The sequence below is a fragment of the Oryctolagus cuniculus genome, chromosome X, assembly GCF_051225735.1.
Source record: "Oryctolagus cuniculus isolate XC-2025 breed Fujian yellow rabbit chromosome X, ASM5122573v1, whole genome shotgun sequence".
In the NCBI taxonomy this organism is placed as follows: domain Eukaryota; kingdom Metazoa; phylum Chordata; class Mammalia; order Lagomorpha; family Leporidae; genus Oryctolagus; species Oryctolagus cuniculus.
In genome coordinates, this window is record NC_142888.1 from 61,264,835 (window position 1) to 61,336,923 (window position 72,089).

A 72,089-nucleotide genomic window follows, 5' to 3' on the forward strand; every position below is an offset into this window, starting at 1 on the left:
TGCCTCTCAGAGTCTGCATTGGCAGGAAGCTAGAGTTTATGTATTGAACCCCGGTATACTCTGATGTGGGAATTGGAGGTCTTATCCAGCATTTAAACCTCCAGACTAAATGTTCAACCCAAGAATATGCTACATTTTTTCAGTGGTATTGGTCAAAAGTTTTCATATAGACATATATACCTTCTATCTGTCTGTCAATCTATCATCTATGACCTATATATCTATTTATCATCTATCTCTATCAGTTATGTTGCGTATTTTTATGTACTTTTATTCTTCTATTAGTGTTGCCTACAAAATTTAATTAAAAATCACTTTGTTAGTGTCAGGACACAATGATGTGTCTATTCCCCATGATAATAAGTATGTCAGAAAAAAGGACTTATAACCAATTTTGCAAAAGGATTAACTCGTCCATGATGGTTCTTTGAGAAAATACACTTTTAATAGCTACAGAAAATTCACCCTTCATTGCTTATTTGACAGCTTTTATTCTGTGCAATGGCATAACAACTCTTTTGTGATTATCAACCTGGGATTTCTGAGACCTGTCATATCTTTAAACATCTCTAGTCCCGCTTTTTTTCCTTTTAGCTAGTAAATCACACAAATTATTTTCTTAATTATCTTATTCCTTTTTTCTTTTAGTGCTATGCAGATATTCTTATTTTTCAATTCAGTATCTCTTGAAGTGAAAAAATTTATTATTTCCAAACTTTTATCAAAAACTGTATCTGTATCATAATATGAAAAGGAAGAAAATAATGCTAGTAGCTTACACAGACAAGAAAAGCATGGTGGGGAGCATCACTGGGACACGATTTAGTGAAAAACTCAAGTATACCTTAGCCTTGTCATATTCAAAGTGCACAATACTTCATAAATATCTATATCATAATCACCATAACCTTCATACTCATATTTACTTACTAATATTTACTATATGCTATGTCCTGTACTAAATATTTTAATCTGTTAACTAATTTAAGCTATGTAACAACCTTAAAAATTAGGTAGTGTGTTCATCTTCATTTTAAAGATGAAGAACTAAGGTACAGAGAGGTTCAGAGACTTGTCGTAGTCTGTAAGCCATCAAGCTAGTATTATCACTCAAGCAGTCATACTACACAATCCATATTCAATTATATAAATGGAAGGACTTTAATCTGAGTTTTGGTTTAATTGAACTGTAGTGTATGTACAATCTAAGAGTCATAGACATCCAAATGGAAAGTATTTATTATACTGCTATAGTGTCTCATATCTATCCATTTCAGTGAAAACACTAAATTTATATTTGAATGTTTTCTGATTACAAGTGTTTTTAAAGATTTATTTATCTGTTTGACAAAGCAGAGTGAAAGAAAGAGAAAGAGAAGGGGCGGGGAGAGAGAGAGAGAGAGAGAGATCATTATTCGATCCACTGCTTCACTCCCCAAATGGCTGCAGCAGGCAGGTCTGTGCCATACCAAATCCAGGAACCAGGAACTCCATCCTAGTTTCCCACGTGGGTGGTAGGGGCCTGTGTACATCTTCTTTTGCTTTCTCAGAACACTAACAGGAAGCTGGCTTGGAAGCAGAGCAGCTGGGATTCAAACTGTTCTCGAATACGGCATCATAAGTGGTGGCTTAACCTGCTGTACCGCAGCCATGGACCCCCAATTATAAGTTTTAAAGTTAGAATGGTAGAATGTAAGCAGTATCCTCCAGTGATAAGAGGCCTGCTATTATTCTAGCCTAGTGATATTCATAATAATATCATACTGTCTAGTTTTAAACTTGTCTAATAATACAGCCTAGGTGATCACAAGGTCTACTACCTACATAAAGCTGTTCAGTAAAGTGACAGATCATAGCCATTAAAAGCCTATCTTCAGAAGTTATATTGAATTTTTTTATAAATGTTAGTGTGACTAGGATCCTAGGAAATGTATTTAATTTCTACATGCTCAGTTTATTTGGAAAATTGCAAGCATAATAGTATGAGTTGAGTCAATACTCACTACCAAAGTCAAATGCTCAGTAAGCCTTAGTTATTTTAATTAAAATTGAGGCAGTGGCTTTGTGATTTTAGGAAAACTAACATCTGTATTTCAGTCTCCTCATCTGTAAAACAAGGGGAATAGGAGTACTGAACATGTAGGATATTTGTAAAAATTAAATGAGTACATCATTATGAACACAAGTGTGACTTGTAGAAAGTTTTCAATACATAGCAGCCGTTACTGTTAAGAACAATTTAAGGTCAACAAATGACTAAATATAGGGAAATTACAGAGTACTGAAATGAGATGAAATAAGACCAATTACTTTTTCTCTGCTTCCACAGAGAGACTAGCATATTGTAATGGATGGCAAAGAAGATTTACAGTCTAGAAAAATAGCCTGATTTCACAAGAACTGATTAATCAGCCAATGCAATGAACTATAGTATGTGGGAAAATCGGCGGTGAATTGTCACTTATGGAATCTAAACTCTAGTTGAAGAAATGGACACACATGAATATATGGATCTTTCTCCTATTCTTGAGAACAATATGGCTGCCACTACTGCAGAATAAAATGAGATAGACTTGAATTCTGGTAATATCATAGGGGATGTAGAGAAGTCAACAGATTCAAGAAAAATTTATATGGCAAGATTTACTGACCTTTTGATGGGGGTGCTGAGGTAGAATTTTATTATTAATAACTCCAGACTTACAGTTTTTGTAGATGATCTAAGTTCTGTTTGTTGAGATAGGGAAATACAACAAAGCTTGAGTTATTTTAAATTTAAGATGTAGGGAAGTTTTACATGAGAGTTAAGTTAATAATTGACTCAGACTTTCATATCTTAGTAAGTTCTATTATAAGTAGAAATTATTATTTATTAATCTAGTAATCTCTGCTTTTTCTGAACCTGCTTTGCCTTGGGGCATTGATGTTTTCACTTGAAGACTTTTATTATATGGTTGAATGAAATGAAATTACTTTACAAAGTGGTTTCTCCACATAATAAAGAAACAATAAAAAGAAATATTTTGATTTGTAATAAGGATCAACAATGGAGAAAGTTAATATTTATTGAGAGCTCATTACCCTCTAGGCTGTATGTGGCACATTATTGAATACACATATCATATCAATTCTCAGTAAACAGGAGGGCAGTATTGCTAGCTTATATTATAGATGAAGAAATTGAGGTTTAACAAAGTTAAAGAATTTCCTCAAGGTTGTATAATCAGTAGCTGGAATCCCATTTCAATTTAAATGACTGCTATCACACAGTCACTGTGAAATGCAGACTAATATTTGGACAAGATTAAGAAAGAATCTGAATACTTTGAGTAATAATAATAATAATAATAATAATAAAAGGACAGGGGCTGGCATTGTGGCATAACAGATAAAGCTGTTGCTTGCAATGCTGGCATCCCATATGGTGCCAGTTCAAGTCCCAGCTTCTCTACTTCCCATCCAGCTCCCTGCCTAGGAAAAGCAGCAGAAGATGGCCCAAGTGATTGGGCATTGCCACCCATGTGGGAGATTCAGAAGAAGCTCCTGGTTCCTGGCTTCAGCCTGGTTCCACCCTGGCTGTTGCGACAACTTCAGGGATGAACCAGTGGATTGAAGATCTTGTTCTCTGTCTCTCCCACTCTCTGTAACACTGACTTTGAAATAAATAATCTTTTTTTTTTTAAAGGAAAAAATTGGTCTCTCCAAGGAGTGAAGTACAGTTTCGTTCTCTCACCTCTGATATATTGGGCAGGAATAATAGTTCTTTTTTTTTTTTTAATTTTTTATTTATTTTTTATTTTTTTTTAACTTTTATATAATGAATATAAATTTCCTTTTTTTTTAATTTTTTATTTATTTTTTATTTTTGAATAATAGTTCTTTTGAGTACTCTTTGCCTACAATGAGAATGCATGTAGAATTATTTTTATATTGTCTGTATGAAGGTATCCATAACACATTTTCATCTCTTAAACCCTTGAAATGCATGTTTTAAAATTGATGTGATATGCCCAATGAAATGGTATTGTTCTGCAGTTTATTCATTATGGAAAATTATTAATGATATTGGCTGTAATTACTTATTTAGTCTAAATAGTTCCTTTAATATTTAGCTAATTTTACTGCTCATTGTTTGTATTTCTTTGACCAGTGGCATTAATGAAGGAAAATTGAGATGATCTTATATTTCTACTAGGACATAATTTAAGGAGTTTTTTTCTTGTACTATTTAGGACAACAAAATTTTGATGTTAAACATTAGGATAAACACATGTAATATATTTTAAATGTAAACTTGTTTTGAGACTGGATTTAGTACTATAAATACATGGTATTATTTTCTAATTTTTTTTCAGATTTATTCTTATTCTGATTTGTATTAAATCCTGACTCTGTTAAGTATTAGGTATGCAAACTTGGATAAGACAATTTCTCTGATCCTCAGGTATATAATATTTAACATAGATAGTCCTATTATCTCTTTGATAAGGTTGTTGCAAAAATAATGTTTACAAACTTCATGTCAAATAGTAAGCACAAAGCCAATGTCAATGGTAGTTCTCACTGAAGAAGCAGGTACAAACTATTTAAAGATGCTTATGCATTTCAAAGCGTTGTTGGTAAGCATATTACATGTGTTTCTTCATCTGAGTCCTCCAATTTATCTAAATCATGAAGTTTGAGAACATTAAATTAAATTAAGTTTGATTTAATTACTCTAGATCCCTAGACCAGTTCAATATTCTCATGGTGAATGTATGATACACATTATACTTACCAATAAGTTGCAGATTGTTAGAGGACTTTGGAAAAGAATAACTAACTTTAAAGGTACAATACCTATTTAAATGAGTTCTCTAATGAAGCAGGTGATAATCAATATGAGGTGAAATTTCAATTCCTTAGCTGACTTTTATTACAATGTATATACTTTAAAAAGAGTTTGGACATAATGTGCTAATGATTTCTAATAATTAAAGTAATAAAAGCATAAGTGATTTGCAATGTTAAAGCTTTGTATCCATCATTCACTGTTAGGGTAGAAAGCACAAGTGTTTGGAATTTTCTCTGCAGTAGGACTTGGGTTTGATTGTAAACCTAGGATTCATTATGTTACTGTATTTTCACTTGGGTGAAAATGAAATGTACATGAATTTAAAATTAGCCATGTTGATACTTATGAAACAATTCTGCAACAGATGTCTGTTCAAACATCTCTACTGTAGAGTCTGTCTTAGCTAGGAGAAACATCTAGGGGCATTCATTTACCCCATAATTGAAATGATAATACTATTCATTTTGACCTGATATTCTGACAAGTTTCCTGTGAATACTTATAATTAAATACATTTCAAAAGTTACCTCTTCATCATACGTGAAATAATTTGCTATTCATCGGTAAGCAAATGCTGCTTCTATGATGGAATAAAATTTTCTTTGGCTAGTCACAGTTAGAACACCCATAAGAAGCTTTGATAACTTACACTGATGATTTATTATAAGACTGAAAATCATTTTTAATGCCTTAATTAACTCAAAGAGTTATATCACATTTTCTTCTCTCAAGCCTTTAAAAGTTTATTCAATGCATTTATTTTCCATTTGAAGTGAACTGTTAATCTAGAATCTGGCTGAAATGTGCTGTTGGCAAGGGCCAAGCTACTATTTTTGTGTTTACAGGGCAACCCTGTTAATGAAAGGTAAAACAACTGTGTTCTCACAAGGTATGAGGTGCATCTCTCTTGGCTCCACGAGCTCATGCTATTCAAAAATAGTAATTTTATACATAAAGTCGCATCTGTTTATTTAACCCATTCCAGCTCTTGAAAATACTATTTATTTCAGAGAGACACGTTCAGTGAATTAAGGCACATATTTGCCATATTGAAGTAACAATGAACTGTCCTACACAAATTGCTTAGTTATTATAACTCTATATCTTCGGTATGGAGATTCAGCAAGAAATGTTAATTTTTATTCACAGTAAATAAGTCATACGTCTTTAAAAAGTTCATGCTTCTGATAACAATAAACTACAATAATGTAAAAATGATAAAATCATCTTTCTTAGCAAGAGGGTAATGAATTTAGTTTATAATAATAATGCAAACAAAATATGGATCATATATTTAAAGTTATAAGGGTAACTTGTAAAATTATTTAGGAAATTATGACTAATAAAATTAGGTGATGGAGAAGGGCAAGAATGAGTGATGGGAGAATCTGGAAATGTGTCAGTTTTACAAAGTACTCTGAATATTCAATCGTGTTCTTGCTTTCTTAATGTATGGTATTAGTTGTATAATTTGATTCCTGTACGTTTTTAAAATGAGATATATATTTTAAATTGTACATGTGTACATTCCGAAGCAAAATCCTAATTAGTTTTTTTAATTGACTGATATGCACACACCACACACATGAACACACCCAAAGGTACTTCAAAAGTTTATGGAAAAATAGAGTTAAAAGATAAAATTTTTTGGAGTAAAATATTTTGTAAGCTATGCATATGTTTTTCATGATATAGATTTTCATGAGCTTATTAAAGAATCCTCATATACTTGGATTTCAATTTTTTTACAGCAAATTAAACATCTTTTAATTCCTCTTTCCATGAACTTTTTGAAGTATGGTCAAATACACACACTCACATATACATACATGTATACCTACAAACATACAGATGTGTGTATGTTAACATATATATCATTTATGTATATCTACATTATATAGTATGGATGAATTTTTATAATATAAATATATGTAATGTCTTACTTTGAGATGCTACAACAAAGTATCGTAGATTAGGTGGCTTATAACCAACAGAAATTTGTTTCTAAAAGAGCTGGAATCTGGAAGTTTGAAATCAGGATGTCCTCTATTGAGGACCATCTTCTGAATGAATTCTTGTCATCTCATTTTATATCCACATGGTGGAAAGAGGACTAGAGGGATTTTTGATGTCTTCTTAATAAGGTCACTAGTTTCATTCATAAGGGTTCCACCCTTTTGTTTTAATTACTTTCCAAATCCCCGCCTCCTGATATCATTGTATTGAGGGTTATGATTTTTCAGGAGCTGAGGCACAGACATTCAAATCATTGCACTTAGATCAATGTTCAAATTAGTTCAAATCATTGCACTTCGTTCAAGTTTTAGACTTCTAGAACTTAATGGAAAGCTTAGATTTAAACTATTCAATATTATCAGAAAAGATACTAAGTCAATAGAGATTAAGCCTCACCAAAGTTTAGAGTCTAACAGAGTCCAAAGTGTATAGAATCATTTAATAAAACTTGTCATTAGGGATATGGGATGATGGCATTGCAAGCAGCTTAACCCCCTGCACCACAATACTGGCCCCTCTCTGATAGATTTATACTCCTAGATAACTTACATGCTTAAATTTTCTTTCGATATTAAGCTAGAATCTGGTATGAAAAAGGCAGCCCACAAGCAACATTTCACATATGTACATATGTCCTATGAAAATCTTATTACTGTTTACTCTTGTATTTTATGTAGAAGTTCTGCATAAGTAGTAATTACCCGAAATATAATTCCGCACAAATAGTCTTAAATGTTATTAAAATAGAAACCTACTTTCTATTGCAGTACTTGTGTTGTCAGGCACAACAAGAAAGAAAGAGATTCAAGGAGGGGCCAGGATGGTGGCACAGTTGGTTAACCTGCTGCTTGGGATGCCAGCATCCCATATTGGAGTGCCAGTTCGAGTCCCAGCTTCTCTACTTCTGATCCAGCTCCCTGTTAAAATGTCTTAGAAAGCAGCAGAAGATTGTCCAAGTACTTGGGCCCCTGTCACCCACATGGGAGACTCAAAGGGAACTCTGGGCTTCTGCCTTCAGCCTGGCCCAGCTCAGGCCATTGTGGCTATTTTGGGAGTGAACCAACAGATGGAATATGTCTCTTGCTCGCCACCTCCCCCCCCCAACCTTTCCATCACTCTGCCTTTCAAATAAATCAGTCTTAAAAACAAAAAACAAACAAACAAACAAACAAACAAAAAAAACTCAAGGAATTCTTTCAAAGAGCTACTCTGTAGTAGTAGGGAGGCTATGTTATTTGTTAAAATATTATGAAGCTGTAGTCTTCACGAAAACAATGAATACTTTCACACACAGAGTTTGTATTTATGCTTCATATTTGTAAACAACACTTGCTGCAAAATCAAAGTGATTCATATGCTTAACTTGGATAACGAGTGTATTTTTCTAAAGAGAACAGCCTCAATTAACTTAGTGTGTACCAATATGTGACATGATCTTAGAAGTCTGAGATAAGTGATTTTGAGTTTAAAGATCAAATGTAGGCCAGCGCCGTGGCTCACTTGGCTAATCCTCTGCCTGCAGCACCAACACCCTGGGTTCTAATCCCGGTTATGGCTCCAGATTCTGTCCCGGTTGCTCCTCTTCCAATCTAGCTCTCTGCTGTGGTCCGGGAGTGCAGTGGAGGATGGCGCAAGTGCTTGGGCCCTGCACCCACATGGGAGACCAGGAGGAGGCATCTGGCTCCTGGCTTCGGATCGGCACAGCGCGCCAGCCCTGGCGGCCATTTGGGGGGTGAACCAACAGAAAAGGAAGACCTTTCTCTCTCTCTCTCTCTCTCTCTCTCTCTCACTGTCTAACTCTGCCTGTCAAAAAAAAAAAAAAAAAAAAAAAAAAAAAAAAAAAAAAAAACCACGATGAAATGTAGGTCCCAAATCTGATTCTAGTCCTAAAGGAAGAAGTGAATGAAGAAAGTGATTCAGAACACGTTTCTGTATTAAGTGGATCTGGTGACAATTTGTTTTCTTTTAGGGGTCTATATAGCACAGCTTCTTATATTATAAATACTCTGGCAAAGAACATGTAGGCCAAAAGCCACCTTTTAAATATCATATTTGAAACTGTGTCTGCTGTCATAGGATGTCACCTTGGGAGCAAATTACTCAGGCGAGACACTGGCAGTGTTAGCTTCAGGGGAATAATATGTGTGCTCCTGTGATACTCTTCTCGTGCCCATAACTTCTAAAGTATCATGATGACCTTTCATTCTCAACATAACTCTCTGTGTAGTCACTACAGATGTTATCAGATCACCATCATGATCATTATCATCATCATCATCACCATCATCGGCATGATACACATATATATTAACTCTTTACCATGCGGCAGATACTGGTTAAATGGACTTGTTTTTATTAACTGATTTAATCCTAGTAAAACTTGAGAGAGACATGTGATTTATCTTCCCTTGTTATAGACAGAGCAAGAAAATGTCATTGAGGTTAAATTATTCGCCAAAAGACAGATCTCTTCACCAATCATTAGACAAGCTTAGGTGCAGAAACAAGTTGTCTGGTGAGAACTCACACTCTAGTCACCACACTTTACCAGCTTCCACATAGTATAGTATGCTGGGAATTTACTCTTTGGTCCTTGGGTGAGCCAGGTGAGGAGGGAAATACAAGAAGGCAGTAAGTTCCCAGTGCAGCAGTAACCACAAGCAACAGTAAAAGAAGAACTATATGGGCTGTAGAGAAATGATCACATGAACTAATACTCATTGTAGACATTTAGGTACCAGAGATATTTGCTCTATACATTCTGTGCTATCTCGGTTTTGGGGACAACAAATATATATTCCGGGATCAAATTCATTAGAAAACAAATTAATGGGATTATAAAAGTAGAAACTATTAAGATATATAGTTTAAGAGAGAAGTCATCTCAAAGTTTTGTTAAAAATTAATATTCAGTTGAACATTTTTATGATTCTTCTTGCTTATCCAAAAAAATTCCTATCAATAGTCTGTCCCACTTATTTTTAGTAGTAAAATTATAAATTGAATTATTATCTTCAGAAACAATTTGACTTTCTTATTTAATAACACCTTGCTTGACATATCCATATTTTAAGAGTTCTAAAATTTTCTGGGGCAACAGTTGCTCAATCTATTTGTATTAAGTGTGAAATTGGGTACTTAGCACTCCCAAATTCAATCTCTTCTTCAATTTCTAAGATTTTTTTTCTTGCATTGGAGCCAAAATGTCTTCCAGTGTTTTAAATGGTGGTTCTTTCTTATATATATAAATTTACCTTCTCTATGACTTTTTGGAAGATGCTTATGTTCATCTCCCTTTCTTAACATTACTCAACATATCCAAATCCTCGTATTAAATTTTGATTTCTTATAAGCTTCATTGGACAAAGAATTATACTTCAGCACTTTGGGTTTAATCTGTTCCAGTTAACTTCCAGGCAGGAAGCAATTAGTAAATCAAATATGACAGAAATTAATTCGTGCTTTGTTATGACACCCGTGGCCATAAACATCACACAGTTTTTTTTTGGTTCTTACTACTTACTACATAGCTGGCCTGCTTTCTGGTTTGTTGCACTTGTAACACAGATTAAGATATACAAGTTGTACTGCATTGCTGCAGATTTTAGTCAGTAAATTTCATTTTTAACTTTCTCAAATATGTAGCTTTTTGTTCCATCATGGCACTTCTGTTCCTTTCCTTACCAGTCTCGGAGTTTTGGTAAAAGAAAAATGAAAACAAATCAAGCAATAATCATGGACATATTATAACAGAAACCTGTAACATAATGAAGAATGCTCATCTGATCTGGACTTTAGAAAGTAATTAACATTCCAAAGAATAAGCCACATTGTAACAAACTTCAACATTTGTGATCTTATAGATTCTCTGGTGACTTGGCAGCTGTGTTCAAAAATTCAGGTGCTTAAACCATTATATATTAAAACAGGAAATTTTACTGAAGATATAGAGCTGTTCTATTACCCTAGGAGATTTTTATTCCCTCTTCTAGTCAATTCTCAGTCCCAACATACAACCAGTTTTAGATGATTATTTTAGACCACTTGTTCTATTCTTGACTTCATGAAAAAGAATAATACTTTATGTAATATTTTGTGTCAAGCTTCTTTTGTTCAACATAGTGCTTTAGAGACTTATTCATGCCCCCTGAGTATGACTGTAGCACATTACTTTTATTGTTGACCAATATTCAGTTTTATGAGTATACAGCAATTTATTTAAACCTCCTCCTAAATGGTAAGACATTAGATTGCATCCAGTTTTCAGTTACCTAAAACAAAGATTCTGTGAACATTTTAGTATAGGTCTTTGTAGGGTCATATGTTTTCTTGGCTCTTAGATAAATGGTAAGGAGTGAAATCACTGAATGATATTATAGGTATATGCTTAGCATTTTAAGAAGCTGCTGTAATATTTTCCAAAGTGATTACATTATTTAACATTAACACCAACAGTATCCAAAAGTCTTTGTTTCTCTATATCTATACCAGCATTTGATATGTTCAGTCTTTTAAATTGTAGCTATTCTGATGGATTTGCAGTGGTTTTAATTTCCTCTCTGCATTCTCTAGTGACTAATGCTATGATATGCTTATGGCCATTTGTGTATTTTCACCTGTGAATGCTTGTTCAGATAGGTTGTCTGATTTTTAAGATATATTTGTTTATTTGAAAGTAAGAATGACAGAGAATGTCTGGGTGGGGGAGAGAGAAGAAAGAGAAAGGGCGAGAAAGAGATAGGGTGGGGGTGACTTCCATTGCTGGTTTTTTTCCCCCAAATGCCCTCAATAGCTGGGGCTGGGCAAGGCCAAAGCCCAGAACTTCATCCAGCTTTCCCCAGGTGTCATGGACTGAAGTACTTGATTCATGCTCTGCTGCCTTCCCAGGTGCTTTAGCAGGGAACTGGTTAGGAAGAAGAGTAGTTGAGACTGAACCCAGGCACTCTCATATGCGATGCGTAGTTCCAAAAGGCAGCTTGACCTGCTATGCCACAACACTCACCCCTGTTGTTCAATTATGAATTGAATTGCTTGTCTTCTTACTACTGGGTGATAAACATTTTTTCAATATTCTGGATAAAAGTCTTTTGACACATGTATCTGTAATCTATTTTTCTATTTCTGCCGATCCTATTCTGTAGTTGGTTTCTAATTAGAATTTTATCTTTTAAAGAGTGAAAAGGTTAACTATTAAAGACCAATTTACTTATTTTTTCTTCTGTAGTTAATGTTTGTCTTAATAACACTTTATTTCTATTATTATTAGTAATAAGGAGAGAACGATCCAACATGGGAAGCAGGATACACAACAGACTCATAGAATGGCAGATGTCCTAAACAGCATTCTGGCCTCAGAATCAGCCCTTAAGGCATTCGGATCTGGCTGAAGAGCCCATGAGAGTATTTTAAGCATGGAAAGCCAAGACACTCTGGCAAAACAACAACAACAACAACAACAAAACTCCTAAATGAAAGATATCTGCTAGTGAGACCAGCAGAAAGACCGGGTCATCAAAGAAGGAGGTACCTTTCTCTGAATGCAGGAGAGAACTTCCACTTTGGCTATGACCTTGTCTAAATAAGATCAAAGTCGGTGAACTCCAAAGGCTTCCATAGCCTTGGCAACTCATGACAAGAGCATAGGGAGATTACTGATGCTTTAAACAAGAGTGTCAATTTGTTAAGTTAACAACAGGAGTCACTGTGCACTTACTCCTCATGTAGGATCTCTATCCTTAATGTGTTGTACTATGTGAATTAATGGTATAACTAGTACTCAAACAGTATTTTACACTTTGTGTTTCTGTGTGGGTGCAAACTGTTGAATTCTTTACTTAATATATACTAAATTGATCTTCTGTATATAAAGATAATTGAAAATGACTCTTGATGTGAATGGAATGGGAGAGGGAGTGGGAGATGGGAGGGTTGCAGGTAGGAGGGAAGTTATAGGGGGGAAAAAGCCACTGTAATCCAAAAGCTGTACTTTGGAAATTTATATTTATTAAATAAAAGTTAAAAATTAAAAAATATATTAATTATTTATTTGAAAACCAGAGAGACAGAGGAAGAGAGAGATGGACAGGCAGAGATTTCCTATGTGCTAGTTCATGAGCCACATGCTCAGAACAACCAGAGCTGAACCAGGCCAAAACCAGGGTCAGGGTCTTCCATGTGTGTGACGGAAACCTAAGTACTTTAATTATCATCTGCTGCTTCCAATGGTGTGGGCCAGTGGAAAGTTGGAACTGACAATAGAGCCAGCACCCAAACCCAGGCACTCTCATATGGAATAGAAGCATCCCAAGAGGCATCGTAACCAACCTGCCAAATGCCTGTCCTGATTTATATTTTCTAATTTTGTTTTATTTAAGAAATAATGAACTTTCATTAGAAAATATTATGTTCTAAAACTGATGTGAAACACTTTGATCTTTAATACACTGATGGTGGGAAAATAAATGATTTTTTCAAAGATTTATTTATTTGAAATACAGCATGACAGAGCAGAGAGGGAGAAGGGGGCATGGGGTAGAGACACAAAGAGAACTCCCATCCACTGATTCACTCCTCAAATGGTTGTAACTACTGAGGGCTTGGACCAGGCAGAAGCTCAGAGCCAGGAACTCCATGAGAGTCTTCCACGTGGGTGGCAAGGGCCTTGAACCACGGACCATCTTCTGCTGTTTTCCCAGACACAATAACAGGGAGACTGATTGGAAGCAGAGCAGCCAGGACTAAAATTAGCCTTCTGATATGGGATGCTTGTATGGCAAGCAGTGACTTAACCTTCTGTGCCATAACAGCAGCCCCAGGCAAAAAATAATTTTTTTTCAAGTGATGGGTAAGTTTTATAGAACAAGCACAGAAAATACATACAGAAAAATTACAAAAATATTAAGTATTGTCGCAAAAAATAATTTTAAATAATGTTTAACAGGATTTAATAAACTTAATTAATCTGTACCCTATGGCTTAGAAATTCTAATCCTAGGTATAACCAATAGCAACAATTATGTACATTCATGAAATACATACATAAGAAAGTTTTCAGCAGCACCACTTGCCACAATGCAAAATTAGAAACACCAAAACATCTATCGATAATATCATTGATACAAAGGTTTTCATATGTTCATGTAGTGAAATGTAATCCATTGATAAGAGTGAACATGACTGTATTAAACAGGGATGAGGGGGCTGACATGATAGCACAGCAGGTTAAGCCACCACTTGGGAGGCCAGCATCCCATATTGGAGTATTGGTTAAGAGCCACAGCTGTTCCAGTATCAATGCAGCTCCCAATTGCTGTATCTTGGAGAGCAGCAGGTGATGGCCTAAGTGCCTGAGCCCCTGCCACCCACGTGGGAGACATGGATGCAGTTGCTGTCTCTTGGCTTCACTCTGGCCAAAACCAGCTGTTGAGGCCATCCTGGAGTCAACCAGTGATTGGAAGATTCTTTCTCTTTCTCTTTTTCCCTGTCTGTTGCTCTGCCTTTCAAATAAATAATCTTAAAAAATATTAAGCAGAAATGAATATCATGAACATAGTGCTGAGGCAAAACAATTAGAATTCAAAAACATACTTAATATCTGACAGCATTCATATAAAGTTCTAAAACTGACAAAGCTAATTTACACTATTAGGAATTCGGACTTGTCTCCTGACATCAGCCTGGCCCAGCCCTGGCTGTTTCAGACATTTGGGAAGTGAAGCAGCAGATGGAAGCTCTCTCCCTCTCTACCTCTCTCCCTCTCACTCTGCCTTTCAAATAAACAAATCTTTTTTTAAAAAAGAATTCAGATAATTGTTCGCCTTAGAGAAAGTGAAGTGGGAAAAAGAGGGTGTGGGAAGTCCTGATACACGTGAACTGAGTAGGTATGTGATGGTGTATTATTTGAATCGTTATATGAGTAGTCGTCTAAGCATATTTATAAAAAGGGCAACAACCTATGCACTTATTATCTGTATACTTTGTAGTATTTTTTATTGTATATAAAGGCAAATTTTGCATAAAAGCGCAATAAGACAGTAAAAATATTATATGAGTAACTGTGGAAATAGATTTTAAAATTCAGATGAATTCAAAGAAGGAGGTACCTTTCTCTGAAGGGAGAAGAGAACTTCCACTTTGGCTATGTCCTTGTCTAAATATGATCAGAGTCAGTGAACTCAGGGGGCTTCCATAGCCTTGGCAGCTCATGACAAGAGCCTAGGGTGATTACTGATGCCATAAACAAGAGTGTCAATTTGTTAAGTCAACAACAGGAGTCACTGTGCACTTACTCCTCATGTAGGATCTTTGGCCTTAGTGTGCTATACATTGAGATTTAATGCTATAACTAGTACTCAAACAGTATTTTTCACTTTATGTTTCTGTGTGGGAGCAAACTGTTGAAATCTTTACTTAATGTATGCTAAACTGATCTTCTGTATATAAAGAGAATTGAAAATGAATCTTGATGTGAATGGAAGGGGAGAGGGAGTGGATAAGGGGAGGGTTGCGGGTTGGAGGGACGTTATGGTGGGGAGGGCCATTAAAATCCATATTCTTTACTTTGGAAATTTATATTCATTAAATAAAAGTTAAAAAAATTCAGATGAATTTGTTATCTAAACCATTTTAAAAACAGATACAATAAAACAAATATCTGTTTGTTTTTATATAAATTAAATCATTAATTTAATGTACTCTGACATAGAAAACTCCAAGCTCAGATGCTTTCAGTTGTTATTTTTTTTAAAATATCTTCCTGGGAAATGCCATCAATTTGAACACTCTTAAAGAACATGCAAATCAGGAAATTCTTACAAACTTGTTTTATGAGGCCAAATTACTCCTGATATAAAAATCTTTCATGACCGTTACATAAAAGGTAAATTAAAGACAGTATTTCTCATGATCATTCATACAAAAATCCTCAATAAAATATTATACAATATGGAAAAAGGCATAATATACTTTTATTAACCAATCTTATTTAAGTTCCATTATTATTCAACACATATTTAATATCTGTCATCCTATACATACAATTATCTCTTTTCAGTGTTCATCTCACATACTTAATCAATTGAGAATATTCTTTTTCATTTGTTTTTCTAGTATCTAATTTAAATTACTGAGAGCACTTACATAATTCAAATTTATTTCCATTCCTTCTTGTCAACAGTAATTGCTCACCATTTGAAATTTCCAGTCTGGTCCATGGGGTTCCCAGCGAAAGAAACTTGCTAGCTAAACCCTTGGGGGCTCAGTAAAGTAATGACCATGTTTCTGTTAGTTTGGAAATATTTTAACATATATTTTAAAAAATTATTTAGCATGCAGAGTGACATGAGAGACAGACAGAAAAATATTTATTTGCTAGTTCATTTCCAAAATGCCTACAGTAGCAGAGCTGGGCCAGGTCAAAGACAGGAGCCCAGAACTCAATTTGTGTCTCCCATGTTGAGTGGCAGGAACCCATGCACTTGGACAATCTCCATTTTATAGTGCACATTAACAGGAAGCTTGAATTAGAAGCAGAGTCAGAAGTCATACCCAGATACTCTGACAATGGGCTATCATCAAATGCCCACTCCATGATTTTAGTATTTTAATAATAAATCATTGATACTCAATGGTCAAATATCGGCATTCCCTTGGTCTCTGAAAATAGTGGTTTTATCAATATTAATTACAGTGAATTTGGCACTTAATGAGATTTATTGGAGTGATTTTTTGAAAGGTAAATTTCAAAAGTAGGCAAAAAGTGACAATAGATTGTGATGACACATATTTCAGGCAGAGAAACATATGCATGAGTTAGATTAACATTCTTAAATGGTTAATACTTCAGTCTGACTAGAGAGTATGGAAAATTAGAGACTATATTGGATAATGATGCTGGTTAAAATCAGAGATTTTTTTCGAAGAGTACATGACATACCATGATATAGACTTTGCTCTGTTGTAACTTGGAATTGTCATGTGATTCTTAGAAGACTATTGACATGAATACTTTTGTAGATTTCTAAGATGCAAAGCATTTGTATGGTGTAGAGCATAGATTTGTATGAGAGCAAAATGGAACTAGAGATGTCAGGTTATAGTTTGCTGTAGTTCACATTGAGGAATAATGAGGCCTTCAACTAATCCAATATAGAGAGTGGAAGAAACAGATGGTGAAAATGGAATGGATTCAAGAGATATTTAGGTTATTGCTATGTACAAGATTTTATAACAAATTGGATATGAGGTGTGTGAGAAAAATAGAAGCAGCAAATGTTGATAATGATGTTACAGAAGGAGACAAGGGGTAGAAGACACTACAACTATTTTTTCTGAGACAAACATTTTTGAAGCACAGAAGCATTCAATAAGCATTTGTTGAAGTATAAATTGGCATCTTCTGTCTACAGAACAAAATGACATATTACTATATGAAGAAATAAAAATGAAATGTATTTCTATTTGATAGAGTTCTGAAATAATTCTGTTATTACTAGGGAGCTATATTTATATTGATTATTCATCTAGATTGCTGGAATCTCATAGTAGATTTTTTAGAGATCAGGAATCTACTTCTTTTTCAGAGGTTCATGAATTTATCATACAGAGTATCATTCTGGTTGACTTCACAACACTGAAACTGTGTATAATAATTCATAGATTTTATGACCTATTTCTTTATCTGATAGCAAATGTGTATATGCAGGTTTTCTTCCTAATTTCTCCAATTAGATTTCAAATATACATTTGAAAATATGTTTACAAATATACATTTACAGGGGGCGGATCCAAGATGGCGGAATAGTGAGGGCGCGCACCGATAGTCCGGGAAAATTTAGTTTAATAAAAGGGGAGTTACAGTAGCCGCAGAAAAAAGAACCAGGAAAATATTGCAGGGGAAACCCTTCTGGATGAATCGGAGGACCTACTGGGAGAACAAGGTCGCCCACTGCGCAGAAGCCAAGTGGCGGGACCGAGCCGCGGAAGCCCCAGGGTCTGCGCGCCAGTGCTCGAAGGGGAGTGCATGCCACACAGACAACAGCGGGGAGACTTGGGACGCTCAGGGCACCGAGTCCACACATCGGTGCTGGAAGGGGAGGTGAGCTCAATAACCCGAGACATTGGTGGGGAAACGGGGGTCAGAATCTAGAGGGGGGCCGGAAAGTGCAGCAAACTCACTACCTGAAAGAAGGAAAAAAAAGCTTCGGGGTTTCTCTTCCCCCTAACCTTGCAAAGGTTACAAGGCTGCAAGGCTTGAAGAATTCCCAAGAGAAAAAGAGCAGGCCTCCTCTCTGGATTTACATATCAATGGGGGAGAGCTAAGGAACTGAGTCACTACAATTCAGTAGCCTAGGCAACCCAGTGGGAGTCCAGAGGAGCCAAAGACTGGAAGCTAAATACCATCAATTCTGCACGGCGGCCATGCCATGCAGTGTTACTTACCCCCTGAATAAATAAAATACATAAATAAATAAAAAGAGAGAGATTTACCACGCATAACCTGAGGCTGTCACCTTTGCACACCCTTAACCAGGAAGAACCAGGCAGAGCTCTCAGGCCGCACCCATCTCAAGCCTCCGAGGCTCCTCCAACAGCAGGCAGTCCACTTAACACGAACACAGTATAAAAAAAAAAAAACACACAGTGACGAAAGAAGAATTAACTATGCCGAGTAACAAACACAGAAATAGAGGGAGCAAGATCAACGATGACACTATGATGCCTCCAAATAAACAAAACACCCAAAGCCAAGATTATGAAGATGATGAGATAGAAGAAATGCAAGATACGGATTTCAGAAAAGTTATGATAAGAACATTTAGAAGTTTTCAAAAGCAAATCCTTGAACTACAGAAATCCTTAATGGACAAGATTGAAAATCTCTCTCGTGAAAATGAAATTTTAAGGAAGAGTCAAAATGAAACTCAGAAACTAGTAGAACAGGAAAGTGTGATAGTGAAGAGAAATCAAAATGAAATGAAGAGCTCAATAGATCAAATGACAAACACATTAGAAAGCCTTAAAAACAGAATGGGTGAAGCAGAAGAGAGAATATCAGACTTAGAAGATAGAGCACAGGAAAACATACAGTCAAACCAAAGAAAAGAAGAGGAAATTAGAAATCTAAAAAATATTGTTGGGAACCTACAGGATACTATTAAAAAAACCAACATTCGAGTTCTAGGAGTTCCTGAAGGCATGGAGAAAGAGAAAGGATTGGAAGGCCTTTTTAGTGAGATACTAGCAGAGAACTTTCCAGGTTTGGAGAAGGACAGAGACATCCTAGTACAGGAAGCTCGTAGAACCCCCAATAAACATGACCAAAAGAGATCCTCACCACGACACGTGGTAATTAAACTTACCACAGTGAAACATAAAGAAAAGATCCTAAAATGTGCAAGAGAGAAACGTCAGATTACTCTCAGAGGATCTCCAATCAGACTCACAGCAGACTTCTCATCAGAAACACTACAGGCTAGGAGGGAATGGCAATACATAGCAATAGCACAGGTGCTAAGAGAGAAAAATTGCCAGCCCAGAATATTATATCCTGCCAAGCTCTCATTTGTGAATGAAGGTGAAATAAAGACCTTTCATAGCAAACAGAAATTGAAAGACTTTGTGGCCACTCGTCCGGCCATGCAAAAGATACTTAAAGATGTGCTACACTCAGAAACACAGAAACACGGCCATCAATATGAAAGAAGGGAAAGGAAGAACACCTACCAGTAAAAGAGCATGGGAAGCTCAAAGCATATACTAGAAAATATCTCCGGGAAAATGGCAGGGCAAAGTCACTACGTATCAATAGTCACATTGAACATTAATGGTCTGAATTCTTCAGTTAAAAGACACCGTTTGGCTGACTGGCTCACAGAACACAACCCAACTATTTGTTGCCTACAAGAAACACATCTCTCTAACAAAGAGGCATGCAGACTGAAAGTGAAAGGTTGGAAAAAGATATTCCATGCCAACAGAAACCAAAAAAAAGCAGGTGTAGCCATCTTAATATCAGACAAAATAAACTTTAATACAAAAACTAAGAGAGACAAAGAGGGACACTATATAATGATTAAGGGTTCAATTCAACAGGAAGATGTAACTATTATAAATGTATATGCACCTAATTACAGGGCACCGGTCTATTTAAAAGATATGTTAAGGGACTTAAAGGGAGATTTAGATTCCAATACAATAGTACTGGGGGACTTCAATACTCCACTCTCAGACATAGATCATCCGGACAGAAGATCAACGAGGAAACAACAGATTTAATTGACACTATTGCCCAGATGGATCTAACAGATATCTACAGAACTTTCAACCCTACATCTACAGACTTCACATTCTTCTCAGCAGTGCATGGAACCTTCTCTAGGATTGATCACATACTAGGCCATAAAGCAAGTCTCAGCAAATTTAAAAGAATTAGAATCATACCATGCAGCTTCTCAGACCACAGTGGAACGAAGCTGGAAATTAGCAACTCAGGAAACCCCAGAAAGTATGCAAACACATGGAGACTGAACAACATGCTCCTGAATGAACACTGGGTCATTCAAGAAATCAAAAGAGAAATCAAAAACTTTCTGGAAGTAAATGAAGACAAGAACACAACATATCAAAACTTATGGGATACAGCAAAAGCAGTATTGAGAGGCAAATTTATAGCAATAGGAGCCTATATCAAGAAATTGGAAAGGTACCAAATAAATGAGCTTTCAGCGCATCTCAAGGACCTAGAAAAACTGCAGCAAACCAAACCCAAATCTAGTAGGAGAAGAGAAATAATTAAAACCAGAGAAGAAATTAACAGGATTGAATCCAAAAAAACACTACAGAAAATCAGCCAAGCGAGAAGCTGGTTTTTTGAAAAAATAAAGAAAATTGATACCCCATTGGCCCAACTAACTAAAAAAAAGAAGAGAAAAGACCCAAATCAATAAAATCAGAGATGAAAAAGGAAACGTAACAACAGACACCACAGAAATAAAAAGAATCATCAGAAATTACAGAAATTCTCCCTGCCAGTTGCCAGGTGCACGGTACTGCTGACAAGATGGTGTCTTTTTCCAGCCAGTTGCTGGGCATGCATGGAAGACCTTCGGTAGCTACTGCTTATGAACAAAATGGTGCCATCCCTCTCTCAGCCAGTTGCTGGGCACCATTCTTGGTGGGGTGAGATGAGAGAAACGTGTCCCTTTCTTTATTCCACTGGGTCAGCGAGTACCCTGCCATCCTTAGTGCTCCAGGCAGAACTCATGCCAGGGTTTCCCTATGGCTGTATCACCAGTGGCACCAGCTTCTGCAGTCTGACCTCACCTCACTCTCCAAGGCTGGCACCTTTCTCCGGCGCTCAGCTGCTTGTGTTGTGTGTTTTGCATCTTTCTTCATGCTGTCCATCTGCCCCTTCCACACTGATCCACAATATTCCTCTTCCTTCCATAGAATTTCTCCTGCAGTTTTCTAACTCTCCCCTGATAATGTAGAGAATGTACTTCCTACACATTTTTTTTTAAACTATTTTCCCCTAGCCTGGAGCAGTACACCCTTTTTTTTTTTTTCTGCCACGTTGGAATCCTCAACATGTTTTATTTTTATCTAATGTTTAAACTTTTGTGTTCGTGGTGAGACTGTGGCATCAGCATATTTACTTCATTGTTTATCCTCTATTATTAGTTCCAAACTTTTCCCATGGTTCTTTTCCACAGAAATATTCACTTTCCATTCTCCTCCAGTTTTAGACTATTGTTACTTATTATGCATTGGTTGTCAGGTTCATTGTTTCAACCTCAATCTTTGCTAGGCCCTATATGCCTCAATTTAGTTAGAACGATGTCAGTGATTCTGATACCGATCCATTAACAGCCAAACTCTTTCTCATATTTGTTATGTCTTATTTTTAATAAACATATCTTTTAGTTTCATTTTTTAAAGATTTTTATTTATTTATTCGACAGGTAGAGTTACAGACAGAGAGAGAGACAGAGAGAAAGGTCTTCCTTCCATTTGTTCACTCCCCAAATAGCTGACACTGCCGACACTGCAATGATCCGAAGCCAGGAGCCAGGTGCCTCCCCCTGGTCTCCCATGCGGGTGCAGGGCACAAGGACTTGGGCCATCCTCCACTGCCCTCCCTGGCCACAGCAGAGAGCTGGACTGCCAGAGGAGCAACTGGGACTAGAACCCAGTACTCATATGAGATGCCTGCGCCGCAGGTGGAGGATTAACCAAGTGAGCCACGGCGCCGGCCCCATCTTTGTTATGTCTTACGTTGAGTGACTTTTCTAATCTCCTAGAGGTAGAAGATGACAGGCATTAACATGAGATTTTGCAAACAGGACATTTTTCAGATCCTTCTTAAGGGATTACTAATTTTTTAAAAAAGATTTTTTTATTTATTTGAAAGTCAGAGTTACACAGAGAGGCAGAGGCATGGTGGGGGGTGGGGGGATCTTCCATCTCCTGGTTCACTCCTCAATTGGCTGCAACGGCCGGAGCTGCGCCAATCTGAAGCCAGGAGCCAGGAGCCAGGAGCCAGGAGCTTCTTCCGGGTCTTCCATGTGGGTGCAGGAGCCCAAGCATTTGGGCCATCTTCTACTGCTTTCCCAGGCCAAAGCAGAGAGCTGGACAGGAAGTGGAGCAGCCGGGTCTCGAACCGGCACCCATATGGGATGTCGGCACTTCAGTCCAGGGTGTTAACCCACTAAGCCACAGTGCCGGCCCCTAATTTTGTTTTTTAATTGTTATTGTTTTTATTTCTCTCTTCTCTCAGCTTCCATAGGTCTTCATATGTACCATGTAACTGATGGAATTTGGTGCACATCTTACAAGTGCTAAAAGTTTTCAATCAATTTGGGAGAAGAATCTGAGCAGAAATTCATGTTTATCCTGTAGTTGTAAATTTTGTTCTTTTATTCTACTTCATGCTTGAGCCACTGAGTGAGACTCACTGCTATTATACAGTAAGGGATTAACCTCACTGAAAGAGATCTCTGACCTTGCTCTTCACCGTTTGGAGGCAATCTTTAAGGCTTTGGAATATCCTGCCTCATGATAGTGTCTTGGATTATGTAGGAGCCATAGGCCAGCCATATGACCTGGTCATACAATAATTCTTAATACATTTAAAATAAAATCAAACAGAGTGGGGCCGGTGCTGTGGCACAGTGGGTTAAAGCCTTGGCCTGCAGCGCCGGCATCCCATATGTGTGCCAGTTCGAGTCCCGGCTGCTCCACTTCTGATCCAGCTCTCTGCTATGGCCTGGGAAAGCAGTAGAAGATGGTCCAAGTCCTTGGGTACCTGCACCTGTGTGGGAGACACAGAATAAGCTCCTGGCTCCTGGCTTCAGATCAGCTCAGCTCTGGCCATTGTAGTCTTTTGGGGAGTGAACCAGTGGATGAAAGACCTTTCTCTCTCTTTCTCTCTCTCTCTCTTGCTCTACCTCACTCTGTAACTCTGTCTTTCAAATAAATAAAATAAATCAAAAAAAGCAGAGTACAGCCCTTGACTGCAATAAAATAATATTAGAGAACAATTAAAATGTGGTATGTGTCGCTCCCCCTCTTCGTGGAGGAACGACACTAAACCCTGTGCTGTTCTTTTGTCTGCTCGGCCCTCCCCGGGTTTGCTGCTGGTTCTTCCTGGGTTGGCTGCCGTCCCTTCCACCTCCGTGGAAGGGCGGTTCCCCCTGCCACTTTCCCCACTTCCGTGGGGGAGCAGCACACCGCCGGCCGGCTCTCTCGGGGGCTGCACAGGTGTTCCTTCAGGTGTTCCTGGTGCATTTTGTCTCTCTCCTCCTTTATAGTCCTCTTCCACCAATCCCAACTCTGCTACCCACACGCCGAGTACACTGCTCTCCTCCAATCAGGAGCAGGATCAGCTCCTGCAGGTTACTGGTCAAACTGGAGGCAGCTGTGTAGAAGCTGTTTCCTCCTCTCCCAGCGCCATATTGTGGGAGAGCAGATGCATAGAATAAGTCTTAATTCCAGTAATTAGTCTAGTCCGAGTTGCTCCCCACAGTATGTAATCAACCACAACTATTTGTAAACAAAACAACACAGTTCCAAATATCAGAGATGTCAAAAAAGAAGTCATATGAGACAGAAAATATTTTAAAATTAGCTGAATAAAAATATAGCATATACAAATTATAGAATGTGACTAAATCTGTGAAAATTTCTAAATGTATAGATTTTTATGCTGATATTTAAAACTTGTGATGAAATAATATTGATGTACTAAAATTCTATTCTATTAAGTTAGGAAAAAGAATAAATGAGAAACTGAAGTGGTTGTAGTTAAAAAGTAATATAGAGGGCCAGCGCCACGGCTCACTAGGCTAATCCTCCGCCTTGTGGCGCCGGCACACGGGGTTCTAGTCCCGGTCGGGGTGCCGGATTCTGTCCCGGTTGCCCCTCTTCCAGGGCAGCTCTCTGCTGTGGCCAGGGAGTGCATGGAAGATGGCCCAAGTACTTGGGCCCTGCACCCCATGGGAGACCAGGATAGGTACCTGGCTCCTGCCATCAGATCAGCAGGGTGCGCCGGCCGCAGCGCGCCGGCCATGGTGGCCATTGGAGGGTGAACCAAAGGCAAAAGGAAGACCTTTCTCTCTCTCTCTCTCTCTCTCACTGTCCACTCTGCCTGTCAAAAAAATAAATAAATAAAAAATAAAGTAATATAGAACAGAAATCCCTGAATACTAAGTCGTACATATTTACAAGTGTTCACAAAGCCAGAAGTTGACCTGTTGAATAGACAAAATTAATGAATCACTTACTATATTGATCAAGAAATAAAGCATAACTTACCAACTACAGAAAAGATTTGGAGAGATATCAATACAGTTACTACAAATACTAGGGAAATATTTCAAGATTTTAATAAATAATTTTTTCAAACAAGGAAAAGAAAAAACAATAAAAATACACACGAGCATTTTATATGCAACATATACATGTAAAATACTTGTTGGGGCACATTGTTTTTACTAATTTGTCAAAAGAAAAAACAATATATCTTTGCTGCATAGTTTCTTCAGATAACACTTGGAAAAATATTATTTTGAGTATGGGAAAGTGTCTGCTAACAGGAATGTATATGTGTTTTGAAAAATTGCCATTCATAAGATTATGTCAAATTAATAAAAATCATCTTATTCTTAATATAGCTATTCTATTAAGTAGATGGGGAAGGAGGCTCAGTTGTTGGATAGTGTAAATAAGAACAATGGAGATATATCACTTCTTTTCTGATACAGACTTCCTTTTGGACTATCCTACTTTTCTCCCACACAAGGCAAAATTAGGTACTCATCTCTCATTGTACAATGAGTGAGCCTCCCTTTCTTCCCAGGAAACAGAGAATTTTCTTGGGACTGCTGAATTCTCTTGCGAATCATAGCTCCTCTCTGTAGCCAGTGGCTGGAGGAGTCTGTGTACTAAAGGCTCTGAAGGGATCCCGGCCCTCCCTTTCCTGAGACTGGGAAGAATCAAACTCCATAAAATCAATCAATTATTTTGCTTTTAACCTAAGAGCCTGCTTTGCTTTTTTTAAAAACTAGAATCCTTTTATTTGAGGTATACAGATTTCATGCATTTCATATATATAAGTTTAGGAACACAGTGATTCTTCCTACCCTATCCTCTCTCCCACCTGCACTCTCACCTTTCTTCCTCCTCCCTCTCCTAGTCCCAATCTTATTTTTGACAAAGATCTATTTTCAGTTAACTTTTAACTTTTACTCATATGATGAACCCTACACTAAATAAATAGTCATGAACAATTTTATGCCAACTTATTTGCAACTTAGGTGCAATGGATACATTTCTTGAAAAATGAAACCTAGAAATACTGAAAAGGTATAATTTAAAGAAAACATTAATAGAATATATTAATTAAAAAGTTGGCTTTTTTCAAAACACTTTCTCAAAGAAAATTCCAGGCCTAAATAATCTGATTGTTAAATTATATCAACATTTAAGAGAAAAGTAACACAAATATTTCAGACTCTCAGAAACTAACACTTCTTAATTCTTCTCAACTTATTTTATCAGTGCAACATAAAATTATTGTTCACATCTGACAGAGGTATTGCCCAAAAAATGCAGACCAACATACTTTTGGAACACAGAAATGTATTTATATTTTGTTTAAATATACCCTTAAAAAACTAATAAATTACACCCAGCAAAATATAAAGATTAAAATCTATCAGGACCAATATAAGGTTTATGTTATAACTGCAGAACTAATGTAACACTTTAAAATCACTCCATGAAGTTAACTATATAACAGGGAAAAAATCCATGTCAGCATTTCTATAAATGTGGTAAAATCATTGTTTGAAATTCTGCATTTTTAAATTAAAATAATTTCTTAGAAAGATTATTTTTAATCATTTGAAAGGCAGAGTTATGGAGAGGGAGAGACAGAGAGACAAAGAACTTTCAGCTGCTGTTTCACATCCCAGCTGGCCTCAACAGCCAGTGCTGGGTCAGGCCAAATCAGGAGCCAGGAATTTCCCCTGGGACTCCCAGAGGAGCGGTAAGGGCCCAGGCACTTGGGCAATCTTCTGCTTTTCCCAGGCCATAGAAGGGAGTTGGGTTGGAAGAGGAGCATCTGGGACATGAAGTGATGCCATGTGGAATGCCAGCATTTCAGGTAGTTGCTTTACCCACTAGACCACAATGCCAGCTCCAGATTTCACTCTATTTTTATGGCTAATATTCAATATACCATGTTTTCTTTGTCCAATCTTCAGTTGATGGGCATCTAGATTGATTCCATATCTTAGCTGTTGTAAATTAAGTTGCTATAAATATGGGAGTTCAGATAACTCTTTCATATTCTGCATTAATTTTCTTAGTATATATTTTCAGATGTGGGATAGCTATGTCGTATAGTGGATCTATTTTCAGTTTTCTGATGAATCCCCATACTGTCTTCCGTAATGGGTGTACCAGTTTATATTCCCATCAACAGTGTATTAGGGTACCTTTTCCTCTACAATCTCATTAGCATTGGTTAATTTTTAAAAAGTATTTATTCATTTATTTATTTATTTGAAAGAGTTCCAGAGATAGAGAGAGAGAGAGAGAGAGAGAGAGAAAGTGAATGAGAGAGAGAGAGAGAGAGAGAGAGAGAGATCTTCCATCTGCTGGTTCACTCCCCAGATGGCCGCAATGATCAGAGCTGGGCCAGGCTGAAGCCAGGAGCCAGGTCTTCTTCTTCCAGGTCTCCACTTGGGTAGTAGGGGCCCAAGCACTTGAGCCATCCTCTACAGTTCTTCCTATGCCATTTGCAAGGGAGCTGGATCAGAAATGGAGTAGACAGGATCCACACCAGCACCATATGGAATGTCAGCATAACAGGTGGTAGCTTATCTGCTATACCACAGTGCCAGCACCAGCATTTCTTATTTTTTTTATTTTTGAATGATAGCCATTCTACCTGGGTGAGATGATACACCATTGTGGATTTTTATTTGCATTTCCCTGATAACAGATGATCCTGATTATTTTTTCATGTGTCTGTCCACCATTTGTATTTCATCCCTTGAAAAACACGTGTTCAAATCATTTGCCCATTTCTTAATTGGGTTGCTTGTTTTGTTATTTGTTGTTTAGCTCCTTGTATATTCTGGATATTAGTCCTTATCAGATGCATAGATTGCAAATATTTTCTCCCATTCTGTTGGTTGCCTTTTTACTTTAAGTGTTTCCTCTGCTGGACAGAAGTTTCTTAGCTTGATGTAATCTCATTTGTCCATTTCTGCTTTTATTGCCTGTGCTTCTGAGTCTTATCCAAGAAGCCTTTGCCTGTGCCAGTGTCTTAGAGTATTTAAAGTATGTTTTTCTCTTGTAATTTGATGGTTTTAGGCCTTAAGTTTAGGTCTTTGATCCATTGTGAGTTGATTCTTACATAGAGTGTATGGTAGTGCTTGTTTCAAACCTCTGCATGTGGAAATCCAATTTTGCCCACACCATTTGTTAAGAGACTGTCCTTTCACTAAGGAGTGATTTTAGGTCATCTGTCAAAAGCTTGCTTGGTTATAGATGCATGGATTAATTTCTGCGGTTTCTCGTCTGTTCCATTGGCTGACAAATCTATTTTTGTGCCAATACCAGGCTATTTTTATTATAACTGCCCAGTAGTATATCTTGAAATCTGGTATTGTGATGCCTATGGCTGTGCTTTTACTATTTAAGATGTTTTGTTGCTTTGAGATATTTTTTATTTCCATATTAATTTTAAGATTTTTTTCCTAGATGTGTGAAGAATGTTCTTGGTATTTTGATTGAAATCTCATTCAATATATATTGCTTTTGGTAACATGGGCATTTTCATGATATTAATTCTTCTAATCCATGAGCATGGAATATTTTTCCTTTTTGTCTTCTATTTCATCAATTTTTTTATAATTTTCATTGTAGAGATCTTTTGTATCCTTTAAATTGTTCAAGATGTATTTAATTTGTTTGTAGTTGTAAGACTTATCTTACAAGTAATTCTCAGCCACAGCATTATTGGTGTATAAGAATAGTACTATTGGTTTTTGTGGGTTGATTTGGTATCCTGCAACTTTTTCTAATTCTCTGATGATTTGACTGAGATAATTCAAAAGAACTGTCTTCTAGACCATATATTCTTTCTTCTGCCTCACCAAAACTGTTGTTAAGGCGTCCTACTGTATTTTTCATTTGAGTTATGGAATACTTTATTTCTAATATTTCTGATTTTTCTTCAACATCTCTATCTTCTTAGAGAATTTCTCCATGTCATGTACCAATTCCTTTATTTCGTGTTACTGTTTCTCTCCTTATATAACCTTATTTTCATTCTTCTGAGTTCCTTATTAGGCATTTTGTCAATGACCCCTTCTTGGCAGTCCCATATTAATATATTATTGTGTTCTATTTGAGGGGTCATATTACCTTCCTTGCTTATGTTTGTTGTGTTTCTGTGTTGCTTTTTAGTGTCTATAGGATCAGTTGTTACCTCCTCTGAGGTTATGTTTGTTTATTTATTTTTTGATTGAAGGGTTTTTGTTTGTTTTGTTTTGTTTTGTTTTTTATTTTTTTATTTAGTAAATATAAATTTCCAAAGTACAGTTTATGGATTACAATGGCTTCCCCCCCCCCATAATTTCCCTCCCACTCGCACCCCTCCCATCTCCCACTCCCTCTCCCATTCCATTCACATCAAGATTCATTTTCAATTCTCTTTATATACAGAAGATCAATTCAGTATATATTAAGTAAAGATTTCATCAGTTTGCACCCACACAGAAACACAAATTGAAAATACTGTTTGAGTACTAGTTATAGCATTACTTCACATTGGAAAACACATTAAGGACAGATCCCACATGAGAAGTAAGTACACAGTGACTCCTGTTGTTGACTTAACAATTTGACACTCTTGTTTATGGCATCAGTAATCTCCCTAGGCTCTAGTCAGGAGTTGCCAAGGCTATGGAAGCCTTTTGAGTTTGCTGACTTCGATCTTATTCTGACAGGGTCATAGTCAAAATGGAAGTTCTCTCCTCCTTCAGAGAAAGGTACCTCCTTCTTTGATGGCCCCGTTCTTTCCACTGGGATCTCACTCACAGAGATCTTTCATTTAGGTGGTGTTGTTTGTTTTTTTTTTTTTTTTTTTTGCCAGAGTGTCTTGGCTTTCCATGCCTGAAATACTTTCATGGGCTTTTCAGCCATATCCGAAGGCCTTAAGGGCTGATTTTGAGGCCAGAGTGCTGTTTAGGACATCTGCCATTCTATGAGTCTGTTGTGTATACTGCTTCCCATGTTGGATTGTTCTCTCCCTTTTTTATTCTATCAGTTAGTATTAGCAGACACTAGTCTTGTTTGTGTGATCCCTTTGACTCTTAGACCTATCAGTGTGATCAATTGTGAACTGAAATTGATCACTTGGACTAGTGAGATGGCACTGGTACATGCCACCTTGATGGGATTGTATTGGGATCCCCTGGCACATTTCTAACTCCACCATTTGGGGCAAGTCCAATTGAGCATGTCCCAAATTGTACATCTACCTCTCTTATTCCCACTCTTATATTTAAAAGGGATCACTTTTCAGTTAAAATTTAAACACCTCAGAATAATTGTATGTTAATTACAGAGTTCAACCAATAGTACTAGAACAAAACAAAACAAAAATACTAAAATGGATAAATGTGCCCCTCTTGCTAGGTGGAGCGTGTTGGGTAGGGCCAGGAAGCTCTGGTCACTCTTTGTAGTCAGGGCAAGAGTCCAGAGTGGACACCCAAATTGGGCATTGTATAGCCTTTCTTGTTAAAGTCAGTAGGGGGCCAGCACCGTGGCTCACTTGGCTAATCCTCTGCCTGTGGCGCTGGAACCCCGGGTTCTAGTCCCAGTTGGGGTGCCAGATTCTGTCCTGGTTGCTCCTCTTCTAGTCCAGCTCTCTGCCATGGCCCAGGAAGGCAGTGGAGGATGGCCCAAGTCCTTGGGCCCTGTACCTGCATGGGAGACCAGGAGGAAGTACCTGGCTTCTGGCTTCAGATCAGCGCAGCGCGCCAGCTGTAGCAGCCATTTGGGGGGTGAACCAACAAAAGAAAGACCTTGCTCTCTGTCTCCCTCTCTCTCACTGTCTCAATCTGCCTGTCAAAATAAATAAATAAAGTCAGTAGGGGAAGGGGATGTTGAAGCTGGCTAATGTTTTCAAAATCCTAGCTTTTCTCTGTGACAAGGCAAACCAGCTGATTTACAACCTAGAATGAGCTTATGGGGCCCACATACCCCAACCACCCCAGCATGAGCATCATACGTAACACTGACCTTCTTTGTAGTGAGCCCCCTCTGCCCTCCACAAGACCTGTTCTCCAGCCCACAGGGAGCTCTTAGTTTGCATAGTCAGACTGTGCAGTTGTAGAGGAACCCAACCACAACCCACATCTCTCTTAACTACATGGCCTATGCCTAGAACTCTCACAGTAGCAGAGTACATGAGGTCTGCTGTCTGCCCTGTGAGCTGCCCCATCCCTGGTGCAAGCTTCCTGTCATTCTCTGAGCCAGGACAGAGGTGGTACAGTTCTACCTCAGTAAACCGAATCTGATACTTTGATGGGGGGAGGATAGAGATGCAACGTGGTCTCCATTCACACAATAAAGTAGTTGCTCAGCCCCTCACCAGCTCCCCCAGCTGGGCTCAAAGCCTTTGAGGACTGTGGAATTCTACCTCAGTGAGAAGAGGTTCGGCAGTCTCTTCTCTCACCTTGTCTGAGAAGATGGTGTTTCTCAGCCGGGTGCTGGCCATGTATATGGAGAAATCTCTTGCTCCATGTCTGTACTCTCTGCTCCCTGCTTCATGGAGTCTTTGTTCTGTTCTTTCGGTTCTCCACTGAAAATTTCTTTCACTCAGCCCCCTGGTGGTCCTTCCTTTGTTTTTCTGGTATCTATGGATGATGATAGCCTGTCTTCAGCAATCTTAGATTTCATGAATGATTTTTTTATAATATGCAACCCCATGAATATTTGAATACCCTCGTATTCATGGATTTCAATTTTTTCATCCAAAAATTATTCATTTTCATGAACTTTCTGAAGTCATTTCACATATATATATATATAATTGTAGAATATATATATATATATAGAATAAAGGCTTACATTTATTTATATATATTCTTTATGTATATGTATGTCTATCTTTATATATGAATAGAAATAAAAGGAAAGAAAGTAAAAAGACAAGAAAGAAGAAAGGAAGGAAGGAAGTAAAGAAGGAAGGAAAGGTAGGTTGTTTAAGTCATAAAGAAGATCAACACCAGAAATGGTAATGAATTAATTCCATTTCTCCTTAGGTTCTTCCAGACTCATAAATACTTTGATCAAAAACACTAAAGTGGGTTAGTTATAAGAATTCATGGAGCAGTTTTCAGCAAAAGACAGACGTATATTGACCAGAGCAAGAACAGTCCAAATTTTAATCTGAATTGATTATTTAAAATCAGTACCTAGTGGGTATGTAAGATGGGATACAAGTAGATTTCTAGGCTAAATATGGAGAAGTAACTGAAAGGACAAGGGAATTCCTTAATAGACTCATGACCTTAGGTTAAGGCATGTATTTATTTTTTATTTTTTATTTTTTGAGCCTTAGAGTAGTCATCATATTGTACAGTTTTGTGAAGGAGGAAGACATTACATTGTTTAAAATAAGCTACAGACATGAATTTTCTTATCTACATTTTCCTGTTCTTTTTCACCAGAAACATCTATGTGTTTAGATCTATATAAAAGGATATGGGACTCAAATGGAAACAGAATTTTACCAAGAGACTAGATATTTCTTCACAATAAGTTACAATGTGTGTTTGCATATGCTGAATCATTGTCAGTGCTTATTTACAATGGCAAATAATGTATATATTGAACTCAGTGTTATGCCAAGTATCTAGTACACAAATTGTAACTCAGTTTTTCTCTCTCACTCAAGAAAACATGAAAGATGAGTGTAACATTATTATGAAAATAAGCTTAGATTCCATCCATTTGCTTTGAAAGCAAATAGTTTGAAACACTGATGCTTTAATTATTCTTAGTAACATATTACTTTACATTCACACAACTTATAATGCTCTACACTATGTTGTGATAACTACTCTTGAGAATTTTTATTCCAAATTCCAGATGAAAGACGCCATAATAAATGCTAAGGAATTTCATAGAGAAAGGTACAAAAGCTTGAGTAGGCTGTGTAGTCTTTGTGGCACAGATGAGATTGAGATTAAGGCGTGAATAAGCTTCCTTTTACAGAATTATGATGAAATGAACAATGAAAACACAAGAAACCTGCAGCATCTTTCTTTTTTTTATTTTTTGAGAGGCAGAGTGGACAGTGAGAGAGAGAGAGAGAGAGAGGTCTTCCTTTGCCGTTGGTTCACCCTCCAATGGCCGCCATGGCCGGTGCGCTGCAGCTGGCGCATCGTGCTGATCTGAAGCCAGGAGCCAGGTGCTTCTCCTGGTCTCCCATGGGGCGCAGGGCCCAAGCACTTGGGCCATCCTCCACTGCACTCCCTGGCCACAGCAGAGAGCTGGACTGGAAGAGGGGCAACCGGGACAGAATCCGGCGCCCCGACCGGGACTAGAACCCAGGGTGCCGGCACTGCAGGCAGAGGATTAGCCTAGTGAGCCACGGTGCCGGTGCAGCATCTTTCAAGGCTCTGGGCAGCTAGAATATTCATTTTTAAATATTTCACATATGGAGAACAGGAAACAAAGTTTAAGGAAATCTATCAATTGGGAATACTGGTCAAAAAACATTGTGTAAACTCTGGTCACCATTAAGAAAAACAATCTCAGTAAAAGAATGAATTCAAGTTTTAAAAAGTGGTGTACAAAAGCTTTCCTGTCTATGTCTTGGCATTAAGTGGAATGGAAAAATATATCCCTGAGAGTCTTTAAATTCACATCAACCCTTATGCAGGCTTAGGCTGAAGCTTCACTATGTTATGTAGAAAATAAAGTATGCCAATAAAATAGGGTTAAACTAATACTGTCTTCAGGAAACTGACAGAAGCAAACATAAATATTCTCCAGTGGAAAACATAAAATTCAGGTCTCACAAATATATGCTGATAAAGTTCCAACATTCTGAAACTCAGAGTAAACTACTGAAGTCATGAGAAAATAAATCATCTTGACTTAGTTTCATTGAATTTAATCATCAAAAATTCAAAGGCATATATGCTATTTGTATTAGTTTTGTATTATGGTTCCAACAAGTTATCACAATTTTAGTATCTTACAGTAATAGAAATTCATTACTTTGCATTCCTGTGTAGGAGAAGTCCATTGCCATGAAAACATTTGATTTAGAGGTTAATATGCCAGTGCCCCATATGGAGTGCCTAGGTTTTATACTTAGCTCTGTTCCTGACTCCGGTTTCTTCCTAAGGAAAACCCTGAGAAATAGAGGTAACAGATCAAGTGATTGGGTTCCTGTCACCTATGGGGGATACTTGGATTGAGTTCTTGACTGCTGTTCTTGTCCCAGACCAGTCCCAGACATTGTGAGTATCTGTGGAATGAATCAGTAGATGGGAGCTCACTCTCTCTCTTTCTTTGAAAAAACATAGTAATGATACAAAAAGAACTTTAGCACTCCCCAAATGGCAGCAAAGACTAGAGCTGGGCTGATGTGAAGCCGGGATTCAGGAGCTTCTTCTGGGTCTCCCATTTGGGTGAAAGGGCCCAAGCACTTGGGCCATCTTCCACAGCTTTACCAAGCCATTAGCAGAGAGCTGGATCAGAAGAGGAGCAGCTGGGACTAGAACTGATGCCCATAGAGTATTCAGACCTTGCTGGTAGAGGCCTATCCCCCCATGCCACAGCGCTGGACCTTCTTCTTTCACTTTTAAATGCTTATTATTGATGGGCTCGCACTGTGGCACAGTAGGTAAAGCTGCTGCCTTCAATGCCAGCATCCAATATGAGTAGCAGTTCAAGTCCTGGCTGCTCTACTTACAGTCCAGCACCCTGCTACTGCACCTGAGAAAAGCAACAGGAGATTACCCAAGTGCTTGGGCCCCTGATACCCATGTGGGAGACCTGGAGAAGCTGCTGGCTTCTAGCTTTTGGCTGGCCCAGCCACAGCCATTGAGGGCATCTGGGAAGTGAACCAGCAGATGGAAGATCTTTCTCTGTCCTTCCCTCTCTCTCTGTAACTAAGCCTTTCAAATATGTGAATAAGTCTTAGAAAAAAAAAACTTATGATTGTACTGAACTCATTGATAAACAGAATACTCTCATTATAAGGACAGTTGTTTCAAATCTGTTTAAAATTTTTTTGAAAGGGGGGAGGGTGGAGGGATAGAGAGAGAGAGAGAGAGAGAGAGAGAGAAAGAGATATTCTATCCACTGGTTCAGTCTCAATTGCTCACAACAACCAGGGTGAAGCCAGTAGCCTGGAACTTTATCTAGGCCTTCAGTGTGGGTGGCAGGGACCCAAGTACTTGACTCATCACCTGCTCCTTCCTTGGCTATGCATTAGCAAGAAGTTAAAATGGAAGGTGGAGCTGGGACTTGAATTCAGGCACTCCGTTATGAGATGTGGGCACCTTAAATGGGGGCTTAACCACTGTGTCAAATGCCGGCCCCTGTTTGAAAATCTTTTCTTTTTTAAATTTTATTTTGAAAGACAAAGTTACAAAGAGAGAGGAAGAATCAGAGAGAGATTTTTTTCATCTGCTGGTACACTCTGTAATTGGCTGCAGTGTCTAGCGCTGGGCCCAGCTGAAGCCAGGAATCAGGAGCTTCATCAGGGTCTCCCACATAAGTGGCAGGGGCCCAAACACTTGGGTCATCTTGTGCTGCTTTCGCAGGCAAATTAGCAGGGATCTGGATCGGAAGTGGAGCAGCAGAAACACGAACTAGCTCCTGTATGGGATATTGGTATCCCAGGCAGCAGCTTTACCTGCTATGCCACAATGCCAGCTCCGTGTTTATAAATATTAATTCAGTGTGAAAATTCATTTCCCCTTTTCCATGTAACTGAAAATATTCACAGGTTTCAAAGAAAATGATATGGACATCTTTGTTGGGGGAAGAAGATTATCCTACTTATATTATAAATGCATTGAATAATTCAGTATTGTAAAGACATCTGTTCTCCCCAAATTTCTCTCTAAGACCTAAGGAATTACAACAAATAATCATTTCCAAATTAAATGTCAAACTTATTCTAAAACATGCATGTAAGTACTAATGACAATATAGTCAAGAATTTTAAAAAGAGTTTGAATTACTTGTTTTCACAGGTATAAAGATTTATTATAAATTATCATGGTTAAGATAATGTAACTGTGGCCTTAGGAGTGGCAAATAGATCAAATGAATAAAATGGAGGAACAGAAACAGATTTTAGCATGTATAAAAACTTCTTAGTAACACACTGCACATTTGGAACAATGAGGGAACAGCAAATTTTCAGGAAATAGTTTTGAATAAATGAGTTTTCATACAAAAACCAAAAGGCTTCCCTAATTCCTAGTTACTATATATAAAAACAAATGTGAATAAATAAAGTATTTTAATGAGATGGAAAATACCATAATACTTTAGATAGAAATAAAATAGAATAACATTATGGCTTGGCATGTGTAAGGTTTCTAAAGTTCCTAAAAGAGTAAATCCTGCTAGAAGTAATTTGTGTATGTGAAAATAAATAAGAAAACTCAAAGAAAAACTAGCTCTCCGGGGAGATGATGTTTGCAGTATTCATTGACAGAAACTATAAACAAAAGAAAATACACTACATCTGCTTAGTCAATCATAGAAATGTAAATTAAAACTACAATTTGAAATCTACTTCACAGGCAAGATTTTTTTTAACTACACAAGTGAGGGAGTGAAACCAAGTAAACACTTAACACATTGCTACTATAATTGTGAACTAATTTTGTATTGTCTTAGCACAGTTTATGATACACATACACTATAACGTAACAATTATATTCATTGTGTCTCTCATACAGAGACTTTTGCACATGATATCAGGAGAAACAAAACTATTCATAACAGAAATTGTTTTCCAGTAACCAACACTTGGGAAAAACCTACATATTATCGAAAAGTACAGTAGACAAATGGTTTATTTTGTAATGAACAACATATAGCTATGATTCAAATTCAGTCCATGCTCTTGGGGTGATAACAGGATAGTAAGTGAAGCATATAAACAAGCAATTATGTACAACAGATTGTCCAGACTTGGCCATTTTGTCTCATTGCTTTCCTAAATGGTCAGATTCTATTGTTCTTAACACATTTTTATTATTTACTGACTACACCAATGTAGCACAGGTACAACTTATTGCAATGATACATACATCGTGAATTCTTTACTAGACTGAAATGATACTAGAATATACATATTAAATTATTAATTTTTAGTTTTGGTTTTTTAGTCTGATAGATTCAATATAGTTCATAGATACATTTCTGAGAACATAGTGATAATTCCTTCTTTGCTCCCTCTTTCCCTCCTCTCCTTCCCTCTCTCCCACCCTCCTCACTCACTCACTCACTCTCTTTCTTTCTTTCATTTGTTGACATAATATATTCTTAATTTATGTTACAATCAAGGGCTTAATGCCCCACTTAAAAAAGAGTTCAACAAGTATAAATCAAAAAGATCCTAGTTTAACATAAATATAGGCAAGGAGTATAAACAATAATCAAATGGAAAGATGACCATTTCACCCACATAGAGTAAATTTCTTTTTTTTTTAACTTTTATTTAATGAATATAAATTTCCAAAGTACAACTTATGGATTATAGTGGCTTCCCCCACCCATAACTTCCCTCCCACGCGCAACCCTCCCCTTTCCCTCTCCCTCCCCCCTTCCATTCACATCAAGATTCATTTTCAATTCTCTTTATATACAGAAGATCAGTTTAGCATGCATTAAGTAAAGATTTCAACAGTTTGCTCCCACACAGAAACACAAAGTGAAAAATACTGTTTGAGTACTAGTTATAGCATTAAATCACAATGTACAGCACATTAAGGACAGAGATCCTACATGAGGAGTAAGTGCACAGTGACTCCTGTTGTTGACTTAACAAATTGACACTCTTGTTTATGGCCTCAGTAATCACCCTAGGCTCTTGTCATGAACTGACAAGGCTATGGAAGCCTTTTGAGTTCACTGACTCTGATCATATTTAGGCAAAGGTCATAGTCAGAATGGAAGTTCTCTCCTCCCTTCAGAGAAAGATACCTCCTTCTTTGCTGACCTGTTCTTTCCACTGGGATCTCACTCATGGAGATCTTTCATTTAGGTCATTTTTTTTTTTTTTTTTTTTGCCAGAGTGTCTTGGCTTTCCATGACTGAAATACTCTCATGGGCTTTTCAGCCATATCCGAAGGCCTTAAGGGCTGATTCTGAGGCCTGAGTGCTGTTTAGGACATCTGCCATACATAGAGTAAATTTCAAAGTAATCACAGAGCATTAAAAATATAGTAGTATACGGGCCGGCGCCGTTTCTCGCTAGGCTAATCCTCCACCTTGCGGCGCCGGCACACACCGGGTTCTAGTCCCGGTTGGGGCGCCGGATTCTGTCCCGGTTGCCCCTCTTCCAGGCCAGCTCTCTGCTGTGGCCAGGGAGTGCAGTGGAGGATGGCCCAAGTGCTTGGGCCCTGCACCCCATGGGAGACCTGGATAAGTACCTGGCTCCTGCCTTCGGATCAGCACGGTGCGCCGGCCGCAGTGCGCCAGCCGCGGCGGCCATTGGAGGTTGAACCAACGGCAAAGGAAGACCTTTCTCTCTGTCTCTCTCCCTCTCTCACTGTCCACTCTGCCTGTCAAAAAAAAATAAAAAAAAAAATTAAAAAAATATAGTAGTATAATGTTCTTAACCAGTGGTTTTACAAAGGCATAACAATGTTTGAGAAACTATATTTATGGCAGTAATGATACATGGAGGGATTCCTTTCTTTTCTTTTTTTTAAGTTAAAAAATTTAATTTTAATTCCCACATGTAAGAGAAAACATATGGTATTTGTCTTTCTTTGTCCAGTTTATTTCATTCAATAAGATGTCATCAAGTTCCATCTATTTTGATGCAAAGAGTAGAATTTCATTCTTTTTTATAGATGAATAATATTCCATTGTGTTTGTATATATGCATATATGTATACATTTATATGTATGCATATATGTATATGTATGTGTGTATATGTATGTATATATACACACCACATTTTCTTTATCTATTCATATGGTGATAGACACCATGGTTGATTCCAATTTTTGATTATTCTGAACAGTGCTGCTGTAAACATGGTGATGCAAGTATCTGATACAGCATACAACATGTTCATATCTTTTGGGTATATATCCATTATTGGAATTGCTGGATAATATATAAAGTCTATTTCAGGATTTTTAAGAAATCTTCACACCGTTTTTCACAGTGTTTGCACTAATTTACATTCCCACCAGCAGTGTATTAATGTTTCCCCTTTTCTACATCCTTGACAGCATTTGTTACTCTCTGTCTTGTGAGTTTATCCATTACAACAGGGGTGAAATGATATCTCTTTGTGGTTTTGGTTTGCATTTCCCTGATGCCTAATGATGTTCAACATATTTTCATACATTTGTTAGCCATTTGTGTTTGTTTTTTTTTGAAAACCATTGAGGTTTGTTGCCCATTTCTTAAGTGAATTGGTTGCTTTTTTGTTATTGTTGTTGACTTTTTAAAGCTGATATATTCTGGATATTAATTCTTTGTTGGATGGGTAGCTCACAAATATTTTTTTTTCCATTCTGTTGAATGTCTCTTCACTCTGTTGATTGTTTACTTTGCTATGCAAAAACTTCTGAGTTTGATATAGTCCCATTAGTTTAGTTTTGCTTTTGTTGTCTGTGCTTTGGGAGATCTTGTCAAAGAAATTGTTCCCTACACCAATGTCTTGGAGTATTTTCTCTACATTTTCTTCTAGCAATGTCATAATCTCAAGTCTTAAATTTAGGTCTTTGATTCATCTTGAGTTTATTTTTCTACATGGTGAGATATATGGATCTAATTTCATTCTACATAAACACTTCTAGTTTTGCCAGCACCATTTGTTGAATAAATTATCTTTACTCCAATGTATGGTCTGAGCACTTTTGTCAAAAGTCATTTGGTTATATACAAGTGGATGAATTTCTGAGCTCCATAGTTTGTTCCATTGATCTTTGCCAGTTTTTATGCTAGTACCCTAGTTTTTTTAATTATCATAGCTTTATAGTATGCCTTGAGGGTCAGATATTGCAATGCTGCCTGCTTTACATATATATATATATATATATATTCTTTCAGGATTATTTTGGGTATTCTAGGTCTTTTGCAATTCCATATAAATTTAAAATTTTTTAATACTGTAAATAATGTCATTGGTATTTTGTTAGGTATTTAATTGAATCTATATATTGCTTTAGATAGTAAGACATTTAAATGATATTAATTCTTACAATTAATGAACGAAGAATACCTTTCCATTTTTTCATATCCTTGATAATACTTTCATCAATGTTTGATGTTCTTCATCACAGAGATCTTTGAATTCTTTGATCAAACTTTTTCCTAAATATTTCATTTGGGAGGGGCAGGGGGCTATTGTGAATGGGACTTCTTTCTTGATTTTTCTTTCAGTGAGTTCATCATTAGGATACAAAAAGTACTGTTTTTTGTTTTTATTGTGTAACCTGCAAATTTACTGAATTTGTCGATCAACTTTAACAACTTTGTGGTAGTGTGTTTAGGTTTTTTCTTGTACAACATTATATCATCTGCAAACACAGATAATTTGACTTCTTGTTTTCCAATTTTGGTGCCTTTTATTTCTTTCTTTTTATTTCTTTCTCCTCTCTAATTTCATTTGTTTTTGCTAATACTGTATTGAGTAAGAGTGGTAAAAGTGGGCACCCTTGTCTTGTTACAGATCTGTAAGGAAATGCTTTCAGCTTTTCATCATTCTATATGTTACTGGCTGTTGGTTTGTCATATATAGCCTTTATAAATTTAGAGTATGTTCCTTTTGTACCTAATTTGTGGAGGGTTTTTATCATGAATGGGTGTTAAATTTTGTCAAATGTTGTTCTGCATCTGTCGAGATGACTATATAGTTTTTGTTATTAATTCTGTTAATGTGATTTATGATGCTTATTGATTTGTGAATGTTGAACCATCCTTGCATCTCTGGGATAAATCCCACTTGAGTATGATGTAAGATATTTTTGATGTGGTTTTTGATTTGGTCTGCTAGTATTTTGTTGAGAAGTGTTGAATCTATGTTCATTAAGGATATTAGGTCTGCAATTTTCTTCTCTGTTATGTCTTTGTTCAGTTTTGGTATCAGAGTGATGCTGACTTCATAAAAAGTTTTAAAGGCCTCCATCTTGTTCAATATTTTGGAATAGTTTGAAAAATAATGGAGTCAGTTCCTCTTTGAATGTTTTGCAGAATTCAGTAATAAAGCCATCAGGTCCCAGACATTTTCTTTAATGAAAGACTTTGGATTGCTGCTTTAATCTCATTGCTTGTTATGGGTCTGCTTTGATTGTCTATCTTCTTAATTTAATCTTGGCAGATTATAAAATCCAGGAATTTATTCATTTCTTTAAGGTTTTCCAGTTTATTAGCATGTGATTTTTCATAGTAGTATCTTGTGATCCTTTGTATTTCAGTGTTGTCAGCCATAATGTCTCCTTTTTCATCTCTGATTTTATTTATTTTAGCTTTTTATTCTCTTTTTGCTCTTTGTAGTCTAGAGCTATATCTAATTTGTTTATGTTCTCAGCAAAACCAGCTTTTTGTTTTGATGATTTTTTTAGTTCCATGTTCATTTATTTCTGCCCTGATCCTTAATTTTTTTTGCCTCTTGCTGATCTGTGGTTTCATTTGTGTTTGTTTTTCTAAGTCTTTGAGGTACACATTAGATCTTTAATTTGAAACATGTCTTTTTTTAATGTAAGCAGTTAATGTTACAAACTTCCTTATTAATACTACTTTTGTTATATCCCACAAGTTTTGATATGTTGTGTTTCATTGTCATTTATTCAAAAAATTATTTTCTTTTTATTTTTCAGTGACTCATATTGTTTAATTTCCAAGTATTTATGAGTGTTCTATTGATCTTCTTGTGCTTTCTATTAATTTCTATTTTTATTCCTTTGTGGTCTGAGAAGACACATTATATGATTTCAATTATTTTAAATTTACTCAGACTTTATTTGTGGCCCAATACATGGTCTGTTCTAGAAAATGTTTCATGTGCTAATGAGAAGAATGTGGATTGCATAGCTGTTCAGTGAAATGTCCTGAAAATGTCTGTTATATCCATTTGCTGGATAGTGTGTTTCAAGTCTGATGTGTCTTTCTTGATTTTCTTTTGGATGAACTGTCCATTGATGAGAATAGGGTGTTGAAGTCACCCACTATTAGTGTATTGGAGTCTATCTCTCTTAAATCTAATAGTATTTGCTGTATATATCTGAGTGGTCTTGTGTTAGGTGCATATATTTATTGTTATATCTTCTTGCTGAATCAAACCTTTTATCAAATTAGAATGTCCTTATCTTTTTACAGTTTTTTATTTAGTCTGTTTTTCTGATATCAGGATAGCTACTCCTATTTTTGTTTTCCATTTGCCTGGTATATCTTTTTCCAGTCCATGTGTATCTCTGTGAAGTGAGTTTCTTGTAAGCAGTATACAGTAGGGTCTTGGTTTTTTTTTTATCCATTCTGCTAATCTATGTCTTTTAGCTTGAAGATTTAATCCATTTATATTCAAGGTTAGTATTGATAGATAAGAACTAACGCCTGTCATTTTGTTGCTTGGATATGGAATATATCTGCTCAATTAGTGAATTTGGTGTCATGTGTTTTCATGATGTTTACTTTTAATGCAGGACCCTCTTCAGAAATTCTTGTAATAGCTGGTTTGGTGGTAGTAAATCTCAGTTTTTACTTATCTGGAAAATACCTTACTTTTACTTCACTTTTAAAGTATATCTTCACTGTATATAATATTCTTGTCTGATAGGGTTTTTTTTAAAGACTGAATATGCCATCCTACTCTCTTATGTCCTGTAAGGTTTTTGCTGAGAAGTCTGATGTTAATATAATTGGTTTTCCTTTATACATAACTTGACACTTTGTCTCTCTTTAGGATTGTCTCCTGGTCCTTCACTTTTGACATTTTCACCACAATGTGCCTTGGAGAAGATCTTTTTTTATTGACTCTGCTTGGGGTCCTTTCAGTTTCTTGTATCTGAGTGTCCATGTCTTTTTCCAGACCAGGGAAATTCTCAACTATTATTTCATTTAACAGATCTCAATGCTTTTTTTCCTTTCTTTCCTCTTCAGGAATACCTATAATTTGAACATTTGGTCATTTAATGGTATCTCATATTTCACATAGATTTTCTTTGTTTTTTTAAATTATTTGCTGTTTATTTTGTTTGATATACTTATTTCAAAAGTCTTGACCTTAAGGACAGAAATTCTTTCCTCCACTTGATTTATTGTGCTGTTAAAACTCTCCATCATATGGTTTATTTCAGTGATTGAAGATTTCATCTCCAAGATTTCTATTTGGTTCTTCTTAATGAGTTTTATCTCCTTAATAATATTTTTGTCCATGTCATTCATTGATTTCCTCATTTCTTTACTCTATCTATATTCTCTTGCATCACATTAAGTTTCCTTACAACTATTATTTTTGAATTCTATTTCTGGTATTTCATAGGTTTCCTTCAGTTTAAGATATATCTCTGGAGAACTATTTTGTTCTTTTGCAGATCTAATGCTACCTTGCTTCTTCATGTCTCCTGTGTTCCTACATTGATCTCTGCACATCTGGTTTAATCATCCCTTCTTTATGGTGTAGATTTTATTAGAAAAGAGATTATGGTTTAGAGGGAATGCGCAATATCACCTTGTTGCTTTGGCTTTGGTTCTACATGAGTCCAGTTGTATAATCTCTGATTGATTTATTTTACTTGAATCAATGTTAGTTGTCTCTCTCAGTGACATAGTGGTCTTGTGTGCTGCAGTTCATAAGGAGAGAAGTGTGGTTTTGGGATGAACATGGATTTGCTATTACGTGAATCTAAGGTCTGTAAAGAGTGTTGTTAATCACACTTTGGGGATTGTGATCCTGGGACTTTGTTCTTGGTGCTTAGGGAGACAAATATGGCTATCCTCTTGTCCCACTGGTAAGTCTGAGTGATGCTAGGGCTTGTAGCACAAATTGCTGTGGTTCTAGAACTGTTTGATGTAGATGAGCCCTTCCTCTGGTCCTGCTGTAGGGATCCAACTGGTACCTTGGATTAAAACACCCACAGCCCTAGTATCAGGACTGGGATTTGTGAACTGAATCTTGCTTCAGTCCTACAAGATGACTACAAGATATACAGGAGATTTTGCTCTGCCAGGTGAGATATACAAGAGATTTTGCCCTACCAGGTATGAGTCCAGAGAGGTGGAATGTAGTTCAGTTCTTCCCTAGGAGTACCACGTAGATTCCAGAGGGACTGAGGGAAATGGAACTAGTTTTTACAGTCCTGGTATAGCAGAATACCTAGGGTTATTATCCAGATCTCCCAGGGTGGGAGCGGATTTTTTATGGTGCTAACTCCCAGAAGGTAAGAGGGACCCCAAGGCTCACATAAAGTAAGTGAGTATAGCTCCAGAGCTAATATTCCAAAATCTCCCACAGTTGTAGGGTGCAGGGGATTTTTCCTCTACTCCTTAATTTGTCTTGACTTTGATTCTGGTTACATCTGGTAGCAGTTGAATACAGAGCCACTGCATTACTTTTTCCAGTATGGTCCAGCACTCTGCATGAGTTGGGGAGGGAAGGGAGGCAATATGGCTTCGCTTCTGGGAGCAAAGCGGTTGCTCAGACCCAGTCAGCTCTCCAGGCTGGATGAAAGTTAGTGGTTGACTGTGGAATTCTCTCTCAGCAAATTTCGGGTAGTGATGTTTTTGGCAACTTCTTCCCACCTTGACTTGGTAAGATGGTGACTCCCAGCTGGCATCTGGCTACACCGATCAGCTGATAGCAGCAGTGTTTCTGTCCTCCCTCCTCTTGTCACATGAGTCTTTGTGGTTTTGTCATTTCTCCATTGAAAATTTCCGTCATTCAGATCCCTGTAGATGTGGTCCTTCCTTTGTTCTTTTTGTATCCCAAGACACTTGAAGTCAGCGTGGGTACACCCCATTCAGATCATCTTGGATCCTCATATATTTATTTTTTTCTTTTTAAATATTTTCAGGTACTCTGAAAATGGCCTAGTGAAATAAAATGGAAGGTAAATTCACAGTGGGTAAGTTAGTAGAATAATATCAGCTAGGCCTAAAACACATTGAACAGGCTGTTATTTTAAGTTAGTTTAACTCTTAAAGTAAGAGAAATAAACAGATGGAAGGTTAAAGTTGTCTGGAACGATGTGTAATACTTCTGTAGTAAGTGTGGCTGCCTGCTCTTATTTTTATTTCAGTGAATGATTCCATATATTCTGTTATTTTACTGCCCTATAACCCCAGATGATGGCCTCTTGGAAATCTATCAGCATCTGTGTACGGTTTATTGGGTGCAGGGAGCAGCCATGTTTGAAAAGAAACTTCTAAAATCTCCTACAGCCTAGTGAGTTACAAAATTACTCTCTAATAAGAAAGTCAGTTTGTAGAGAAAAAATAAACTATTATTTTCACTAAGATTCAGTTATAATTTAATAAACGGATATCATTTATGCATATGAAACAAATGATATCCTAGTCTTTTTCTTTTTTTTTTTTTTTTTGGACAGGCAGAGTGGACAGTGAGAGAGAGAGACAGAGAGAAAGGTCTTCCTTTGCCGTTGGTTCACCCTCCAATGGCCACTGTGGCCGGCGCGCTGCGGCCAGTGCACCGCGCTGATCCGAAGCCAGGAGCCAGGTGCTTCTCCTGGTCTCCCATGGGGTGCAGGGCCCAAGCACTTGGGCCATCCTCCACTGCACTCCCTGGCCACAGCAGAGAGCTGGCCTGGAAGAGGGGCAACCGGGACAGAATCCGGTGCCCAGACGGGGACTAGAACCTGGTGTGCTGGCGCCGCAAGGCAGAGGATTAGCCTATTGAGCCATGGCGCTGGACTATCCTAGTCTTTTGACTAAAGTTATTTCACCTCAATTGGACTGTAATGTGAATATCCTAAAATGAGTTGGCAAAAGGCATTAATACATTCATATATATCTTAGAGGGTTATACAAATAAATAATGAATTGCTACTAAAAACTTGACTTCTCAAAATGATCATAATTGGTTACTTTAATTCTCTTTAATGAAAAGAGTTAATAACTGATGAAAGATACAGCATCAACTGAGAAAGGTCTTTACATTATTCACCAAGAAAGGGTTTTAAAGTAAATTTTTTAATTTCTCTTTTTCCTTCTATTTTTGCAATAACATTTCTGTATTTTATATATACAGTTTTAAGAGCATACTGATACTTCCCACCATACCCTTCTACCCTCCCTCCCTCACTCCCACTCTCCTTCTTCCTTTTTTCCTTATTTTGCTTTTAATTTTTACAATGACATGGTTTCAGTTTTCTTTATGATCACAAGGTTAACCCTCCACTAAATAAAGAATTCAACAAGTAGTAAGTAGAAAACCACTTTTCTTCAAGATTACAGACAAGGACTACAAACAATAATTAAATCTCAAAATGTCAATTTCACTCATATACATTACTTTTTTTTTATTTTTATTTATTTGACAGGTAGAGTTAGACAGTGAGAGAGAGAGAGAGAGAGAGAAAGGTCTTCCTTCCGTCGGTTCACTCCCCAAATGGCCACTACGGCTGGAGCTACGCCAATCTGAAGTCAGGTACTTCCTCCTGGTCTCCCATGCAGGTGCAGGGCCCAAGCACTTGGGCCATCCTCCACTGCCTTCCCGGGCCACAGCAGAGAGCTGGACTGGAAGAGGAGTAACCGGGACTAGAACTCGGCACCCATATGGGATGCCCATGCTGCAGGCGGAGGATTAGCCAAGTGAGCCATGGCACCAACCCCCATTGCGTTTTTTTGTACTCTGTTTATTAGTTACCACAAATCAGGGAAAACATATAATTTGTGGTTTTGGGACTGGCTGATTTCACTAAGCATAATGGTTTCTAGTCACGTCCATTTTGTTGCAAAAGACAAGATTTCATTCCCTTTTTTATGGCTGAGTGGCATTCCATAGTGTATGTATACCACATTTTCTTTATCCAGTCATTTGTTGATGGATATTCAGGTTAATTCTATATATTAACTATTGTGAATTGAGCTGCTATAAACATGGGGGTACAACATACATAATATCTCCGTGATGTTGGACAAACCATATAACTTCTTATAGCTGTGGATTCCTTGAAATCTGTAAAGTGGAGGAAATGACTCTAAATGTTTGTTACATGAATTAAATAACATAAATGGGGTGGATATTTGGCACAGCAGTTAAGATGCCACTTGGGATGGCTGCATACCCTATCTCAGTGCCTGGGTTCAAGTCCTGGTTCTGCTTTTCATTGAAGTTTCTGCTAATGTACACCCTGGGAGGTAGTAAGTGATGGCTCAAACACTTGGGTTCCTGCCACCCACATGAGAGATTCGTATCCAGTTCCTGTCTCCTGGATTCAGCTTAGCCTATCCCTGGCAGCTGTAGGCAGTTGTGTCATGAATCAGCCAATGGAACATGTGTCTCTGTAGGTCTGCCTCTGTCTCTCTCCCTTTCAAATAAAATGAAAATAAATAAGTAAGCTTTTAATTAAATAAAGTAATACATGTGAAAACATTTGGTAAATGTTAGTGAAATAGAAAATATATATTATTCTTATTCAACAAAAAGGTGAAACTGCTTGGTAAATAAACTGTTATAAAGTTTCTTTAGGTAATATAAACATGCTGATTTGTTACTTACATTGATACATTGTTTTAAAAGTATTTCTATTTATTTGTGGGTAAATTTCAGCTGTTTTGAGAAAGTATTTATTTAGTTTTTAGTAAATATGTGTAAATGTAGTAAAATTATGGATTTTTTACAATCCGCTGTATAATAGATTATAGCCTCCTCTTTTAGAAAGTTTTTACTTATTTTTCTGCTAGTAAATAAGAGTGGTTACATTCTGTATGCAAAGTGTATTCTGTGGAATCACGCTCTCCCTTTAATCAGTTTGCAATGTTAGTATGCATGGATTCTGATTGTCTCTTTTTCCCACCCTTTTAGCTAAGCCACTGAGCAGTCCTGGAGGACATTGTACAACCATGTGAGTTGCTATCTCTATAATTATCTCCAAACTTAGCTAATTATCCTCCTACTGGATTTACTACAGTGGCTATTATACTCATTTTCCTCAAGCTCACAAAACCACTCTCAATTATCAGATACCTTGCTCCTTATTTTTCAGAGAAAATAGAATGTAGAATTCCTTCAACTTCCTTTCTCTATGGCTATAATCTTATTTTTAAATCTATATCTAACTGTAATTGTTTCCTTCAGTTTCATTCCAAGAATCTCTTCCCCTTACTGAACATAGAATTAATCTTTCAAAAAGAATTTTTGTAAAACAGAATTTTATTTTTGATTTATAAAATTTTTATATATTTTAATTTTATTTGAAAGGCAGAGACAGAGAGGCAAAGAGACATATAAAGATCGAGCACCTGCTGGTACACTCCCAATCAGCTGCAATAGCTAGTGTTAGGTCACACCAAAGCCAGGAGCCCACGCCTCTGTCTGGGTTTTCTACATGGGTGGCAAAGATCTAAGCACTTGAGCCATCACCTGTTTCCTCTCAGGGTGCACATTAGCAGAAAGTTAGTTAGGAAACAGAAGGGCCAGAACTCAAACCAGGCACTCCAGTATGGGATATGGGCATCCCAAGAAGAGTCTAAACCGCTGCGAAAAATATCATTCCATATTTATGACTTTAAACTCGTATTTTTAAAAATTAAAAATTAAATACTACATACATATAAGGGAGTAAGTAAAAATCTCCTTCATGAGCTACTTGGGACACTCCAACTCTATATGACCATGTTCCATTTCCAGTCCAGACTCCTTCTAGTATGCTTTGGAAGGCAGCAGATGGCACAAGTACTTGCATTTGTGCCACCCATTTGGGAAACTTGAAAGGAGTTCCTGGCCCCTGTCTTCAGTGTGTCCCAGTTCCAGCTGTTGAAGCCATTTGGCATTTAGGGAGTGATCCAGCAGTTGGATGATCTCTCTCTCTCTCTCATCTCTATCTCCCTCCCTCCCTTTATACCTCTCTCCCTCTCCCACACTCTGACTTTCAAATAAATAAATCTTTTTAAAAAGTCACTTTCAGTCATAGCACTCAGGGATGATCAATTTTAAAAGTCTGTGGAATTTCTTCTATTTATCCTGTGTGTCTTGTGTTCTGTACTTACCATCTTTACAGGAGCATTTACCTATTATGATATCTTTTGACTTTGAATAATTACCTTGATTTTTTCCTATTAAGTGGCTGTCCAGATTTCTTCTATTACCCTTTCTTAGAAATCTTAGATAGCATTCTCAGTAGGATTGATTGTTGCTACCTTGCATCTTGGCGGATATTTTTCACTAATTCTTCCCATAGGACTTTAGAGACTGTTGGCGATCTTTAATGTATATGTGTGTTGATGAGATTCTCAAGGGCAAGAGTCGCAGTGGTTATGTCAGTGTTTCATATTCTCAATTTCAAATTATATCATTGTATTTTCAGTCTTTTCTTCTCCATAGATTAATATGTTTCATCAGCATCCAAATATAATTAACCCTCTGTCATAAAAAGGAATTGTTTTGCAAATCTAGAGCCAAACTGAGCTGCTGCTATATTTCTTCTTACTTTAACAACAAACTTATTTCAAGAAATAGCACATACTTATTGGTTCCAAATTGTCAGCTCCTATTTATTCCTCACATAATCCAACATAGTTCAGTTATTTCTAGATCACAAATGATTGTACCTAATGTATCATTTTCATCCCTACCCTGACATATATGCATATTCAACATTGTTCAGTTTCTCTTTTTAAATTCTCTCATTATATGGATTCTGAGATACCTAATTTCTCTATCAGTTATATGAATCCTCTTTCTCAATTTCTTATAAGGATTTCCCTTTCTTATCTGTTCCTTAAATATTAGTTCCTTTAATAGTACATTTCTCTGGATTCATTTATCTACATACAATTTCAAATAACTCTGCTCTTATGAAGATTTATTTACTTCCGAGCTACATGAATTTTCTGAATTTAAAAGAGATGAATTTAAGTGTCTATTGGTCTTTTCCACTTTGATGATTCACAGGGATTTTACAGTTGGCATGTTGAAAATGGAACTCTTCATCTTTCCACTCAATCCTTTGTGCCTGAATTGTCTTCCCATATTAGTAAATGACAATGCCTTCTACCCATTTGCTTAATGTAGCAACCTTGAAATCAAACATGTTAGGATTCTCTACTTATTACCCTGTAACATAAAATCTATTACCAATTCAAACTGACTTGAGGTTCAAAATGTCTCTTAGATCTGTCTACTTTTGACTCACTGCCATCATTGAAGTTCAGAACCTTAAGATGCCTTGTGTTCTTAATGGAATGTCTCCTCTAGTCCCCTGCAGATCAAATGTATCCTTCACACTATCACCAAAGCAAAAGTACCCTCCACAAAAAGTTATTTGATAGCTTTTATTTATGTAAATTTTCATTTCAAAATATTTTTAGTGTAAGCTATCCAACTCAGAGTCAAACCAATCTCAATTCATTAGCAGACAACCTGTGTTCAATCCATGTTGACCTACTTTCAATTCTGGAACTAACCAGGTCTTAGGCTGTCTCTGTGGCTCTGAACATACTATTTCTCCTTCCTGGAATCCTGTTCCACTCTTGTACCTGCGTGACTTGTTCAGATCAAATGTTCCCTTAGAAGGCTTTCTTGAAGCACTTCCCTTGCCTTTTGACTCAGGTTAACTTTGATGTGTCTCCTCTGTCATCCTGTATCCTCTTCTATCTATCTTCATGTGTTCATCATATAGTATAATATGTTGCCCACTTAACTTTTTTTACCACTAAATTTGAGATCTATTTATACATGTCAATAGAATGTATGTAGAACATAGTACTTTCCAGACGTTTTTCTTAGTATTGATACAGAGTGTTTGAGAAAGTCATACTTTTCATAACAGCTTAGTGCCAGAAGATGTGTCTGAATCTTATATCAATTCCTAGCCTTAACCCTGTGTTTGCCTTGTAGGAGACACTTGGCAAAGGTTTGCTGAATATATGAAGTCATAAGTGAACATATAAGGCATCCTTGCTGAGTCATGTATCCACCAGCAAATGCCATTTCAGAATACTACTGTCTACTTTCCCTTGTATACTTAGTTGCTATCCTACTTCTATAGCTAGACTGCACTTTCCTATATTTCAAGTAACCTTCATAGATACAATACAATTTCTAATCGCTTTGTAACTGGGTTTGAATAAATGTTATCATCATTTAGTGAGAGAACTGAAAAATTTCTGGGTCCTTGATTTAATGCTAGAAATTTTTTTCATATATGTGTTCATTTTTACATTCTTCAACCAGGTAGACCCTTAATAAAAACTTATTGCACCACTGAATAAAGACATGAGATCTGTCTGGTACTCAAGTCACTGCCACTCATGTGAGATCTGGATGGAGTTTTAGGCTCCTGGTTTTGGCTATTGTGTGGGCATTTTGGGAATGATCCAGTGGATAGAAGATCTCTCTCTTCCTCTTTCCCTATCTCTCTCTCTATCTTTCAAATACAATGAAATTAAATAGATAGAATACTTAAAAAAAATGTGTCCTGATCATTCCAACAAAATGGTTGTTGTCACAATGAACTCTGTTGTAATAGATTTCATTCATCCATGTATTCAAATTGTCTATCCCAGAAAATAATTATCAAGATACAAATATTTACCAAGAACTATTATAACACCATGAACAAAAATGTCAAGGTCCCTTTCCTCATGGAACCTTAATTGCTTGAGTTATTCTTATTATATTATTGAATTATTATTTTAATGGTTACTATATACAGATTAAAATATAAGATTATATTCATACTAAATTAATTCTAATAATATAAAGAAACGTTACTCCTATGGAGTTCTCTTCCCTTTCCCACATTTTGTGCAATACTATTCTGTTTATTAAGTTATACACTTTATGCAGTTTTATTCAATTCCATAAATCATTTTAAGTAGTCTTTCACTGGCCCCTCTTATGAATTTTAACATGAAGTGTACTCAGTGTGTTAGTTTACTAACTACACTTGTGTCATTCATTGACAACATGTTTAGTATCTACAAACTAAATATTATAAAATTATTCACTTTGCAGCATATACACAGTGTATACAGTATAGCAAAGTTAAATGAAAGGCATGTAACACAGAGCAATGAATAAACAGAGATTTCCAAGCACAGATTAGCAAAACAATTTTTTTTTCCCCTTTCTCGTCACTCAACCCAAGGGACAAGTACAGAGAGTATACTTTCACAAAACTGCTTTTATAATTATATTTCCATACACAATTTTGAAAGCTATTTACAAAATGTTATTCAACTTTTAAATACATCAAACACTTTTAAATCTCTAGAAGGACTAGGTATTTCATATAAATAAAATTGCAAATTTAATAATGGTTATGATCTGAGTTATCTTCTGTACACAACCACTTGGCCTTGACCCATTCCCTCATCATTTTATTCTCTCCACATCCAACTTGTGAACAAGTACACAGATATGTAATCTTAGAGACAGTTGAAAAAATTCATATTCAAAAGTCATTTACAGAGAACAAGCTTTCCTATGAATTTCAACACAAGTGTACAAAATGTGCTAATTTTACTAACCACTTTGTCATATCCTGGCAACCTCTTTAATATCTAGAGACTAGATGCTATAAAATTAGAATTCATTTGTCTATTGTGTACACTATGTACAGAGCAAAATAAAATGCACTAAAAATACCAAGAAATGATGTGTAAAAAAGTTCAAGTAGGAACACAGTTGTATGTCACTTTTTTCAATTCCTTTTCTCCCCACCTACTCTAGACCATCAAACAAATGTAGACAGTACTATACTGCTTGTATGGGTGATTAAGCAATTACATTTCCCAAAGATAATATTTCATGAATTTTAGTAAAATTATATTTATAAAGTGATATGTGTATACACTATGTGTATATATTCTATTTTATATATCCTACTATGACAGGCACTTCTAAACATCTAGACTGAATGTTTCAAGGTAGGACTTAATTTGTCCATTATATACACAGCAGTTTTGAATGAAGTGCACAATGTAACACTAGTTACCATTTGAAAGTAACTTTGAAATTTGAATATTATGACCTATAACTCCTCCCTTCTTCACCAATCTAGTGTTCTATAAGGCTCAAACTTTTGGAAGACAATCTTTTCCAGGTATTTTAACACAAAATGTACCAAATTTATTCATTTACTTACTCTATTTTTGTCATATACTAGCAACCTTTTTAATAACTGCAAAGACTAGATGTTGTAAACTAAGACATGTTTGTCCTTTATATACACAGAAAGAAAATAAAATGCATAAACATAGGGGTCAATGTCTAATGTCATCTCAATATTAGCTCACAGGCATAGAATTATTTGCATTTCCTTCTTTTCTCTCCTATTTCCAAACAAGTAGCCCAATACCATGTGTACCACTCAAGAGCGAGTTTGTACCCTCCCCCAACATCATTTAATATGACAATTAGCAAAAATATATTTAGAATATGTGTTATTTTACTACTTCAGACACTTCAGAACACTTCAGATATTTCAAAAAAGAACATAACATTTTCCACTATACTGGGGGGCTTCAAAAGCTCACGGAAATTCTACATTATCTTTTAATTCCATGTTTCTATAATTTTTTAATCCCTCTCATATAAATGGTAGTGAGGAAAAATGCATACAGAAGACAATGATTATAATATGAAAATGTCTTCTAAATATGACCAGTCTGGAATAAAACCTTCTCTCCTTTTCACAATTATTGTTACACACTCTCTAATCCACCTAACAAATGTTGACGTGAGACTCTCTTGTGTCCTTTCTATATTGGTCATTCAACAACTCCATTTCAAAAGATCACTTCCAGAAGATACTTATTTTTTATACTTTTTAAAAATATGTAGGCACTCACAATATATTTGCTTTTCTAACTATTATGCTTTGGCTAGTTGAGTACATTTAGAGTGTCTAAATGCAGAAAAGTTTTCTTTTAAAAGGTTGAAAGGAATGTTGAGAAGGCTTTTTCACACTGTGTACGCAGCCCATCTGTAAATGGCCGCTAAGGCTGGCACACTGTGCCAATCCGAAGCCAGAAGCCAGGTGCTTCCTCCTGGTCTCCCATGCGGGTGCAGGGCCCAAACACTTGGGCCATCCTCCACTGCACTCCCGGGCCACAGCAGAGAGCTGGACTGGAAGAGGAGCAACCAGGACAGAATCCGGCGCCCCAACCGGGACTTGAACCCAGGGTGCCGGTGCCGCAGGTGGATTAGGTGGCATATTCAATAGGCCAAATGTGATGTGCTACTCTACCATTTCCCTCTTCTCATATCAGGCTATGGTAGACTCAGAGCCAGCCATTTAGTGACTTCTAGACTGTCCTGCCCTGCATCACACAGGCCTCTACACACCTTCTCGAACTTTAAATCCTTAGTCAGTTATTATCTGGATAAGTATAGTTCACTCCAAGAGTTCATCCCAGGACGTGGCTCTGTGTAGCCCAAAGGCCTAAACAAATGGTGTCATATGTAGCCCTGTTTTTTAGCCCTCTAAGCCACTGTGCACCCTAGCGTTGAAGTGGTCACCTATTCGCTCCAGTGCCCCCATACTACAGTGCCTCTTTTGGGTAATTCTGTTGCTTTCTTTTTCATGTTTGTCTGATTTTCTTGTTTCTTTGCAAGTCTTCTAATTTCTTTGTTGGAAACTACATTAAATGAAATATTATTGCAGATCTTTTGTTTGATTCTCCACCTTCAGGGCTTTAATGTTGTTATTACTTGTTTAGTAACGAGCACTTTTAGTGCCTTGGATATTTTCAGTGACGAAAAATATTACTGAAGACCACTTTCCCCTCATCCTTCTTCCTCTAATGTCTCTCCTCTCAGGCTTAATCTAGCACAAATGCACATCTTAGGACAACAGTGCTTTTATCAGGATTCTTTTTAATTATCTATTTTTCTGATCTCTGTTAAGCTGTCTTCCTCATTTTGTAGTTTAGACAGCAATTAGGCTCAACTAAATTCAGGCTGATTATTGTTTTCAACAGTGCCCTGAGAATTGAATTGAATCACAATCTGATTTTATTTTTTATTATAAAGGTTATTTTTAAATGTTTATTATTTTCATCTGCTTGAAAGACTGAGAGAAAGAGTATCATCCATCCCCTGCTTCAGTTCCCAAATGGCCACAACAGCTAAGTGAGGGCTGGACTGAAGCGAGGAGCAAGAACTCCATCCAGCATTCACACATGAGTAGCGGGATCCAAATACTGGGCTGTTCTGCTGCCTTCCAAGGTAATTGGCAGAAAGCTGGATTAGAAGTGGAGCAGTTGGGATTCAGCCCACTACTCTGATATGGGATGCCAGCATTGCAAGCCACAGCTTAACCTACTCTGCCACAATGCTGGCCTCTATAAAAGATGTTTTAACTTAAAAAATCAAGACATCTAAATATTTTATATATTTATGTGATGCTATGTAATGTTTTGCTACATGGATATATTATGTAATGTCTAATCACAGTAAATATTTTATCTTTTTAAACATTTAACATTACTTTATGTTGAAAACATCCAAAATCTTATCTACTAGGTTTTCTTAAAAAAAAAAAAAAAAGAGTTAGTTGAAAGGCAGAGTGAAAGAGAATGAGAAAAGTGATTTTTACATAAATAGAACAGATTTCAGATTTCATGTATTTCATAATAATTTTAAGCACATAATAATACTTCCCAACCTCCCTTCTTCCCTCTACATTCATTCTTTTTTTCTTTTAATTTTTGCAATAAGATACTTTCAATTTGCTTTATAATCGCCAGCTTAATCTTCCACTAAATAAAGAATTCAACAAGTAGAATGTAGAAAGACCGCTTTTCTTCAGGTCTATAGACAAGGTCTATAAACAATAACCAAATCTCAGGATTTCAATTTCACTCATATATATTACATTTTTTAAAGAGAGATGTTTTTTAAAGATTTATTTATTTATTTGAAAGTCAGAGTTACACAGAGAGAGAAGGAGAGGCAGTGTTTTTAAATAGAAATATGCCATATATTAACATTATCTGATGTCACCCCACTGTGCAATAGTCTCTCAGAACTTCTGATTCATATCCAGCTGTAATTGAATATCTATTAAATATTCCCCAATCTTCCCTCCCCATTTCCTTCCCGCAGTCTCTAGTAACCATCGTTATATCATTATATTTTAGCTTCTATGAGATCACCTTTTTTTTTCTTTTTTTGCTGTTTAACACTACATGTGAGTGACATCATGTGATATGTGTCTTTCTATAGTTGGCTTATTTTATTTAACTTAATGATCTCTGGTTCCATCCATGTTGTTGCAAATTACAAGATTTAATCCATTTTATGGGTGAGTAGTATTCCATTGTGTAATATATACCAGATTTTCTTTATTCTTTTGTCAATGGATGGATGAATTAATTTGTTTTCATTGCTTGGCTTCTGTGAATAGTGCTGTACTAAACATGGGAGTACAGATGTCTCTTCAAGAGATTGATTTCATTTCCGTTGGATATGTACCAAAGAGTGAGATTGAACATATGCTAGTCCTGATTTTAGTTTCTTTAGGAAAATCATTCTGTTTTCTACAATGACTATATTAATTTATAACAACCAACAGTGTACATGGTTCACTGGAAGAGGAGCAACTGGGACTAGAACCCGGTGCCCACATGGGATGCTGGATGCCGGTGCTGCAGGCGGAGGATTAACCAAGTGAGCCACGGCGCCAGCCCCAGAAATGTCTATTTAGATCTGCCTATATTAATTGGATATTTTGCCATTAATTTCTTTGTGTTCCTTACATATTATGAATAATAATACTCCATAGATGGATAACAGATAGCTTACAAATATTTGTGTTTTTTTTTTTTCCATTTCGTAGGCTGTTGCTTCAATCTGTTCCCTTTGTTGTGCAGAAGATACTTACTTTGATGAAATTCCATTTGTATATTTTTGCTTTTGAGATTTGATCTAGAACATTGCAACCAATTCTGGTATCCTGAAGTACTTTCCCCATGTTTTCTTCCAATTCTTTCAAAGCTTTAAAACATTTAGGTCTTTATTCTGCTTTGAGATGATTTTTTTATACATGATGAGAGATAGGGATCCAGTTCCATTAGAAACACAACTTCCTCAAGAATCATTCATTGAAAAAAGTTATGCTGCTTCCAATGCATATGCTTACTGCCTTGTAAAAAATCAGTTCATTATAGACACATAAATTTACTTGTAAAGTCTCTATTTTGTTCCAGTGGTCTGTTGATCTGATTTTGTGCCAATGCCATGCTTTTTTTTTTAAATTACTGTAGCTTTGTATTATGATTTAAGCTCAGGGATTGTAATGACTTTTCCTTTGCTTTTTTGCTCAAGATGAATTTGGCTATTCAGTGTCTTCTATTGTTCCATACAAATTTTTATAGTGATTTTTTTCTAGTTTGTTAAAATCACTGGAATTTTAATAGGTATTGCATTGGATCTGAAAATAGCTTTGGGAAGTATTCATATTTTAATGATATTGGTTCTTCCAATCTGTGAACGTGAGATGTCTTTCCATTTCTTTGTATCCTTTCCAATTTCTTTCACCAATGATTTATAGTTTTCATTGTAGAGACATTTCACCTCTTTGGTTAAATGTATTCACAGGTATTTTCTTATTATAGCTATTGGAAATTGTATATCTTTTTTGTAATTTCTTTCCAAGATGATTAATTGTTGGTGTATAAAAGTGTTACTGATTTTTGCTCATTGATGTTGTATACTATAACTGCTGGATTTATTAGTTCTAGGAGCTTTTAGGTGGAGTCTTTTGGATTTTCTATGTATAGGACTATGTTGTCTGCAAACAGTAACAATTTGCCTTCCTCCTTTCTGATTTGAAAGCCCTTTCTTTGTTTCTCTTGCCTAATTGCTCTGGCTAGCACTTTCAGAAATATGTTGAAAAAAAAAAAGTAGTAAAAGTAGAATCCTTGTTTTGTTGCATATGCTAGAAAGAATGTTTTGAGCTTTCTCCCATTCATTCTGATGTTAGCTGCTGAGTTGTTATATATATTATTTATTATGTTGAGTTATGTTCCTTATGTTCTTAATCTGGCCAGAGCTTTTATCCATGAAGGAATGTTGAATTCTATCAAATGCCTTTCCTGCATCTGTTGAAATGACCATGTGATTTAATCCATTATTCTATTGATCTGGTGTACCACATTTATTGATTGGTGTATATTGAACCATCTTTCTATCCCTATCATGAATCCCACCTGAGCATATTGAATAAACTTTTTAATTTACTGTTGATACCAATGTGTTAAAATTTTTTACGGATTTTTGCATCTTTGTTCATAAGGGGTATTATGCTGTATCCTTGTCTGTCTTTTATGTTGTGTCCATGTCTGATTTTAGTACCAAATCTTGCTTCATTGAATGAGTTTGGAAGAATTATATCCTCTTCCACGATTTCTGAAATAGTTTAAGAAGGTATGGTTTTAATTTTTCTTTAATGTTGATCAGATCTCTTTCCATGAACAGATTTTGAGGTCAGCATTTGAAGGTGGTTATAATGTCAGGAATATGTTCCTGGACTGTCTCTTTCCTTAATTATTACTTGTGAGGTAGCTGGTCTTTGCTTTGTCTTGTTATTCTCATGGAGGAAAACAGCAAACTTAATCATTTATCACCAAAATACCTTTAACTTCTAGGACATTCTTTCCCACAGTTTATTCCTCACAGTATCTTCTGAGGAAATTCAGTTCTGTTTTCAAGAGCTTTGGATATCTTTGTTCTTGTGACCTCTCTCCAGGGCAAAATGTCTGTGTAAGTGCTTTCAGAACTGGGAGTGCATACTTTGAATGACTTCTCTATAATTGATTCTCCTGTTTAAAAAGCAGAGTGCTGGCTTTCTCTCCCATCAGTGAACCAGTTTCTTACAATGATGCAGGGCAAAGAAAAGGAAGGCCTCAGTACTCTTTGCCTGTCACACCTGTGTTGGAGACTCTGCTTTCAGAATAGGAGCTCGATGAAAGAAGGGATTCCCAGAACACTAGCCTGAGCTTGCTTGAAATTTGGCCTCTGCAACATGGAGTTTGGGAGGGATGAAGAATTCTAACGGCCTGCTTTTCAGGAGAGAAACAGTAGGTCTTGACTAGCAATTGGGAGGGAAGGATTTATACCTGGCGACATCTATCTGGAGAGAAGGTAATGTCATGCTGTTCTTAGTGATATTTAGTAAATTTTACAAAATAAGTATTTTTTCCAGAAACCTTTTATTTAAGCAATATGAACTTCCTGTATTTCATAAATACAACTTTAAGAACATAGTAATTCTTCCCACCATAGCCTTCCTCCACCTACATTCCCACCTGTCTTCCTCTTCTCTCTCTTATTCTCATTCTTATTCCTTATTAAGATCTATTTTCAATTAACTTTATACACATATGGTTAACTCTATGTTAAGTAAAGAGTTCAACAATTAGTATGACAAGAAAACATTCTAGTCAACCATTGAGACAAGGGAAATTCAAAGTCATTGCTTCTCAAAGTGTCAATATCACTTCTATAGATTACTTTTAGGTGCTCTATTATCACAAATCAGAGAGAACATGTGGTATTTGACCTCTAGGGACTGGCTTGTTTCACTAAGTATGATATTTTCCAATTTCATCCATTTTGTTGCAAATGACAGGATTTCATTTTTTTTTATAGTTCTGTAGTATTCTATGGTGCACAATCCCATAATTTCTTCAGTTGACAGGCATTTGGGTTGATTCCATATCTTAACTGTTGTGAATTGAGTTGCAGTAAACATAGGGGTACAGAAAACTCTTTCATATGCTTATTTCACTTCCCTTGGGTAAATTCCCAGGAGTGGGATGGCTGGGTCATACGGTAGGTCTGTATTCAGATTTCTGAGCTATCTCCATACTGTCTTCCAAAGTAGCTATACCAGTTTACATTCCCACCAACAGTGGATTCGGGTACCTTTCCCCCCAATTCTCACCAGCATTTGTTCTTCATTGATTTCTGTATGAAAGCCATTCTAACAGGGATTAGGTGAAAGCTCATTGTGGTTTTGATTTGCATTTCCCTGATGGCTAGTGATACTGAGCATTTTTTCATGAGTGTTTCTTTTAAAGTATAAAAGCTTCTCCATTTGATGTAATCCCATTTATCAATTTTGGCTTTGATTGCCTGTGCCTCTGGGGTCTTATCCAAGAAATCTTTGCCTCTTCCAATGTCTTGCAGGGTTTCCCCAATGTTCTCTAGTAATTTGATGATAACAGGTTGATTTAGGTCTTTAATTTTCAATTTTTGTGTAAGGTGGAAGGTAGGGGGCTTGCTTCATACTGCTTCATGTAGAAATACAGTTTTTCTAGCACCAGTTGTTGAAGATACTGTCCTTGCTCCAGGGATTGGTTTTAGCTCCTTGGTCAAATATAAGTTGGTTGTAGATGCTTGGATTGCTTTCTGTATTTTCTATTCTGTTCTGTTGCTCTATCCATGTGTTTTTGTACCCGTACCAGGCTATTTGATTATAACTGCCTTGTAGTATATCTTGAAATCTGATATTGTGATGCAACCGGCTTTGTTTTTGTTGTATAAGATTGCTTTAGCTATTTGAGGTCACCTGGGTTTCCATATGAATTTCAGCATCATTTTTTCTAGATCTGAGAAGAACTTCTTTGGTATTTTTATTGGTATCACATTGAAATCTATAGATTGCTTCCGGAAGAATGGACATTTTGATGATATTGATTCTTCCATGGAAGATTTTTCCATTTTTTGTATATTCTATTTCTTTCTTTAATGTTTTGTAATTCTCATTGTAGATCATTGACATCTTAGCTTAAATTTATTCCAAGGTATTCGTTTTTTTGTAGCTATTGTGAATAGGATCAATTTTATTTTATTTTTTTTAAATTTATTTAATGAGCATAAATTTCCAAAGTACAGCTTCTGGACCACAGTAGCCTCCTCCCCCCCCATGTCTTCCCTCCCATCCACAACTCTCCCCTCTCCCACTCCCTCTCCCCTTCCCCTTCACATCAGAATTAATTTTCAATTATCTTTATATACAGAAGATCAATTTAGCGTATGTTAAGTAAAGATTACCACATTTTGCTCCCACACAGAAACATAAAGTGTAAAATACTATTTGAGTACTAGTTATAGCATTAATTAAACACCTAAGAGTAATTGTGTATTAATTACAGAGCTCAACCAATAGTTTTAAGTAGAATATAAAATGCATCTTTTGCATTGTTGTGGCTTCCCCCCGACCTCCCTCCCTCCCGTGGCCCTCCCCTCACCCACTTCCTCTCCCCTCCCCCCCTTCATCACGTTTCATTTTCGGTTACCTTCATATACCGAAGATAGGATCGATTTTAGAAGTACATTCTCAGCAGTAGTATTGTCTGTGTGTACAAATGCTGTTGTTTTTTGTGTGTTGATTTTATATCCTACCGCTTTACCAAACTCATTTATGAGTTCCAATAGTCTCTTAGTGGAGTCTTTTGGATCCCCTATATATATATAGAATCATGTCATCTTCAAATAGGAATAGTTTTATTCCTCCTTCCTAATTTGTATTCCTTTGATTTCTTTTTCTTGCCTAATGACTCTGACTAAAACTTCCAGTACTATATTGAATAGCAGTGGCGAGAGTGAGCATCCTTCTCTGGTCCCAAATTTCAGTGGGAATGCTTCCAACCCGTGTGTTTGGTCATTTGATAGTATCCAGTAAATCTCCAGCACTGTTTTTAGTTTTCTAATTTCTTCTTCTTTTTTTTGTTCTGGATGTAAAATTTCCAGAGATTTGTCTTCTAATTCAGATATTCTTTCTTCTGCTTATCAAGTTTTTAAGGCTTTCAACCACATTTTTATTTGTTCTATTGAATTCTTCATTTCCAATATTTCATTTTGATTTCTATTTAGGATCTCAATTTCATGGGAGAAATTTTCTTTCATGTCATGTACTGATTTAATTAGCTCATGGATTTTCTTCTGATTACTTGTAAGTAGTCCTACAGTCAGGTTTTTGAATTCCATTTCTGGTGTTTCTTCAATCTCTTTATCTTCACATTCTAGTATTGAAGTGATGTATTTTGGAGGCATCATGTTGTTTTCCTTTTTATTGGTAAATTGGTACATTTATTATTTTGTGTTTGTGTTAGATTTTTTTTTCCCCTTTGATGGCTTTTATCTTTGCCTCTGTGGCTTAAAGGAGTGTCTGATCTTTTAGTGAACACCCAGAGGCATGTGCTGTAAGTGTTCAGGGAGCTCTGTTCAGTGCTTCAGTGTGAGGAGAGTGTCCAAGGTGACACTCAATTTGGGCATGTTAAATTGCCTCTTTTTTATATAAATCAGAGGGTATTTTTGTTCTGCTCTGTTGGTGTATTTTCATGTTTATGTCCTCTCCTCAAAGAAGACCAATGCCTGGGCGCTAGCCCCAGTGTGTACAATTTATGTCAGCACTGCCATAAGAACCACACAAAGTGTCTGTGCAGTTGTTGGTGTGAGCATGGATCCCACAGCAATGATCCTCACCAGGGAATCAGTGAGCCCTGAGCATGTAGAGCCTTTCACAGTGACTGCCCAGAGTCCCAGCTGCACCCTCTTCCCTCCCATGCAGCCACAATGTTTTCACAGTCCTGGCACAAAAGGCTCCCGCAGGCAAAAGCACCCAGTCTGCTGTCAGTTCTCCCAGCCAGGCTTAGGTGTCTCCTCTTGACTGGCTACTGGGTTGTGCAGACATGAGTTGGTGCAGCTGTTCTGTATGTACAAAATGGCATCTGTCTTCTATTGGCTAGTAATAGGACATGGGTGCTGGGTGGCTGAGAAGAGAAAAACATGCCCTGCCCCCGTTTTTTTCCTCTAAGTTGGCAAGGACATTGTCCCCCACAGGGCTCCAAGTCTGACTTGTGCCAGGCTCTTCTGCATCTTTATTGCCAGTGGCTTGGGCTTCTCTAGTCTGGTCTCACCTCACTCTCCAAAGGTGCTGCTGAGGCTCTTGACTGCAGGGGTCCTGAGTTGTTTGCATCGACACCTTCCACACAGGTTCACTGTGTCCCTCTAATCTGTGTGGAGTTTCCTGTGCCATTTTCTCCCTAACTCTTTCCTGAAATTGCACTCTGTCCACTTTTTTTTTTTTTTTAAACTGTCCTTCCCTAGGCTAGAGCAGTGAGCTCCCTCCCTATTCTGCCATCTTAAAAACTCCCCTAAATAAGTATTTCTTTGCTGTAGGTCATTAAGATTTTTTTAAAAGATTTATTTATTTATTAGAAATCAGGGTTACAGAGAGACAAGGAGAGACAGAGAGAAATTTCCCATCTATTGGTTCACTCCGCAGATGGCCACAATGGCTGGGCTGAGCCAAGCCAAAGCCAGGAGCCAAGAGCCAGGAACCAAGAGCCAGGAACCAGGATCCAGGAGCCAGTAGCTTCTTCCAGGTCTTCCACATTGGTAGCAGGTGCCTAAACACTTGGGCCAACCTCTGCTGCTTTTCCCATGCCATTAGATGGGAGTTGGATTGGAAGTGGAATAGCCAGGACACGAAGCAATGCCCATATTGGATTCAGGCACCACAGGTGACACTTTACCCACTACACCACAGCACTGTCCCCAAGATATTTTCAAGAGAACATTAATTATTATTGTATAATAATTTTTTTTGACAGGCAGAGTGGACAGTGAGAGAGAGACAGAGAGAAAGGTCTTCCTTTGCCGTTGGTTCACCCCCCAATGGCCACCGTGGCTGGCGTGCTGCAGCCGGCGCACCACGCTGATCCGAAGGCAGGAGCCAGGTACTTATCCTGGTCTCCCATGGGGTGCAGGGCCCAAGCACCTGGGCCATCCTCCACTGCACTCCCCGGCCACAGCAGAGAGCTGGCCTGGAAGAGGGGCAACCGGGACAGGATCCGGTGCCCCGACCGGACGCCGGCGCCGCAAGGCGGAGGATTAGCCCAGTGAGCCGCGACGCCGGCCTGTATAATAATTTTTAACAATAATGATTATTTCCTCAAAATAGACTGGAAGATTGGTTTTTGTTTCATTTTATCTCTAAATGATTTCTTATCTCAGCTTCTGGTATACTGTGTTTTCATATTTCAACTTTTACTGCTTTGGTTGCTCTTACTCTGCATTTTCACTGGTTTTTATTTTTAGTCACACTTTTTAAAAGCACAAGGATCCCCAAACTACTAAATCCTCACAACTATGTTTTATTTTTCTACATTTATTTCCTTAATAATGAATCTGTTTCCTGATTTTATTTTCATCTCTGCAGAAATAATTAATTTCCAATTTTTAACTTGATGTGTGACTCTTATTTTTTAATTTTAGTCCTATCATCTTCAGTTTGCAACTCATTGTTACCTCCTCAGCTGATACAACCAGAACTAATACTCACCCCAATAAATTGGCATGTACTTCCATCACTTTTATTTTGGTTACCACATTTTTTATGGAAGAAAATTGTTATAATAATGACTGTTACTGTTGTTTATGCTAAATTTTTCTATATGATTCCAATTTCTGTCAGTTTAAGCCATGTTTATTACATTTATCTGTACTTTTCTGTTCTTGTTGCTACATTTCTACTCCATATTTGTACAACTGTAACTTCCTGTTGGTCATTATTCTAATTCACCTTATTTCCTACCATTCTACAGATAACACTGCAGACATCAGCAACTAATAACATTGCCATTGCCTTAACACTGTAACAGTATGCAAGTGCTTCTTTTCTCCGTCATATCAAGTCCTTCATCTTATGTGGAACCTCCACAGCATCCTCTACTTAATTAGCTAAAATTACTTTTACTTAACATTGATACATTAGACTAACATAATGTTAGTGTTCTAAAAAATAATGACATTTGTGGATGTGTCAGTTTTGTTCATGTGTTTTTCATGCTACACTTCTCATTTTATCCACAACTGATGCATATCTCTACCCTATATATACTTTAATTTCTGCTTTATTTTTCAAGTGATATCTCATGACTGCAGTTGTCCCAAGTGATAGCTTAACTTACTCTACCACAATGCCCACCCCAACTATGCTAATTTGAATTTCTCTTTTGTTTTTATAAATTACTCTTGAAACATATTTCACATTTAATTGTTCTTTATTTCATATATGCAAATTGTATCTTCTCAATTATGCTGTAAAACTCAGTAAAGCTGATTATTTTTCCTTCTAAAGTTTAAATTTCATAAATAAATTCATCCTGATTATATGTAATAAATGATTAATAAATTGAATCCTCAATTTGTAGCTGTGCTTTTCCCAAAAAAGTTGAATTTTCGGAATACTTCTTTACTTGTATCTCCTTTTCAAGAAAGAAGAGACATAAAATAAATAAAGAAATATGAGTGAGAAGAAAACAAATTAATAGTATTACTTTAAATTTTGAATTGTTAGAGCATTTCCAGTAATTTTAAACCTAATGTGAGAAAAGTAGAGAAAGAAAATTTCTGGGATGAGTATTAACTGAGGAAAGACTTTTTGTTGTTATTATTTCTTGCATCAAGTAGGGAGAAGTTCATCTGATCTATATTCCTTAGTCTCCAAGTTTTTCAAAGGTCATATACTTGGGATAGCTGTACTGTTGTATATTTCTATATAAATATATAATATGTGCTTTTCTTTTTAAAATAATTTTTATTAACAGATTTCATGTATTTCATAGATACAGTTTAAGAAGATAACCATATTTCCTTTCATCTGTCATATAACAGGTAAACTATGAAGTATACAAGAACAAAATGCTTTTTGTAATAGCCTTCGTGACATCTAGAACAGTCTGTTACCACCTTAGAAAAACAACCTTTTGCCTTGTAGTTATGACTTTTAATGTTAGTGATTATTCATTTTCCTCCTCCTCTGCTTCATGCAACACAGATTTCCCAGATGCTTTGCTCTTATTAAAACACCTGTCTATGCCTCTGAATCACATTCAAGCTAATGATTTTGACATTAGGTTGTATTGTCTCTTCCTGTCTTTGTTAATTGTTCTTACCTACTTTCTTTGTTATGTACTGTCTTAGATCAGACTTAGGAAAAAAGCCTCGCATAGAGATTTATGTTCAGAATGGTTTTGGTGGAAGGAGATGTCTGTGAGAGAGTGACAGAAGCGGATTACAGAGTCAGGGTTTGAACATAAAATAAAAGACTGCAAACAGTTTCCTGGAAGACACAGAATTGGGAGAGCACTTTAGAGATGTCCTGAAATGAGGCAAAGGGGCCAGGTTTTTTAATCCTTTTATTAACTGATAACTGGATATGTGTTGGCTCTGGGAAAGGATGTAACCTTTGAAGAAGCAACTCTGTTGGTTGAGGGTAGTAACTGAGGAGAAAGTCTACAGAGAATGAGCAGCAGGCAACAGTTCTTGCTGTTTGGGTAATGAGTGCCTCACTCCTTAAGAGGGCTCTCTGAGTAACATATAGCATCCAATACAAAATCAGGTCCTGGTTTTTCTTTTTCTTTTCCAGACATATTTTTCTTTAATATCATCAGTTTTCACAGAAAATAAAATAAAAGCAAATATGTATTTTTCATTTTCTCTTTTTTCTGGTATATACACACACATTCACACACAGAGAGGGAGAGGGAGAGGGAGTGGTAGGCGGATGGGGAGAGAGAGAGAGGTTACATTATATATATATATATATTTTTTTTTAACAACAGGAGTCACTGTGCACTTACTCCTCATGTAGGATCTCTGTCCTTAATGTGCTGTACATTGAGATTTAATGCTATAACTAGTACTCAAACAGTATTTTTCACTTTATGTTTCTGTGAGAGAGCAAACTGTTGAAATCTTTACTTAATATATGCTAAACTGATCTTCTGTATATAAAGAGAATCGAAAATGAATCTTGATGTGAATGGAAGGGGAGAGGGAGTTGGCAAGGGGAGGGTTGTGGGTGGGAGGGACGTTATGGGGGGGAAGCCATTGTACTCCATAAGCTGTACTTTGAAAATTTATATTCATTAAATAAAAGTTAAAAAAATAAATAAATGAAGAATTACTTTTTCATTTTCATGGACAGCTGTGACTATAATAAGACTAGATTGTATGGATTATCCATCCAACAGCATAACTACTCTGTCTGTAGAAAATATATTGAGAATATGTATTTGTCACTGTTATTCTATACTATTATTCACCTTTTTAAGAGAAGTCTCTGAAAAATGAAGTATAACTATAGCTTCACATTGGTAAACTGTGCATACAAGGTTATTTATGCAAATTTTTTTTAATTATAGCATCTTTATTGAAAACATGGTTACAGTAAGCCATTGTGAATGTCTTCCTGAAAAGTCAAGCAACCCAGTGTTTTGTTACTGATCCAAAATACCATGAAATTCCTAAGATATTGCAATGTATTTGGTATCTTACTCATCAACCGCTAATCTCTGATCTTCACTCTGCTCTATAAATAAAGTTCCCTTGTGTCCGTCAGTTGAAGAATGCAAATGTCTTCCTTGCTCTCTGTTTTTATTTTTTCCCTCTAGTTGTTATTGCTGTTGTTTTCCTGAGTGCCAGGTACTTCTGGGTATTACAAAGAAGGAGTGAGTAGCAAAATCAGAATATCCAGCAGAAGATAAAGCTTTGTTACATTTAATCTAGTCAAGATTGTCAAGTTTCAGAGTTGTGGCAAAGATATATAACTTCCTCCACTCCACTCACAAAAGTGGCTGTTTAATGAAGATCAGAATGATAAACTGCTGAATTTTCCCAATGCTCCTTTTATTAGGCTGTGTCAAATTACACATTTGTACAAAAAATTTATTCCAGTTAGTCATGTTAAGTTCTCAAAGATATGCTCTGAGTCTATTGAAAGAACAGATGATATCATTTAGTTAAAAACAGTAAGAAAAATTGGTTAGAAGAGTGGGCATTTAGCCACATGGTTAAAATGCTTGTAAAGAGCTCATATTCCACATCAGAATACCTAGTTGGATTCCTAACTGCAGCTCCTCACTTCAGCTGCTTGCTAATGCAGACCCTGGAAGGCAGTGGTGACATATCAAGTAATTGGGTCACTTCCACCAATGTGTGAGACTTGGATTGAGTTCCTGGTACCTGGCTTTAGCCTGGCCCAGCTCTGGCTGTTGTGGTCGTTTGGGGAGTGAATTAACCAGTGGAAGATATTCTCATTCTCTCTCTCTCTCTCTCTCTCTCTCTCTCTCTCTCTCTCTCTCTCTCCCTCCCCAATCTGTTTGTCTCTAGATCTCTTAAATAACTTTTAAAAAATGGGTAGGAAGGGTTTCATTAACTCAACTTTCTTTTAAATGTCAAGAACTGTGAAATGTTTGAGATTTTATCCTGTTAGTAAGGTAAGATGTTAGCCTGTCAGTTTCATAGATAGTGACAAAAGACATGAGCCTTCTAAATCAGAGACAAAGAACTTATTATTCATGACCAAGAAAAACAGCATGTGTTTCATATTTGCATTAGTTCCCTTTGTACCCAAAGTCATACAGGGGTGATACAGAGTGGCATATATGGATACTGCATACATATTGAGTTTGTGCCACATGTAGGAATTCATAACTCTCCATCTTATATATAAGAAGGGCTGCTTGAAAACATGCCAACCTTTGCCCTCGAGGGAAACTTGTTTTTCAACCTGGTTAGAAGAGGAATGTGCTCTCTGCCCAAAAGGGAGACAATATCTCTAGTTTCTGAGCTTGTTTTTTGTATAAAGTATTTGTTAAAATATATAATCAAAAGCTGTCAATGCTATTTGTAGTACATATAGGTACAACATAGGAGATTTTCTCTCATCATTTCCTTATTAGCTAGCATGAGCTATAGTGAATCTTGGAAAACTTTGAGATGTATATATTTAAACCACACTGAAGCTGATATCTGCTTTCCTTTTTGTCAGTACAGATAATTAGAATACAAGAACAAGAATAGTAAATGTTACCTTATCAAATACATAGATAATTCTAATAATGGCTTTAAAGCACAATAATTACTTTTTCTCCTAATTAGTTATTAAATTATAAATGCTTTTTATCCAAATTTTGCTCTTAGAAGAATGAGTTTTGTAAAATTGTTTAATATCAGTTATTAGCATTATACTATTCAAACTTTGTAGTGAAACTGATGGGCTCATTTCCATATGATTTAATTATCAAATTAAATTACTGCTTTGTATTTCAAATTAACATTTGAGCAAATAACTATAGAGTAACTTGATTTTGTTTTGATATACTGATGTATTTCATACTTGAATACTGAATAATAAAAATCTCATTATGATTGAAGTTTGTTTTACTGAATATACATGACTTTATAGTGCTGCATTCTTAGTTTATTAATCTACAGTATGTGAGCTTTTATTCCCTACACTCTGATGCAAGAAGAAATCCAAAATCACCCAACAGAGACACCTAACCTGAGCCTTTTTATTTCATTTTACTAAAAGGAGTAATCCATGACATTTTCTATGTAAAACTAATGGTATCAAACACTAAGTATGCCACTTAAAAATGAGAATAAAATGTTCTTTGAACATTAACTTTTATTGTAATTTGAGGTTCCTTGGAATAATTTGCATGCTTTCAATTTCATTTTTCAAGTATTTATCACAAATTAGAATATGATTATCACACATGTGACGCAGTCTGATTCTTTCATAAACTTGGAATTGTTCCTGTTAAATATGTCTAAAATGCAATTTGCAAAGAGATATCCAATGCACTGATGATACCAGAATAATACACGGCCAATAGAAAACTTTTTATAAGATAAACTTTTAAAATAAAACATAGTTTTAAATCATAGGTAATAAAAATTTGAAATCATTAATATGGTAAAAGGCTGCCATCTTCAGGGTTTTATAAGATTATTTCTTTTAAAAATGTATTCTACATTCTTTACTAGTCTTGGTCATGTTAAATACAAGCTATTATTTTAAACACTGATTTCTGTGTATATTTGAAGTAGAGGACTTATTCTATACATATGAATAAATAAAATCAGTAGCGTTCTGTAAATTCATACAATTCTAAGGGAATGAGATACCTTCCTGTTCCTTCATCTTTGATAGAAAATAAGTAAACCTGTGATATGTTGAGTGAGTTTGTAAATTTTTAAAATTAGAAAGCTCCATCTTTTCGTTCATTGGACTACATTACTCATTGATCTTTTTCCAGGCAAAAGCTTGATTCACCAGCTCTGGAAGTTATGAAAATTTTTCAGGTGGGCTTCTAGGGAAGCATACCTCTAGGATTCTTTAGATTCTCTTGATTTCCTCATGCTGACTTAATCCTTATTTTGTCATTTCAAAAATTTTAGCTTAATATATGCCTGTGTAATTTTTGAAAAAAAAAAGTGAAAGATAAATTATATCCAGGTAAATACTTTGTTTTACATTCAAACCATATTTTCAAATTTTGTTGAAGTTTACCAAGTAGAATATGAATTCTGTGGATGGCATTTTAACAGTAGCAAAATGAATTATTAAAGCCTAATTACTATTTTCATTCTATATCCAGTTAGGAAAAGTGAGACACACAAGGTATTTTTCTATATTATTTTTACTGACACCTACTTGATGGCACATTTTTTTAAAAACTACATATTCAAAAGAAAAATCAGATAAAAATTAAAATAATGTATATTCTAACAATATCTTTAATAGTTCCTGAATTATCTTAGTTTAATTATACATGCACACTCATTGCTTACACTGAATAATTGTATCTGTATGTGGAAAATTTAGCTCTACATGAGCAAATTTGACTTGTTGTTGATGTGGCTTCATTCTTAGCTTCATGAGCATTTGGAATTTCTGTCAAGTATACCCATAGATTAAATAAATTCTATGTGCTATTTCAAATATAAATACATGTTTATTAAATAAAGCTTAATATGCAAAAAGACTCCCATTAAACTGAATTCCAGCTGTGTTACATTATTATATGATGAAAACAGCATGCAGTTACTTCATGACCTGGGAAAATAATTAAATTTCCTGGAAATTGTTTCTATGCATTTAATTTTCCCTTAAAAAATACCTGCATTTAAGATTGTTGTAAAAAGTAACACATAGAGGCCAGTGCTGTGGCATAGTATGTAAAACTGCCGACTGCAGTGCTGGCATCCCATATGGGCGCCGGTTCAAAACCTACTTCCAATCCAGCTCCCTGCTAATGCACCTGGGAATGCAAGAAGATGGCCTTTGTGCTTGGGCCCTGCACCCTCTTGAGAGACCTGGAAGAAACTCCTGGCTCCTGACTTGTGCCTGGCCTAGTGCTGGCATTGCAGCCATTTGGAGAGTGAACCAGTAGATGGAAGACATTCTCTCTCTGTCTCTCTCTCTCTCTCTTTCTCTTTCTCTCCCCTCTCCCTCTCTCTGTCTTTCTGCCTTTCAAATAAGTAAATCTTTTTTTTAAAAGAAAAGTAACACATACAATGATATTAGCAGAAATTATGAAACCTTGTATATTATACATTATACAATCATTAATAGATATATAAAATGTAGTTATATGTGAGCACACATATAAAAGGAAAAATAGGCACAGATATTTGAGTTGCAAGAATCACAATGGAGAACTCCTTAAATATATGTGACAATTTGTGCATATGTGTGTGTGGGGGGGGGAGGTAAAACATGTAGATGATCATGGATGCTGGTGAAGGAATGAATCAAGAAAAAAGGATTATACTTTCATGCTAACAATTTATCATTTGTTCATTTCTATGTCAAATTACTTCACTTCCATCAAACAATTTTCTTGTTAGGAGTTTTTTCTCCCCATCAAAATTTGTACCTATATATGGCATATTTATAGATTTTTGAGCTTTTTTTGTAGGTATAGGAAATTACTCTTACTCTAATCAAACAATACAGCTTTCAATGCTTTAAATTTTTTTATTGAATTTATGGAGAACATTTCAGAAAACAAATTTAGCAGAGTCTCTGGAAATATCTTGTAGGACTTTGTGTATTCTTCTAGTACATATTTGCTATCTATGTCAAGGTCTTGTTAACATAGAATCTTTTAATGTTAACATTATTCTTATCCAAAATTAGATGTTCAGAAAGTGCAAATATTCTTGGTTCAATTGCTGACTAGATACACATCAAAGGCCTAGTACTTTGATGATCTATTTGTAACAGCAAGGCATATTCTCTTCTCTTCTAAATGTTTCTTATTGATATATCTTTGTGTTTCCTTATGCAACTCCATCTAACAGTACTAAAATATTTGTTTATGCAATTTTCTCTCATGTTGGAAGTGAAATTAATTTTTCAAAGTTCAATTTTTAAAAGGATTTATTTCAATTTAATTTAATTACCATTAAAACTGCAGGAATGTTGTCTAATGTCAACC

At 36.4% G+C, this 72,089-nt stretch overlaps 1 protein-coding gene and 1 long non-coding RNA gene across 3 annotated transcripts in view; one reads left to right on the forward strand and one right to left on the reverse strand.

The window, feature by feature from the left end:
• The first annotated feature begins 26,329 nt into the window (after positions 1-26,329).
• LOC149119661 (uncharacterized) lies at positions 26,330-57,972 on the forward strand. Of its 2 annotated transcripts, XR_016227795.1 has the most exons (5): positions 26,330-26,513; positions 44,666-44,716; positions 47,638-47,677; positions 56,354-56,448; positions 56,618-57,972. It is a non-coding gene; the product is annotated as an uncharacterized LOC149119661 (long non-coding RNA). The 2 variants fall into 2 exon arrangements; XR_016227794.1 differs by lacking the exon at positions 44,666-44,716 and having other exon boundaries at positions 26,337-26,513.
• Positions 57,973-71,703: 13,731 nt separating this feature from the next.
• CPXCR1 (CPX chromosome region candidate 1) overlaps positions 71,704-72,089 on the reverse strand; it is a 1,302-nt gene continuing 916 nt past the window's right edge. Inside the window, exon 1 of the mRNA XM_002720257.5 lies at positions 71,704-72,089. This exon is cut by the window's right edge and continues 916 nt beyond it. Coding sequence (XP_002720303.2) covers positions 72,047-72,089 — 43 coding nt within the window. The 3' untranslated portion in view covers positions 71,704-72,046.